General features: G+C 31.4%; 5 protein-coding genes across 10 annotated transcripts; 3 read left to right on the top strand and 2 right to left on the bottom strand.

The window, feature by feature from the left end:
- The first annotated feature begins 8706 nt into the window (after window positions 1–8706).
- Window positions 8707–29857, top strand: LOC110649516 (probable serine/threonine-protein kinase SIS8). 2 transcript variants are annotated; one of them, XM_021804102.2, is made up of 13 exons: window positions 8707–10033; window positions 11697–12134; window positions 15037–15140; window positions 23187–24472; window positions 24567–24607; window positions 25311–25379; window positions 26287–26387; window positions 26906–26984; window positions 27087–27185; window positions 27334–27402; window positions 27805–27854; window positions 27961–28137; window positions 29362–29857. In XM_021804102.2, the coding sequence occupies exons 1-13, from the start codon at window positions 9575–9577 to the stop codon at window positions 29507–29509; spliced, it is 3120 nt and encodes a 1039-aa protein (XP_021659794.2). In that variant the 5' UTR covers window positions 8707–9574; the 3' UTR covers window positions 29510–29857. The 2 variants fall into 2 exon arrangements, with proteins under 2 accessions (XP_021659794.2, XP_057996019.1); XM_058140036.1 differs by having other exon boundaries at window positions 9896–10033; window positions 11678–12134.
- A 138-nt stretch (window positions 29858–29995) lies between these two features.
- LOC110649517 (peptidyl-prolyl cis-trans isomerase FKBP17-2, chloroplastic) lies at window positions 29996–31924 on the top strand. The gene is made up of 3 exons (XM_021804103.2): window positions 29996–30830; window positions 31022–31066; window positions 31451–31924. The coding sequence occupies exons 1-3, from the start codon at window positions 30433–30435 to the stop codon at window positions 31803–31805; spliced, it is 798 nt and encodes a 265-aa protein (XP_021659795.2). The 5' UTR covers window positions 29996–30432; the 3' UTR covers window positions 31806–31924.
- Window positions 31925–34329: 2405 nt separating this feature from the next.
- LOC110649519 (uncharacterized) lies at window positions 34330–38700 on the top strand. Of its 5 annotated transcripts, none has more exons than XM_021804108.2 (10): window positions 34330–34513; window positions 34596–34665; window positions 34910–34977; window positions 35661–35722; window positions 36606–36687; window positions 36795–37028; window positions 37633–37761; window positions 37859–37920; window positions 38008–38124; window positions 38462–38700. In XM_021804108.2, coding segments are annotated over exons 1-10 (876 nt in total). In that variant the 5' UTR covers window positions 34330–34462; the 3' UTR covers window positions 38463–38700. The 5 variants fall into 5 exon arrangements, with proteins under 5 accessions (XP_021659800.2, XP_021659797.2, XP_021659799.2 ...); XM_021804105.2 differs by having other exon boundaries at window positions 38480–38700; XM_021804107.2 differs by having other exon boundaries at window positions 34331–34513; window positions 38486–38700.
- Window positions 38701–38983: 283 nt separating this feature from the next.
- LOC110649518 (golgin candidate 2) lies at window positions 38984–46412 on the bottom strand. The gene is made up of 10 exons (XM_021804104.2): window positions 46207–46412; window positions 44890–46059; window positions 44128–44238; window positions 43930–43989; window positions 43131–43188; window positions 41234–41289; window positions 40973–41065; window positions 40053–40178; window positions 39619–39666; window positions 38984–39520 (listed from the first exon to the last, which is right to left on the bottom strand). Exons 1-10 carry the CDS (start codon window positions 46258–46260, stop codon window positions 39179–39181), a joined length of 2118 nt encoding a protein of 705 aa, XP_021659796.2. The 5' UTR covers window positions 46261–46412; the 3' UTR covers window positions 38984–39178.
- Window positions 46413–60722: 14310 nt separating this feature from the next.
- LOC131175534 (ras-related protein RABA6b-like) lies at window positions 60723–62971 on the bottom strand. The gene is made up of 2 exons (XM_058140072.1): window positions 62424–62971; window positions 60723–61210 (listed from the first exon to the last, which is right to left on the bottom strand). Exons 1-2 carry the CDS (start codon window positions 62645–62647, stop codon window positions 60760–60762), a joined length of 675 nt encoding a protein of 224 aa, XP_057996055.1. The 5' UTR covers window positions 62648–62971; the 3' UTR covers window positions 60723–60759.
- Window positions 62972–69385: the final 6414 nt, after the last annotated feature.

The following is a 69385-nucleotide window of genomic DNA, read 5'->3' on the forward strand; positions in this document are numbered from 1 at the left end:
AAAAAGATGAATGAAAGGATTAAAGTGTTCATAATAGTTAAAATTTAAGGACATTTTAATAAGTTTTTGAAAATGTAAGAACTATTTTACTAATAGTGGCAATACTTAGGATCTTATTGTAATTCTTCCTTTGTTTTATGCACATAGTACTTAATAAGTAAATTTTTGAATATATAAATTCAACATGGAGATATACTCTTAAATTTGTTTAAAAAACTTATTTAATTTTAATCGAATTAATTTGAAAATATTTTTAATTAGTAAAAAAATGATTAATTTTAAAATTTTAACACATTTCATTTTACTTTAGAGATTAATATCTTTTAAATAAAGTCTTAATAAGAAAATTAATAGAAACTTAGAACAAATATTAATTTGAGTTGCATTTAGTGCTATAAAAAGAAAGTTACTTTCTTATTATGCAATCCACATATATAAAAGAGGGAATTGCATCATTTTGTACAATAGTTGTTGCCTTAAGAGGTAGAATAAGTAAAATTTTCAAATAGAAATGTAAAGGGAGAAAATTACTAAAAATAAATTATATTTGGCTAATGGATAAATTTATATTTTAATTAATAATAATAATAATTAACGACTAATGGGTAAATGTCAAAACTTAAAAATCCGAATTTTACTCTCAATGGGTGAGATAAGATGGCAATGGATCCTTCTCCCTTGACTATTAATCTCGGGTTTGAGCCCTGTGTATGGAGCATCTTTAAAACTTGGGAGGGAGCGCTTTGCCCCCTTTGTGGGCTTGTCCGATGCGAATTTGAATTAGTCGGACTAGTGAGTTTTGAATATCGAGTGATTTCTATAAAAAAAAAATCTAAATTTAAAAATTTTTAAAAAAATATCTTTTAATAAGAATTGCGAAATAAATAAATAAATAATGTGTAATTTTAATTGGTTGAGAAGCTCTCTATATTCCCAGCTGGTTAGGGCAATTATAAGAGGACAAAAAATAAAAAAGAAAAAGGAAAGTATATGCAAAGTTGCTATCTTGATCAACTACTTTTCCTTCTCATCCAAATATGGATAAGAAGAGGACATCAAACTAGACCTAATAAAAGCTTCTTTGAAGCTAAAATTGGACTTAGAATTAGCAAATCCTCCTCCTATCTCACTTTTCTCATAATTTTCTCCTCTTCTCCTTTTGATTTTTCTTTTCTATCCATAATATTTTTACCCGTGACAGCTCCTTCGTTTTTTTTCTACTAATTTTAATTTTTTTAATAAATTTTAAAAATGTATTCATTTAAAACGTATTACGGCTATATTTCTTTAGATCTATCATTATTCATAGATAATGAATAAATAAATTATTAGATCTGTTATTATTAATAGACCTCAAATATATGTGCTACCTCTTTAGAAGTGTTTTGCTATATTTCTCCCATTTTTTGGAACTATTTTTACTTATTAAGAAGATTTTAAGTGTGTTTTTTGGTTTTTTTTTTTCATTAATTGCCAAAAAAAATTAAAATTTGTTAATTTTTGTAATTAAAAACTAGAATTTATATAGTTGCTAATTTGTCTTAAATTAATTCGATTGTCAATAAATCGTTAGTGTACTTAACAGGAGTTCCAAGTCAGCCACCACATCATCGTTGAATAAGTTACATCAAAAATTCTGATATTAGGGTTAATTGTCAAAAAAAATAATGAAATTTATAAATTTTTATAATTAAACCCTAAAATTTGCACAGTTACTAATTAAATATTCACGATTGATCTTTTAAAAAAAATAAAAAAATAAAAATCTAAAATTCAAAAATAAAAATTAAAAAATGTAATTTGTTATTTTCATTTTTCCACTTTAATTCTAATTTAATTTTTAGTTTCATTTCATGCTTCGTCTTGATTTTTTAACTGGAATTTAATTTTTATTTTAGTTTCATTTTCATTTCAACTTTAATTTTAATTTAATTTAAAAAAAAGGCTTTAATCATAGCCATCAAAAGTTTTTAGAATTTAATATTCACGGTAGGATTTGGAGTTAGATAAAGTAATAAAAACAAAATTAGGTACATTTTAATCTTGACAATTTATTTTTATAAGGACAAATTTAGAATTTAGGATTACAAAGTAATAAAATAAACTTGTCCTAATTAATCATAGCCAAACGTGAAGGTTTAATTGATAATTATGTAAATTTAGAGGTTTAATTGCAAAAATTTATAAACTTAATGGTTTTTTTGGGCAATTAACCATATTTTGGGGCTTTTGATGTGATTTTTTTAGTAATGATATGATAGCTGATATAAAATTTCCGTTAAGTATACTAATGATTTATTGATAGTCGGGTTAATTCGATACATAAATCAAATGAGAGGGTTTAATTGATAATTATATAAATTTTAAGGTTTAATAGTAAAAATTGACAAATTTAAAGTTTTTTTGACAATTAACTTTCTTTTTTAGAGGAAAATGTTTTATAAGCTACACATCCTTCATTCACTAATAGGAAATCCAAATTTGAAAATTATTTAATAAAAAATTATAAAGTCGAATAGTAGAGTGCATAACCTGCTTATTAGCAATTTACATGTTTTGTTAACATTATCGAATATTTTAAATCTTTTGCATGATTTTTTGTATAAATAATTAATTTTATTTATATAAAAAATATAATATATTAATTTATAATTTTTATTCTACTCTAATTAATGAAATATTTTTCTTTTTTCATAAAAAACTAATAAAATTAAATTGATTTAATTTAAAATTAAAATTAATTAATATGAAAAAAATTTGGAATCAACTGGTTTGACTTTGAGCTAAACTAATATGTTCTCTTTTTTTAAAAAAATAAACTAATCGTTAAATTTATCAAAATCAAAATTAAATTATAATTAGATTAAAAAAAATCCAATTAAAAAAACCAAAACCAAAGAAAAGGTTAAGTGGGAGAAAAGGAGGGAAGTCTTTTTTTTTTTTAATGATTATGTGGCATTTGAGTCACGTATTATAATGTTAAAATATTTTCTAAATTTAATTAAAAATTGAATAAAATTATTATATATTTAAAAAATTGAACTATTTTAATAAAATTGATACTTTGAATTAAAATTAAAATTAACAAAAATAAAATTGATACTTTGAATTAAAATTAAAATTAACAAAAAATATTTGAATTTGTTTTGTTTTAATTAAACCAAATTAAGAAGGTGTGTGGTTTCACTATTTCAAAATGTAACTTATAAGTTAATTTAAAAATAAATAGTTAATTATTTAATAAATTATTTAAAATTAATTTTAAAAAATTTAAATGATAAGTTAAAAAGTATATAAAACTAACTTTAATTTATTAAAATGATATATATATATATATATATATATTAATTTAATATAATACATAAAACTTGATGAGTAATATATTAAATTAATAATTTAATTCAATAATCTAATATTTATTTTAATGAAAAAAAATATTCAAATCATTATTTAAAAAAAAAAAAATCTATGTATAAAAGGTTAGAAAAAACTTTGAAGCTTCCACACACAAACGCTGCATCCAATAGAATCAATAGTCAACTACAAGATATCAGTAATTTACTAGTAATGGAAGCTTGCAAGTTCTACCTTCAACTTGACTTTTCACTTACCAAAATTTTATTTTTCTCCTTTTTATAATAAATTAATTGTAGAATAAATGTTTACCAATTTAGAAATTCCTCCAAAAAGCCAACTCTGGAATTGGCTTTGAATTTCAAAAAAAAAAAAAATGATAAAGCTCATACAGGGTGAGCATTCGGTTCAAACTGAACTGAACCGAATCGAATTGAACCGAATTAAATTATGAAAATCAAATTACGTATTTTAGAAATCGAATCAAACCAAAATAGATGAAAAATCGAATCGAACTGAACCAATCTATTTCGGTTATGTTCCGTTCAAACAGATCAGTTTTGATTTTTGATTGATTTTTTAATTTAAACTTAATTTTCAAGTTATTTGATCTAATTTTGATTTTGGTTTGAATCTAATAACCATTAATCAATGAAATTAAATAATTTATATATATGAAATTAAATAATTTATATATATATAATTAAATATAATTCATAAATTTTCTATAAAAATAAATCGATTCAGTTCGATTTGATTCGATTTGAATATATAAAATTACTATTTGGTTCGGTTCGATTTAACTAATTTTTTTCTCTTCAAAATCGAATTGAACCAAAATAACTGAAATTTTTATAATATAAAACTGAACCGAACCAATTGAATTTTAAAATCAAACCGATTGAATCGAATTAATTTGATTTAGTTTAATTTTTCGGTTTGAACCGAAATCTGCTCACCTCTAAGCTCATCCACAAGAAATCAAAATTTTTTCTCAGCTATGCTATGGCTAAGAACTAAATTAACACATATGGAAGTATTGAACTCACTCTTATTAAACCTTGATTGATCTAGTAAATTGGTATCTTAAATATAAAATCGAGTTTATTCTCTCATTGTATTAAAAAATAAATTGATTTAAAAAAACTGAATGACCGGAGATTGAACAGATAACCCATTGGCCTAACCTATATAAAATTTTATAATTTGAACATTTTTAAAAATATAAATTATATTGATATTTTAATATTTAAAATTTAAATTTAATCAACGAATAAGATTTTTTTTTAGTAATTGTTCTTTTATTTATGGTAATACAATAATTTTATTAAAATGAGATGTTTATTTTTTATTTTAATATATCATTAATATTTCATGAATATTAAGAAAATTATTCAATTATAATATTATTTTTATTTTATATATTAACTATAAATGCTAAGAATAAAGAATTTAAAATTTAAATATTTTCATATAAATTTTAATAATATTATTAAATATAATCTAATAAATGTTGAAATGTTGATTTTAAAAATAAAATTTGATTGATTAAAATTATTTAATTATATTAGTAAATATAATATATAATTAATTTTTTAATGACTAACTGATTGAACCATTGATTCACCGGTTGAATTGTTAACCCACCAATTAAATTGTTGATCTAGTCCCTTAATTGGGTCAATTTCCAAGTTAGGTTTAATACCTATATTGAACCCAACAATTAGCCTATGGAAGCTAATTAGGGGCTTTAATGATCTATGGATAGGGATGGCCATTGGGTCGATTTAAATTCAAGGTTCGGGGGACTAGAAATGAATCGCATGGCTCCTTTCGATTTTGACTTCAACTCAATTTTGATTTAATTAAATTTAACAGTTGAAGCAATTTTAGTATGTCTTGGTTATGTGTTAAAATCAGTCCGATTTGGTTTATGATTCTATAATGAACCGTAATTAGGTAAGATTTGATATTCAAAATTGAGAGAAAGAAAAAGAAAAAATAAAAATAATTGAGACAATAGAAATATAATTAAAAGGGAATAGGAAAAAAATAGAGAGAATGTAAAAAAGAATAAGAGATTTGAGAGAAAATAAATATCTTGCTTTGCTCATAATGGTGAACAAAGTTTTATATAATAATATTTTTAATACAATTGACTTGAATTGATTTCAACTCGAGATTTTATAATTTTAAAAATAATTTTAATATCATTGAATTAAAATTCATTAATCTTTAATAATAATAACTCCAATAATAATTTTTATTATGATTTTATATAATTTTTTTATATTTATTTTTAGCCCCTTAAAAATTAAAATGATAGTTTCTCTCTGATGACATGTGTCAACTTCTCATAGGTTAATTGATTTTAGCCCTTATCACTTTTTTAGCTAAATTAAACCAAATCTTATAGAACTAATATGAAATTAATCTTTATTCTGAAAAAAAAAGAAATTAATCTTCATAGTGTAATATATATATATATATATATTAATTTTTCTTCTATCATAAATTTACATGCAATCTTTTAAACTAAGCCTTCCATGAAGAAAAAAGGTAAACTAAATTTATGAAAATTCTCTGAAATTAAATATTATTTATATTTATTTTTTAAGTCAATTTTTTTTATAAGAAGAAAATACATTTTTAGTATTTATTATTGTTTTTTTAAATATCTAAACTAATGTTTCCATTACATATTAATCATTCACAATATAACTAATTTAACTTTTTAATATTTCATCTAGCTATTACATTATCTAATTACCTTCTAATATTTTATGTATAGTACTCAACAGAATAGTTAATTCAATTTATAAGGATAGAAGTTTTCATTTCTTATTAATTTGGATATGATTTTGTTAAGGAGTATTATGAAATTATTTATTTTGAATGTACTAAATTGAATTAGAAGAGTGCACTTATAAAGTCATTTAAGCAAAATATATATCATTGAATTTCATTTGTTTCACGGAAAATAATTTATATACCGAAAACATTTTCCATAAAATATGTTTTCTATAAAATATATTATATGAAAATATTTATATTGTTTGATTATAATATTAAATTAATAGTATATATTTATATTATAAGTGTTTCCACATTTTTAATAATATCGTCAAATATAGAAATGACTTTCTCTTTTGAAAAGTGGAAGTCATTTAAAAAAAAATGATTTAATTTTCTCTTTAATCAGAAAAATATTTTTTATTGACTTAATTCAACTGTAAACCCTTACTTTTTTACATTAGTTTTAGATGAATTGATGAAATATATAAAAGAGAGTATCCCTTTATGCATAATATTTGCAGATGATATAGTTCTGATATATGAGACGCAAGAAAGAGTCAATAGAAAGCTAGAGCTTTGGAGAAGTACTCTAGAGTCAAATGGTTTAAAGTTAAGTAGAACAAAGACAGAATACATGCATTGCAAGTTCGGTGAAGGCCGAACTGATGATAGGGAAGAAGTTAATTTGGATGGAGTGGTACTGCCTCAAAGTAATCACTTTAAATATCTCGGCTCAATCCTTCAAGTAGATGAAGGATGTGAGGAGAATGTTAATAATAGGATTAAAGCCGGATGGTTGAAGTGGATAAGTGCCACGGCAGTTTTATGTGATTGCAAAATTCCTAATAAATTGAAAGGAAAATTTTACTGTACAGCCATACGACCGGCCATGTTACATGGTAGTGAGTGCTGGGCATTGAATGAGTCATATGTGTCTAAGATAAGAGTTATAGAGATGATAATATTAAGGTGGATGAGTGGTCATACTATATTAGATAAAGTCCGTAATGAGAGTATTAGAGAAAATGTAGGAGTAGTGCTAATTGAGGATAAATTGAGATAAGGGAGATTTAGGTGGTTTGGTCATATGAAGCATAGACATACGGAGGCTCCAGTTAGACAAGTAGAGCACATTAGGTTAGAGGATAGAAAGAAAAAAAGGGGTAGACCTAAACTGACTTTGAGGAAAGTAGTACAACATGACATAGAAGCATTACACATTTCCGAGAATTTAATCCAAAATCGTTTAGAATGGAGAAAGAGAATCCATATAACCAACCCTAAATTATTAGAAAAAATGCTTAGTTGTGTTGAGTTGAGTTGAGTATTGTTTTGAGTACCCAATTGTTGGAAAATATAAAAAATATTTTTAAAAAATAATTTATGTTTGTTTTACATAAAATAACTTATATAAAAGATATATTTTCTAAAAAAATATTTTTTATGAAAATAAATTTCATTATTTGATTGCAATGTTAAATTAATGATATGCGTCTATTTCATGTATGTATAATTATTTCTACATTTTAATAAGATTATCAATTCTAATTTTCTCTTTTGAAACAATAAATTTATTTTTTTTAGAAATGACTTGGTTTCTACTTTGATTAGGAAAATATTTTTCACTGACCAATTTTTCTAAATGTTATAAACACTAAAAAAAAGTTAGAAAATATTTTATGTAAAACAAATAAAGTTTTAATATACAAAAAATGTACCTTACATTAAATAAAAAAATATCCATGTGATTGTAATTGCCCTTTTATTTCCCACGTGAATTTTATTTTACAAATTGGTTAGGTAAGAATTTTCATTTTTTTCACAAAATTTTCTATGTAGCCAAAGAAAGGAAAATTTTCCCTTTTTTTTTTGTGGGAAAAATCATTCCAAATTAATGTGGAAAGTCAAGATTCTTTCCCTTTTGCCAAAAAAAATCATAGATGCTCTCTTAAATAGCAAAATGCCAATCACAACCGTAATTTGATTTTCTTTATATTCATAAAGGTTGTGCTTTTAACGCTTGTGGATATTCTAGCTAATGTTAACAAAAATATTATTTTATATTATAAGATATTTATTAATTAATATATATTTTTTTTAAAGATTCAACTTTTAAATATTACTAATTTTAATTTTTTATATTAAAAATTTATTTTGGTTGAGAAATTAGTATGAATTATATTTTTTAATTATTTTCACTTAATAAGAGAATGACTTTAATATAACTAAATTAAAATTGATTGACGTAGAACGAATTATATAACTATTATAATAAAAGGCTAAAATTATATAATTGAGATAATTTTTATAGAAATTGGAAAAATTTCAATTCTGTAATAAAATTGAAAAAAAAAGTTAAAATATGTTTTTTAAAATTAGATATTTAAAAAAAAAATATGTTTTTCAGCTCGAAAAAATAGTCCATGAGCTGCAAAAAGAAGCAATTTAATGCAAAACGACAAAATTAAATGGAAAAGGAAAAAAAAATATAGCAGAAAAAGTTGAGTCTCATAAAAACACCATCTTTCTCTCCAACTTGCACATTCAATATTCCATTCCTCACGCAAATTTCCAACTCATGCCTCCACCACGCTTGGGAGTTTGGGACTCCATTCCAATCTGAGCAAGAGAGACGAAGGAAAGGACAATGGTATTTGTTTTGGAACCTTTTAGAAAGGGAAGGATATAAGGCGAGAGAGAGAGAGAGAGAAAGCCAACCGGTTGAGTAGAGTTTTGTAGGTGTTTGTCACTGTTTGCCACCCCATTGACCTTTTTATGGGACCGTGAAAATCCTTGTGCATCAAATACTAAAAGTGGGTCATTCTTTGTTTTTGAGGTCCTACTCTCCCACTTGTTGGTCTTTGCTGCTGCATCTCTTAAACTTTTTCAAAACTAACCCCTCTGCTACCCCTTCTCTCTTTTCTATGTGTTCTCTTCCTCCCTAAGTCCAAAAAAGATCTATGTTTTTCACTATCTGGCTATTGGTTTATTCTTGTTCAAGGTTGCAAGGATCATATGTTTTGATGGTGCTATTGCCTGTGCTGTGCATGCATGCCAGTGTGCTATGTGTTTGAGTTTCAATTCTGTTTCTTTTTGTTATCTTCAAGGTTAAGGTTGTTGTTGTTTTGTGAAAGGGAGGGTGTTATTTTTCAATTCAAGCATCTGGGTATTCTTGATACTGGGAAAGCTGTTCTGGGTATTGCTTGAAGTGATTGTTGTGGCTATTGGATTTGATGTATTGATTTTGGGTTCACTTGTGGGTGTGAAGCAAAAGGGGCTTTTTGGATTTGGTTCAACCTTTTATTTTCTGAGGTGATTTTTTTCACTGATTAAGTTTTCATGCTTGGTCCAAGACAATGGAGAGGTTTATGGCCAGATTTTTATTTCTTTAGCATTGAACACTTCAACAGCTCTGGGAAATAACATGAAGAACTTTCTTAAGAAGCTCCACATCATGTCTAATCAATCACAAGATGCAGAAGGGTCAAATTCATCAAAGGGCAATAAGTCCATTGATGCATCTTCCCCTGATAGGGTTTTACCCTCTAGGTCCAATGAGCATAAACCCTTCCCAGGTATTCCCAATTGGTTGAATAAAAAAAGTCCTAGTCCACCATCATCTTCAAATGTGACTAGAGGAGAGAGGACCGAGCCATCTGATTCGATTAGTAGTAGTGGTTTGGATGTTTCTGATGCAGCCAGGCGTGACTCAGGGTCTTCGAGGGATCCTGAAATTGAGGAGGAATATCAAATTCAGCTGGCTTTGGAATTGAGTGCTAGAGAGGATCCTGAGGCAGTTCAGATCGAGGCTGTCAAGCAAATAAGTCTGGGCTCTTGTGCTCCTGAGAATACTCCAGCTGAAGTTGTTGCTTACCGATACTGGGTAAGCTTGTCTATTTATTTTCACCTTTCAAATCTAATTCAATTTCAAAGTATGGGTTCTCACAATCTGAATACTTAAAATACCTACATAGAAAACATTTGCTTAAGAGTAAGTAACTCCTGTATGATCTAATAATGAAGTCAACTCCTATATATGATAAAGCGTGTATGAAATGTCTTGTGGAAAACGTACATGGAACATATTCATTTTAACATTCTGCTATTGCCCCCGATATTGCCAATAAATTTCTTAAAATAGTTTCAGTGCAGTGGATGCTTATCAACATAATGGTATTTAGTGCAAGAATGGGATTGCTTTTAACATAATTGATGTTCTTATGCGGAGAAGCTAGAAGATTCAAGTAGTTGGAGAAAAGAAGAGCAGAAGTAGGGCTGATGGATTGAAGAGATAAATAAGAATTTTGATGTTTAGACTGATAATAAACCATATGATCCTGGATAAAGATAAATGGAGGAGAAAAATCCTTGTGAGCAATCTCAATTAGATTGGGACTGAAGCTGAACCTTTGTTGAGTTTGGCGTTTAGGCTTAAAAATGGAGTTATGCTCAAGGCCAATGTCATCCTTAAAAGTCTGGTGATGCTTGTTCTTCTACATTTATGTACCTGTAACAAATGGAAAAAAAATGAAGCTCAATTTATAGTATTAGTCTGTTATTATAAAGCTGCCACTAGTGCTGCTTCATAACAAGTAGTGGCATAAATCATGACTGTAACTATTTACAAAATCTGGATTTAGTACCTTTCGAAGAGGAAAAGCAAAAAGGAAGCTATTGAGACTTATCTTTTGAGGAGTTGAAAACAATTCATAAATGATAGGATCTTGCAGAAGCGGAAGAGAAGAAGTTGAGGAATGGCAACTGGCACCTCTTCATCATAGATGTTATCATGTTATATGTGAAGCTATGGTTGTTAAGATGGGCCAGTTTTTTGATGTCTGATCATGTCCTATTTCCTCATCTGTCACTGAACATTTGGTAGTATTTGAAATTGGTTATTTCAAAAAAACTTTTAAAAGTCGTTCTCACTTTGGTCAATCTTGGCCAAATAATTTGTGATTTTAGTCATTGCATAAAAAATGTTCCAAGAGTTGTGTATTATTAGAGTACACATTATCAAGAAGGTCCCAAAAATTGGAGAACATGGCTGCGAATATTGGAAAAAAGGATTTGTACATTGACAAGCTTGCATTATCAACTTTCAAGGGTTGACCTATTGTTACCACAAATCAACTAGCAAGAAGTTTGTGCTTCTATGTATTTCCTTCGCTCAACCTGGAAAACCCAGCAAAGTAATGAAAGCATTTTTTGGACTTGTGTCTTTTCTGTTGATACGGGTTTTATTATCTTCTCTCAAAGCTAAAACTACAAGAAGCATACTGTCTCATGGCTTTAGAGGTTGTTTTCAGCATAAAGTTGCAGTGAAGTGAAGCAATTAATTGGCTACTTGTTCTTCAGTTTATTCATTTAGATAATTTCTCATCTTCACTAATTGCATATAATGTTTATTTTCGGATGAACAGGAAATTTTTATGATTTAAACTAGAATAATTCAATTGTTTGACACTCTTTTCTGAATTTTTCTTTATCTTGTGTTCATTCTTTTCTAACCAATCTCATATCGTAGATTTATCTATGCTTCACAGAATTACAATTCTCTTGGCTATGATGACAAGATCTTGGATGGTTTTTATGACCTGTATGGAATTTTGACCGAGTCCACATCAGAACGAATGCCTTCTCTAGTTGACTTGCAAGGAACATCAATTAAAGATGGTGTCAGCTGGGAAGCAGTGCTAGTGAATAGGGCTGCTGATGCTAACTTGTTGAAACTTGAACAGAAGGCACTAGAGATGGCGGTCAAGTCAAGGTCTGAATCTCTAGTTTTCACAGATAGAGATTTTGTGCAAAAGCTTGCTATTTTAGTTTCTGATTACATGGGTGGGTCAGTTGCGGATCCTGACAACATGACAAGAGCATGGCGGAGTCTTAGCTACAGTTTGAAAGCAACACTTGGCAGCATGGTTTTACCACTTGGTTCTCTTACAATTGGATTGGCTCGCCATCGTGCATTAATGTTTAAGGTTCTTGCTTTGACGATTTACATCTTTTATTGTCAGATGCACCTAGTCTAGGATACTAATATGGCATTTATGTGACTGAACCTTTTAAATCCATATTTGAACTTTTTTTTTTTTTTTTTCAGATGATATTGTTAGAATTGATGAGATTTTTACTTAATTCATGGGATTTTTCTTATATTGGAAAATCCCATGATTCAAGAGGAATGTTGAAATTCTCCCTTAATTTATGATATCACCAAAAGTCAATAATCTAGGAATAATTTATGGTATATGTATTGTATCCTCCGTTATAAATATGGACTCGTGTATTGTGTAATTAGAATGTGAATTGAATGAAAATGTAGTCTTTTTGTTCTTCTTTTCTCCTTCCTCTCCTCCTCCTTATTCTCTTTCTTAAAAACTTAACATGGTATCAAAACCTTGAAAATTTTGGGTCTCTTCTTATTCTTCCTTTAAAATTTCTGGGATTCTTATTCTTATTCTTCTCTTGTTCTATAAGACCAGGGTTTGAAGCCCTGACCTTTCTTCCTTCCAAAGTTGTGGGTTTGAGTCCCAAAGCTATGGGTTTTAGTTACAAGTTATTTTTCTTCTATATTCTGCTTCTTCAATTTAGCTTTGGGTTTGAGTCCCCAAAGCAATTTTCTTCCAAAGTCCCCTTCTTCATGAGTCAAAGCCTGGGTATTGAGCCCTTCCTTGAAAATTCTCTTTCCTATTTACTTTTATTCCTCAAAGGAAAACCATACCAAGGTATGAAAACACAGAACTGAGAAGATCTCTCTCTGCCTCTCTCGGTCCCTTTGCTTCTAAGGAAAATAGTCACTCGAAGCTAGCCCAAACTTTTTGGTGAAGCTTCAAGTCTCACCACCTAGGAAGTAGCACTGGGTGTAGACGATCACAAATCCAAGAGACCAGCATCGGAAAAGGAGTGTGTGAAGCACATGCACTGATCTTCTTCTCTGGCCCTTGCATCACGTGCTAGAGCGTAAGGCCACCTCCGACCACTGTTTATCACTGGCGTTCTCTCCAATGAAGTTGCTTGAGTTAGGTGACTCCATCCAGTCTCACCTAAATCTTACCAAAGAATTATCCAATCTTCAAGTAGTAGATGTTTATTTAATAAAAAAGGGGGAGCTTGATGATGGATCTATAACTTTAGCAAAAAAAATCTAATCTAGAGGGAGTGTTAAAATTGATGAGATTTTACTTAATTCAATGGATTTGTCTCATATTGGAAAGTCCTATGATTTAAGAGGAGTGTTGAAATTCTCCTTTAATTTATGGATTCTTAATTTATGGTATTAGCAAAAGTCAATAGTCTAGGAATAATTTATGGTTTATATATTGTATCCTCAATTATAAATATGAACTAATGTATTGTGTAATTAGAATGTGAATTGAATGAAAATGTAGTCTTTGTGGTTCTTCCCTTCTTCCTTTCCTCCTTATTCTCTTTCTAAAAACCTTAACAAAATTAAATTAACTACTTGTTGTACAAATGCTTGTGATAATGATGCCTTAACTATGAATATCTTTATTTATGCATCTACCATTGACTGCATGTGCTAGGAGGAATATTATGGAGTGTAAATCAATCCTAAGATTTCCTTAAAGATCTATGGCTAGGATATCTGTAAAGAATCATCTAAAGATGAAATGAAAAGGCCCAGCAACCATAGATTCGAGACCCGTAAGCGGTGGGCTGAGTCCCAACGAGCCAAACTCGTGACATGAGCTTATCAAGACAGACTCAAGTGGATCCATGGGCTAGGCTAGCAAGCTAGACCTTGAGGGTAGAGCCAAGAGAAGCCAAACCTAAGTTAGATGGGCCATCCCATGCAATGACAAGTAATAACTGGTCCTGTGAGCCTAACTTGAACCCAGTTGCACTTAAGGGGAGTGTCGGAATATGGTTTATGGGAGCAAGTCCCACATTGACAGTGTACAAGAAAATTAAAGGGCACATAAGTTAAAGGCAAACCAAACTAAAAGGGCTTTGGCCATTTTGGTGATGGGGAGCCCAATTTCAAGCCCAGTTCAGTATGGAGGCTTGCCTGTTTGATGATTCAGACTCCTAGGCCTATATTTCTCAAAAACTCTATTAAGTGGTTGTGGCAATTTTGAAACACTGAATATCATTCTCTGAACTTTTGGTGAGCAATCCTAGTTTGAGCTCGCTGAAACTCAGCAAATAAAAATGTAGTGCTTTACTTTGCTGAAGCAAAAATCAGGTTATGTGAAAGCTGGTAATGGTGCTGAAAACCTTTTCCTAATTGGTCCTTGTTTCTACCTTTTGAACTTTTGTGGATGGCTTGTCTTGCTGAAGCCATACTTGCATCTTTTTTCCTAGGAAGTTTATATAGTCCTTTGTTTTTGTTAATCTTCAATTTTTCAAGATCTACTCATACAAAATTTACCCAAAATAATCACTGGTCATTTCATTTCTTCTTGTATGGGTGGAAAGCATTTGTTGTGTAAATTTTTGGTTCTTGCTATCTTAAGCTTGTATGTCTCAAGTCAGTCATTGTCAAGTCAGAGGTGTGGCATGATAACTTGGTGGTTACTGTTGTTAACATCAATTGTTCGATGCAGCTGCTGTTAAGTCATTGAGGGACGTTGTGCAAATTCTTTTGCAGTTTATCTGCTCACTTTTGAAACTTATTCATAAAGTCAGCAGCTTTCTACTACAAGTTTTTATTATAATATTTTAAATATTTTGATGTGCCCTTTTTTCACTGAATTAAAACTGTTTAGTCAATTGCTTGCCTGATTATTAGAGCCTCATATTTGCCTTACTCCTTTAGAACTATCTGTTGCTTTGTGAGTTTGGCCTCACTTTTCAGAAGTCTTTTTCTCTCACTAATTGCTTTTCTTTTTCATACCTACTGCTTTTTGGGGTATGCAGGTTTTGGCTGACAGCATAGGCATACCATGCCGGCTGGTAAAAGGTCATCAATACACTGGTTCTGATGATGTGGCCATGAATTTTGTAAAGATTGGTGATGGAAGGTAATTGCAGTTATAAGTTTCTACTTCATTTTATTTTCCTTTTCTGGTGATGACTATTTTCCTCTGTTAAAGTCAGCTGGATTATTTAGGATTTAGTTCACTGTTTGGTCTGCAGCAGAACATGATCTATCTTGCAAATGTGAGCTGCTATACTCTAATGCAACTTTTCGATGTTTATTCTCATAAGTAGATTAAGCTATTGCATCATAGTCTAAGGAACTACTATTTTCCTATTCTTACATTGCATGGGATTCTTAGCGTTGGTTATGAGGTTGTTGCACGCTGATGGTTGTCGATTCCACCAAAAATTGAATTAACTGAATTTACTAGTAATGAAATATTTTCTGCAGTAAGTGGTAATCCAGGTCGAATCCTAGAGACTGTGTTACTAAATTTCGTGCACTTGTGTAATAGGAAAAGAAAAGGTGGGGAGAGGGGGGTTATAACACTAAATAAGAAGAAATCACGTTCAGAAATTAAAGAACTAAATTTAAATATGAAACTCTCAAATTAAACAAATTTTAGTCCAAGGTAATTCGCATTTCAATGCATGACTCGATCATAGACAAAAAAAAATATAATTATCTCTTATTGAATACTTAACGTAGATTTACCAAACAGCGAGGTAAAACCCCTAACTTCCCTATACTCATCAATTCGAGCCTAGCACTCTTGTTGACTCTAATTATTAACTGAATTGGTATTAAGCAATCCTCATTAAATTAATAACTGCTTTAAGAACAGTAAGTAGTTAAGCTGAACAACGATTTATAAAGCATAAACCATTTAATTCATCCTATTGTTTCCTCAGGTTATTATCGAAAACTTGGATCATAATCAATAAAACCTAATTGCTACTCATATTCAATCTTACACAACAATTACGGATTATGAAGATGAAATAGCAATTGATCAAATCAAACAATTAACTAATAGGCCTTTTTTGCAAATCATTCAATAGATAAAAAACAATTAAATCAGGAAACAATAAATATTCAAAAAGACATAAATTAAATTAAGAACCTGATCTCACAATTCATGCATAAGAACTTGAATCTCTTGAACTGAATTTAAAACTTAGCCACTCATGTTCATGGCTTACAGAAAATTGAAGAAAAATAAAGAAGAAATCTAAAAAGAGAATGCAGAATGAAGGTCTTCTATGGTGTTCGAAGGTCTGGTTGGTTCTTTCGGCTGCTGCCCAAAGATGGTCTTTATACTCGAAAACCTAATTCAAAAAAAGAGCCAAACTTGGAAAAGTTTTGAAATTCAAAAGACAGATTTTCTGCTCTGCAATCATGGCAGTTTTTCAGCCACTTCCCTTTCGAATCTGCCTCTGCCTTCTTCTGGAAAGTTGTAGCCCTACTTTTTAGCTTTTCAACGGGTACTCATTTGCCTAAATCCGAGGTCTACAGCCCAAGTTATGGGCTAAAAACCGAAACTGGTTTCGACAGACGGTCCAGCCCATAATTTTGACTTCATTGCCGTTTTTGACAATTAAAATGGCCTTATCTCGTTTCCAGCTCTTCACAACAATTGTAGAGATGTCTCTTAAGGTTCAATTGGGCCTGGGTTTGTTTCATTTGGACCTCCGGAGCTCCAGATATAAAATAAATCCCAAGACTGATCGTGACAAATCAAGTATGGGCTTTTGCAATAGATCCATAGCTCATTTTGTCAACCTTGGAGACTGATTTGGGCTTTGGTCCCTCTTTGTCATTTTTAGTGCTCTAACTTAGCTTTTCAATGAATTAAACAGCACTCAATTTGGAAACTCACAACTTTAGAAATGCCTAAAAAATACAGCAAAGGTCAAATTAATGTAAATGCTGAAAATTTCTCCATTTAACACAATTGTTCCAACAACTATTTAAAAATATGCCTAAATGATAATTATATTTTAATCAACTGAATTAGGCATAAAAACACATTAGAAACACTAAATGTGATGGGAGTAAAATTAATAAATAATGCACTTATCAAATTCTCCCACATTTATTCCATGCTTGTCCTCAAGCATGACTTAAACTCTCAATCAACTCTACTTAGAAGTTCACTTAACTTCACCCTATCACAACATTTTCTAACAAAAGATTAAAAGTTTGAAAGAAGAGGCAAGTAAGGTAATAACCGTCACAACAAATTCCATCAACACCATACCAATATATCAACAATTCTCCAACACAAAATAAAAGGCTTGAAATCAATTAAACTCACACAATTAAAGTTCCATAAAATTTTAAATCAATACATACCAAAACACAAGGCTAATTTATTAAGGTATAACAATTATAGCTTTTTGCAAATCTTAGGGGAGATAGAAATGACCCTTTTTTTATTTTATTTTTTTAAATTTGAAATTGGTACTTCTCTCTCGTCACAGTTACTTTCTTTTTATTTTATTTTATTTTATTTTAACCGTCACTTTCAGAAAAGCACATTTCTCATATCTTAGCTAGCTTTTGGCCTGAGAATCGACATGGGATTCATGAAGACCCCTGGTTACTTTGCTTAACTAAAATAGAGGAGCAATTTTCAAGTTCAGCCTTTTATTTTCCCTAATTTATGCGTCTACATATTATAAAGTGCCCTGATAGATTAAACAAAGTTCTGAAATATGCATGACACTAGTTTAAAGTACACATAACTAATCATTTCACAATTAAATCAAGCCTAAATAATTTATGTAGGAAAAAAAATTGCTCTATGGTATGGAGAAGAGGGAAAATCCATCGTTAAAGTTACTATTACCTTGCATAAAATCTCAAAAATTCAATCTAAAATAGAGAACTTATTTCAAGGACAAAGCACTTCTCTCCGAGAGTTAATATAGAATCATGAATCAAGCTTATGAGAACATTTTATTTATTTATTTATTTTTTAATTAAAAAGATTACAGCAACAAATTTCTCCTCCTCCCACACTTAAAACTTACATTGTTTTCAATGTAAAGCCCAAATGCAAAAGAAAAGAAAAAAAATGCTAGAAAATAAAATAAAATAAGGGAAAGAAAATAAATCTGATTGTGGCTAACAAGCCACCCATGGGTTGCCTCCCAAGAAGCGCCTTTGTTTATCGTCGTTAGCTCGACATGGCAAAGCTCCTTAATCCACATAGATTGGGTTACTCAATTTGAGCTCCTCCATTGAATGCTCCTGAAACTCCTTATAAAATGGCTTGAGTCTATGATCATTGACCTTGAACACTTTGTTAGTTCCTAAACTTTGAATTTCAACTGCACCATAAGGAAACACATTAGTAACAACAAATGGTCTAATCCAACAAGAACGCAACTTATCAGGCATCAGCTTCAATCTAGAATTATACAATAAAACTTTTTGCCCAATCACAAACTGCTTTCTTAGTTTGTCATGGAATGCCTTGGTCTTTTTTTTATAGATCTTAGAATTCTCATAAGCCTCAAGTCGAATTTCCTCTAATTCATGCCATTGTAATTTTCTTTCTAACTCATCCTGCACAAATGTATCAACAATATCAATAGAAAAGACAGAATGATCATCAGCAGGATACTTCATGGCATCAAAGATATTAAATTTGACAGTCTCTCCATCAAATTCCATAGTTAAGGTACCATCATCCACATCAATTTTTGTCTTGGCAGTTTTTAGGAAAGGTCTTTCAAACAAAATCAAAGCTTACTTTGATTTGAGAGCATTATCCTCCATATCCAGAATGTAAAAATCTGCGGGAAAAATTAATTCTCTAACCTGCACCAACACATCCTCAACTACTCCCAATAGGTAAGCATTAGAACGATCAGCTAACTGAATAATGACACTGGTTTCTTTCAAAGGACTCAAATTTAAAGTTTGAAAAACTGAATTGACATAACATTAATAGATGTTTCTAAATCTGCCATTGCACCTTCAAATCTAGAATCACCTATTTTGCAGGGAATAGAAAACGAACCTGGATCCTTACACTTAGGGGGTAATTTTCGCTGAATTAATGCTGACACATTTTCCCCCACACTTATCTTCTCATTATTCCTCAACTTGCGCTTTGTAGTGCATAATTCCTTAAGGAATTTAGCATACCTCGGAACTTGTTTGATCGCATCAAGTAAAGGTATATTAACCTCCACCTTCCTGAAAGTCTCCAAAATTTCTTTCTCTTGTTCTTCTTTCTTAGTCTTGGCCAACCTACAAGAGAATGGAGGAAGAACAAAATTATTAATCTTATTCAGTTTAGGTTCAGTATTTACCTCAACTTCAGGAATTTCAGACTCTTTTGCTCTTTACTTCTTCTTTTTCATTGGCTCATGTGGAGTCTGATTATCAATTTCTTTCCCACTCCCCAACATTATAGTACTCGCATTTTCTCTGGGATTCATGACTGTTTGTGATGGAAGCTTTCCAGAACACCTTGAGCTTTCAGCTTACTCACAGATGAAGCTAATTGACCAATTTGCCTCTCTATGTTTTGAATGCTATTTCTGGTCTCCTGTTGAAACTGTTGTGTATTGTTAGCCAAAGCCTTATTAATTTCATCAAGTGACATACCTTGATTTGAGGGAGGCAGAGGTGGTTGATTCACTTGTGGTCTCTACTGATGGTATTGGTTTTGCACTGGTTGATTCCCATAACTCAAATTGGGATGATCTCGCCATTATGGATTATAAGTTCTTCTAGAAAAGGGATCATACTTGCGTTATGGCTGTCCATAATTTTCTACTGCATTAACATGTTGCATTGATTCATCATCTTGTAACGCAGGACACTATGTCAGTTGCATGACCCCAACCCGAACAAATTCCACATATCTTAATAGTTTGCATATTCCCTACAGCCAACTACCTCACCAAAGAAGTTAAATCAAAAATCTGTTTCTCAAGGTTAGATGTACTTACCTCATTAACCTTCATAGGTGTGTGATCCATTCTCATTCCAAATTGCTGAGAATTTGCTGCCATGTTAGCAATCAGCCTCCTTGCATCTTCTGGTGTTTTGTCAACCAAAGCTCCTCCACTAGCAGCATCTATCATATTGCGGTCCATTGGTAGAAGTCCCTCATAGAAATACTGAATCAACAGCTGCTCACTTATTTGATGATGGGGACAACTTGTATGCACACAGCTTTTTAAATCACTCCCAATACTCATACAAACTCTCTATTGTACTGCCGGATTCCACAAATTTCTTTTCTTATGTTGGCAGCACGGGAAGCAGGAAAATACTTCTCCAAGAACATCCGCTTCATCTTATTCCATGAGTTGATAGATCCAGAAGGAAGGTAATACAACCAATCCTTAGCTGTGCCTTCCAGTGAGAAAGGGAAAGCTCGAAGCTGATTTGATCCTCTGAAACTCCTTGATCTCATTCCACAAATTTCTTTTCTTATGTTGGCAGCACGGGAAGCAGGAAAATACTTCTCCAAGAACATCCGCTTCATCTCATTCCATGAGTTAATAGATCCAGAAGGAAGGTAATACAACTAATCCTTAGTTGCACTTTCCAGTGAGAAAGGGAAAGCTCGAAGCTTGATTTGATCCTCTGAAACTCCTTGAGGTTTCATGCTGGAGCACACAACATGAAATTCCTTTAAATGCTTATGTGGATCCTCACCTGCAAGACCATGGAACTTAGGCAACAAATAGATTAGTCCAGATTTTAACTCAAAAGCAACATTTAAAGCAGGGTATTGAATACACAAAGGCTGTTCGTTTAAATCAGGAGCAGCCAACTCTTTCAAAGTCCTAGCAGCCATAGTTTCGTTTTCGAAATTTGAATCCGAATCCGAACTTAATTCCCTTGGAGATTGGACTCCTTTAGATATACTCGGAATCTGCCTAGCTTGCTTAGCCAATTTTCTCAACTGTTTACCTATTTTTTTCTACTTCTGGATCAAAGATTAACTCACCAGATTGAGAAGTTTTTGTCATAAACAAAAAAAAAAAAAATCAAAGTAAAAAAAGAAAAATGCCTCAAAATCCTAGAAAACGATGGAATTTGGCCTCAAGAGGGTGGGGCCAATGAATCTTACAGATTGATTGGTCTTGATCAAAATGTCGTTTTCTTCAAAAAAAGTATGGAGCACCCTCCTAATTCAACCAAAAATCTGTCGATGAATAGTAACACCGTAATTTTTACCGAAAACCTGAAAACAGCAACACTTCACAAACAAAGTTAATAATAAAATATCCTAACACTAAAAACATGAAATCCAATAAACTTCAGTCCCCGGCAACGGCGCCAAAATTTCTTGATGGTTGTTGATTTCACAAAAAATTAAATTAACTGAATTTACCAGTAATGAAATATTTTCTGCAGTAAGTGGTAATCCAGGTCGAACCCAGAGACTGTGTTACTAAATTTCGTGCACTTGTATAACAGGAAAAGAAAATGGGGTGGGGGGGAATTATAACGCTAAATCAGAAGAAATTACGTTCAGAAATTAAAGAATTAAATTTAAATATGAAACTCTCAAATTAAACAAATTTTAGTCCAAGGTAATTCGCATTCCAATGCATGACTCGATCATAGACAAAAGAAATACAATTATCTCTTATTGAATACTTAACGTAGATTCACCAAACAGTGAGGTAAAACCCCTAACTTCCTTATACTCATTAATTCGAGCTCAGCACTCTTGTTGACTCTAATTATTAACTGAATTGGTATTAAGCAATTCTCATCAAATTAATTACTACTTTAAGAACAGGAAGTAGTTAAGCTAAATAACGATTTATAAAGCATAAACCATTTAATTCATCCTATTGTTTCCTTAGGTTATTATCGAAAACTTGGATTATAATCAATAAAACCTAATTGCTGCTCATATTCAATCTTACACAACAATTACGGATTATGAAGATGAACTAGCAATTGATCAAATCAAACAATTAACTAATAGGCATTTTTAGCAAATCATTCAATAGATCAAAAACAATTAAATCAGGAAACAATAGATATTCAAAAAGATATAAATTAAATTAAGAACCTGGTCTCACAATTCATGCATAAGAACTTGAATCCCTTGAACTGAATTTAGAACTTAGCCACTCATGTTTATGGCTTACAGAAAATTGAAGAAAAATAAAGAAGAAATCTAAAAAGAGAAGGGAGAATGAAGGTCTTCTATGGTGTTCAAAGGTCTGGTTGGTTCTTTCGGCTGCTGCCCAAAGATGGTCTTTATACTCGAAAACCTAATCCAAAAATAAGAGCCAAACTTGAAAAAGTTTTGAAATTCAAAAGACAGATTTTCTGCTCTGCAATCACGGCAGTTTTTCAGCAACTTTCCTTTCGAATCTGCCTCTACCTTCTTTTAGAAAGTTGTAGCCCTACTTCTTAGCTTTCCAACGGGTACTCATTTGCCTAAATCCGAGGTCTACAGCCCAAGTTATGGGCTAAAAATAGAAATTGGTTCTGACAGACGGTCCTGCCCATAATTTTGACTTCATTGCCATTTTTGACAATTAAAATAGCCTTATCTCACTTCCAGCCCTTCACAACAATTGTAGAGGTGGCTCTTAAGGTTCAATTGGGCCTAGGTTTGCTTCATTTGGACCTCCGGAGCTCCAGATATAAAATAAATCCCAAGTCTGGTCGTGACAAATCAAGTATGGGCTTTTGCAATAGATCCATAGCTCATTTTGTCAACCTTGGAGACTGATTTGGGCTTTGGTCCCTCTTTGTCATTTGTAGTGCTCTAATTTAGCTTTTCAATGAATTAAACAGCACTCAATTCGGAGACCCACAACTTTAGAAACACTTGAAAAATATGGTGAAGGTCAAATTAATGCAAATGCTGAAAATTTTTCTATTTAACACAATTATTCCAACAACTATCTAAAAATATGCCTAAATGATTATTATATTTTAATCAACTGAATTAGGCATAAAAACACACTAGAAACACTAAATGTGATGGGAGTAAAATTAATAAATTATGCACTTATCACACGCATTTAATTGTCAAATATTAGCCATGAGGATCTCAGAGAAGGGAAATTTCCTTTAAAAATTTTAATTTATTCATTTAGGAACATTGAATTACTTATTAAGTTAATGGATGGCATGGTTTCAGGGAATACATCGTTGATCTAATGGCTGATCCTGGCACACTAATTCCTGCTGATGTAGCTGGATCACATATAGAATATGATGAGTCTTTCTTTGCTGCTAGTCCTTTGTCTCAAGCCATCGACTCATCTTATAGAGCTTCTTCTAGTAGTGGACTAGCTAGTTCATTTGAAGAACATTCAGATGCTGGGACCTTGGAGAAGAGATCCAGATTCAGGAATGTTTCTGCTGCAGGAAACCAATCTGAGGACAGGTGTGAATTTAATGAATTTGCAAATTTGACCAGGATAATTAAAGGTGAAGAAGAAGCCAAGACGTCCTTAGATGATTTTAAGAAACCTTCCAATGCAGAGAAGGTGCTGGTGCGGGAGGGTCCTAGCAGGCCTAATTATCCTTTTGCACATGCAAGATGTCCTTCATGGACTGAAGGTGTTAGCTCTCCTGCCGTACGTAGAATGAAAGTGAAAGATGTTTCGCAATACATGATTGATGCTGCCAAAGAGAATCCACAGTTAGCCCAGAAACTTCATGATGTATTACTAGAAAGTGGTGTTGTTGCTCCCCCTAGCCTGTTTACTGAAATTTATCATGAGCAGTTGGATGGATCAACTACTGAGGCCAAGTCCCCTGTAGAAGATAAGGATGACCACAAACTGAAGAGTGAATCCTGGCATATGAAAGATCAAGATGATCTTGGTCCTGCTCGATTTTTGCCCCCTCTGCCTCATCACAGATTGCATTCTAAAGCAAGTCTTGCTTTTAACCAACCTGAGCAACTTAAACCTGCGGAAGGTTTAGGGGTCAACCATCCTTTTGCTACGAGAGAGTTCACTGGGCAACCCGTGTCATTGCAGTCTGAAGTAACTCCTGTGAGTTGCACAAAAAATGTTCCTGTTGCTGCAGCAGCAGCTGCTGCTGCAGCTGTTGTTGCATCTTCTATGGTTGCTGCTGTGGCAAAGTCAAGCACTGACTCAAACCTTCCTGTAGCAGCTGCTGCCACTGCTACTGCTGCAGCTGTTGTTGCAACAACTGCAGCTGTCAGTAAGCAGCATGAGCAGTGTGCGCGAAGTGAAGGAGATGCAAATGGTTCTGGTTATGAGCCACAGGGTAGTGGGGACGGTGGTAATGGTGGCCAAGAACGTGATGCTGTTGGGGAACATTCGGAAGGTGAGAGAATATTTGATAGATCAGCTGGCAGTGGTAGCTTGAAGTCTGACGCAGCACTAGATGACGTTGCAGAGTGTGAGATTCCTTGGGAGGAAATCACCTTGGGGGAACGTATTGGACTTGGTACTGGCCTTTGCATATTCTATCAATTGCAACCCTGACTATTGTTTTGTACTTTATATATCATTTCATCCTTGTTGCATTCTTTGTTTTTCAGGATCATATGGGGAGGTCTATCATGGAGACTGGCATGGAACTGTGGGTATTCTCATGTCAATTAAAATTTTTCATCATTTTTGTTCTGCGTATGTGCCAAAATGTTCATTAATGTTCATAATATGCTCATTTTGGAGAGGAATCAACGTCAAGAATGCCAGAAATTTGTGATTAACTTTGAAGAATTCTCTTCTTTCTTGAGGGGCTGGCATCAGTAACTATACAGCCCCAGTATTTGGAGGCCTGTATCTATAGAGCCTAGTTGTTTTAAACATGAGTGAAGAAACTAACTGTGGGCAGTTTTGTCTATTTGTTTCAAATATGAAACTAAACAATTTTAGCAAAAGTTGTTATCATCCGTCAGAAGAACCAAATCTATGAGGTTTTACCTGATTGACATAAAAACATAGGAAGACCTTTCTTTCCCAAACTATTGGGGAACATGTTATTTGGGCAATCATTATATTTAGTGGTTGTTTTTCATCTTAGGAAATATATTTTGGAAATTAGTTTCTTTTAAATTCTTAGAAGATTCTTATCTGTTATGGGAATCCAGGAAGCAGGTTTACTTAAGGAAAAGTTTATGGGATGGCTCAAAATTCAACAGTGCAACACTTATTTCTATCAATGGATCATGGATAAAATAGATCAACTGAATTTGTCATCTTCTACTAATTCTAACTATTCCTTCACAATGTTTAGAGGTAAATATTTTGACCTTGTTACCATTTTGGTTTTTTAACAGGAGGTGGCTGTGAAGAGATTCCTGGACCAAGGTATCTCTGTTGAATCACTTGAAGAATTCAGAACTGAGGTACAAGCGCTTCTTTGTCCTTTCTCCTATCATAGAATTGCTGATATTATGACCGTCTAAGGGAAGACATGGTAGGATATTCCTATAGTGCTTGTTAGAGATGCCTTAACCTTGTAGTAATTTCTATCTTGTAAATGATGCCATGTCTGAGCTACATGCATCGTGTGCCCCTTTTATTTCTAGACTATATGATACTGTGAAGCATCTCGGATATCTGTTAGCGTAGTTGATCAGTTGCTGTAAGTATCAAGATGAAGGGGCTTAGGAAATAAGTATACTAGTTTAAGCAGATCGTGAAACGGCAACAGTTTACAGGGGCTGTATATATATATATATAATGTAAAATTCACTTTGATTTCACTTTGACATGTGTATTCTTTTGGCTCTGATATCTTTGTGACGGAATGGTTTGCTTCCAATTGTTAGTCCGTTAATCTTTAGTGAAGGTGGATCTCTAGGTCTGCAGTAACCTTTACCCACTGAGTTGGGCTACTTTCTATAACCTTAGGATTCAAATTCAAAGGTGTTGTTGGAGGTTCCTTCATTTCATATTTATATGTCTTACTGGTGCACGTTTGGAAAGTTAACATACATTGTTTGTCTGGAAAAATCATCTATGCTATCAGATTTGCTTCCAATTGTTATTTGGCTTGAATTCGTATCTTTGATTAAAATCTTTAGGGCGACATGATTCCATTCTGCAGTTCTGATTGGACAAGTCGGTTTAGAATTATTAACAATTTATTTTACCTCATATATTATGTTGCAGCTCTGCTAAATTTAAAATTGTGTTTTTATGTGTCTACTTCAGATATTGTGGATAAATTAGTACATTTTATCACGATGTACTTGAATTATGAGAGTTTTATTGAATTTTAGCCAATTTACTTGTGATTTGAATTGCAAGGTTCGAATCATGAAAAGACTCAGACATCCCAATGTGGTTCTCTTCATGGGAGCGGTAACTCGTGCCCCAAATCTTTCCATTGTTACAGAATTTCTTCCTAGGTATGTTGCCACACTGTTTAGTCCATTTTTTTTTACTCAAATTATATTCTTGAAGCCAAAATGTTGGAAATTTTATTTAACTATTATCAGAGGTCATTGCCTAATTACAAATTATTTCAGGTTCTTAACTAGTATATGTTTGTAGCATGAATGGCAGGAGTGAAATACTGAAACTTTTATGGCAATTAGGATGGACTTCACAATGATCATGTTGGGTTACTAAAATGTTGCTGATTGAGGCATATTAGTTTTTGGATTGCTGTGTCAAATTTGCTCATCCGTCGCTACAACATTGCATGTTTTTCATTTTTCTTAGTGTCCATTTAGAATACTTAGTGGTTGTTGTTTCTTTGTGCTTTGTAATTTAGCCTACTGAACAGATTATCATTTTAAGTTTCCATATCTGCAAATATTTAAAAATAGTATACAGTGCCCTTGAAATCCCATTGGAGTTGTAATTTTATTTAGCCTAATATTCATGTTAATGGGAGTATTGAAGGTTGATTTATGTTTTGCAGAGGTAGTTTGTATAGACTAATTCACAGGCTTAACAATCAATTAGATGAGCGGAGACGTTTGAGGATGGCCCTTGATGCTGTATGATTTTCTATTCATGCCTTATTCAAATATTAGTTAGCATAAATCTTCGTTCTTCTGAATTGATTGGACATTTTCACCTCTGCATGATTGAACTTTCAGGCTCGAGGAATGAATTATTTGCACAACTGCACTCCAATGATAGTACACCGTGATTTAAAGTCCCCAAATCTTCTGGTTGATAAAAACTGGGTAGTGAAGGTACCCTTTATCTTTTCAGAGAGACCCTGAACACTTTCGAAATGCCCTTCCATGCTATAATTATTTCTCAAGTCTAATCTAGCATTATATATGTTTTTTTGATAGAAAACTAATCCAGCATTATATGAAACTTTTTGCCTGTTGTTAGGTATGTGATTTTGGGCTATCACGAATAAAGCACAGCACGTTTCTCTCTTCAAGGTCAACTGCAGGGACGGTAAGAGACTTATTTTAGGAAGTAGTTTATTTTTATTTAGTAGTTTTATTTAATTTGTAATTCCTAATTAGAGTTGGAATTAGGTTCGTATTTCTTAATCATAATGTAATTAGGACTACAAAACTCTATATATAGGGCTTATTTTCTCTACTTATTTACAGGATTTATTATGATTATTGACTATTGATTTTGTTTGGGATTAAGGCTTAGTTGTTGTTGTTGTATTGACTGTTGATTTTGATCAAATAATTTGAGAATTAGTTTCTCTCAAATTTGAGAATTGTTCTCTAATACCTATTGGTTCTACATTAGTAAGCTATGCTAGTATTTGGTACTTCCCTCATAACTTTTTATTTCTATCAATTTCTTGGTATAATTTACTGTTGTTGTATCTCCCTTCAGGCTGAGTGGATGGCCCCAGAAGTGCTTAGAAATGAACCTTCAGATGAAAAGTATGCAAATTCTCTTTCCCTCTTTATGTTCTTGCTTCTTAGTATTTCTTTTTGGACCATTGTTAAATTTTCATAATGATAATATAAAGTGAGGATCAATATGCAGGTGTGACGTTTATAGTTTTGGGGTTATACTATGGGAGCTCTGTACAATGCAGCAACCGTGGGGTGGAATGAACCCAATGCAAGTTGTTGGTGCTGTTGGATTTCAACAACGACGTCTTGACATTCCAAATGATATGGATCCAGTCATTGCGGATATTATTCGGAAGTGCTGGCAGACGTGAGTATTTGGTCTTTTTTATTTTTATTGATTTATTTTTGAAATTTAAATATTTTGGTTTTGCCGAATATTCTTGGTTGCCTCACCTTAGATGACAGTACTGTCAACAATTTCTACTGCACTAGATGCTAAACTCATAATGATGGAATTGGCAGCTTGAAAGGACACACAGACGCAAATGCTTGTGGTTTCCATTTTTGAGTTTATAGGGTCTTGTTTCATTTTCCTTTCCTTTTCTCTTTGTTTGCAGATTTATTTATATTCCCCTTTTCTCGTCTTCTTTTTTCCCCAAAATGCAGATATAGGCAAAATAGTTGAGACATGCATCCTCTGGAAATTTCAATAACCTAAATAACAGGTTACTTTTTTAGTAGTGAGTCTATGTTGTTCATGGACAAAATTTGGAAACTGTTTTTGCCATTTAGGCTTTGAAAACTAAATGTAAATGCGTTCATCTTGTTTGAGCTTCTCAACTTAAGCTAGTCAAGGTTTTCATCTCTTTAAGCTGTGGAGATGACCAGAATCTTTACAGATTTGGTATTATGGAATGGATTAAGAAAATAGGATGATTTTGTGTGCCTCTTGTCAAGTCTTTCCTAGTGCAATAAGCATTTCTGTTTCTACCTTGTGATAGAAAAAGGGACTTACTTGGTTGAAAATTGAACTGAAATTAAGATAAACTTCTCAGAGAAATGTTTATCATGCTAAAACTAGTAGCTCACAGCGTCAGTATCATACAAGCAAAGAGAATAAACATTGAAAAATGTCTAAGTATAGCCCCCAGGAACTTGTGCCATGCAGAAAATCATTCTGCCCCAAAGATGAACTCTCATTTTAAATTGTTCTCTCCTCTTTGTCAATGAACTCTCTCCTGCTTTTTCAAATCCTAAACCTTAATTTCTTTTCTTCTTTTATTTTCTAAAAAGAAGCATTGAAATCTGACACATCAAAAGCAGAGTAGCATGGGATCTTCAAATTTCCTCTGCAGCTGCAAAAGAACAGATTCAAAATTTATTATTGGGCATGAAAGAATAGATATAATTTACCAAATTGCATGTTGCATAGAATTGTGGTTAATTACATGCTATAGCTGGTGAATGTATTGTGGCCAGAGCTTCCTTCTTTTGTGCTTTGCATGCTCTAGTCCATAGAATGAGTGTTAGATTTGTTGTATGTTGGGCAGGTTGATATAGAATTAACTTTTGGCCTCATTTTAAATTGTAGGGATCCGAAATTGAGGCCAACATTTGCAGAGATCATGGCTGCTTTGAAGCCATTACAGAAGCCTATAACCAGTGCACAAGTGCCAAGGCCAAGTTCATCTACACGAGGTAGGCATGAGAAAGGTAAGCTGTCACAAGAAGCAGAATAGCAGGCAGGCTAACGGAGCAAGTTAGTGATGAAGCCGAACTTCAGCTCATTTGATCGCCAAAATATGGAGGCAAATTATGGACTGTCTGGGACAAGAGTACACATCGAACTACGAAAATATAGAGGAAATATATGGACTGTTTGGTACAAGAATACGAGAGATATTGATCGAAGATCATAACCCAACATAACTTCCAATTTGAGATGATTGTGATTCTTTTCCAATGTTTCCCTTTTTTTCTTTTGTATTCTTGTGCAGCAATCCTCAATGTGTATTTGTTTGTAAAAAAAAAAAAAAAATCATTTGAAATTGTTGTAATCAATGTTTTGTGTTTTTCTTGTGCTTACAGTTTGATAGCAAGCAATTACAAACTGAAGAAGCAGTAGGAAAAATTTGGCTGCCATGAAGAGCAATGCAGTGGATTTACCTGCAAGCTTGGCAAGATCTAAAAATGATGCCAATTTGTTGCTCAGAAGGAATCTGATGAATGGAGGGGAATATTGCCCCAAGTATGAATATTTTTCACCATGTTTTGGAAAGTTTCCTAGAGCCCTTAGAGTCTTGATCATATTTGAGTGAACTGTCATAAGTCCTCAAAATGGATAAATCATGTCTCTGGCTCCCGAGTGTCCTAAAAGTTTAGGTTTAGGGCGGGCAGCCGCAATGCATGAAATCATGTTTAGGTTATGTAGTCTTAGATTAGATAAAGAAAAGAAAGTCCCTGATAGGGATAAGGGAACCTTTCTTTTGGGTGTCTCTGTAGCCAAACAGCCTCATAAAAAGCTTAAGAAAGTGAAAGCAAGAGACCCCATCATTTAAAACCCATCACATACATGGATAAGTAGGGACCAGCTACTGCTATCTTATTTTTTCTATTTCACATCCTAATATCAACACCAAGAAACTATCAATAAGCCTGAAAGATGGCTACCTTGTGTGGCTCTACACCATTTCTCTCTTACCCACTACCAAGAACTAACCATATCTCTTCATCGTCACAAACGCCACCTCCTCCTCCTCCTCCTTCTTCGTCCACTCCACCTTCACAACCACAACCTCGAACACCATCTCCGCAGCTAAGCACAACCTCATCTGAGCAGCTGACACCAGTCATCTCAGCTGAAGTGCAAGAACAAAAGGAGTCTACTAAGCCTGCTTCTTCTGCAACCAAAGTTGAAACCACTGACTGGATAGCTTCCACACTAACAAGGCGTTTTGGACTTGGTGCTGGCCTTGCTTGGGCTGCCTTTCTTGCAGTTGGTGTGGTCTCTGAACAGGTTAAGACCCGCCTTGAAGTCTCGCAACAAGAAGCAAATACAAGGTCTGAAATCTAACTTTTCTATATCTCCATCTCGTCCTCTTACTCTCTGAAACTTATGTCAACAGATGCATATATTGATTAACTTGTCCAAAATTCCATAAACTAGCCTGCTTGTGTAAAGAACAGTACACTAAGATGGCTTTAATTCTCTGGAAATTAGAAATATCCTAATTAGATTCACTGTTTTGCAGAGATGTTGAGAAGCAAGAAGAGGTACTATTGCCTAATGGCATAAGGTACACATTTTCATCTTGCATGATATGCCCTCTTGAACTATGTAGCCAAAGAGTGGTTTTTGGAAAAATCTCTCTCTCTCTCTCTCTCTCTCTCTCTCTCTCTCTCTCTATATATATATATATATATATATATTATACAACAACACAATAACAACTAAGCCTTGATACCAAACTAAACTAATTGTGGTTGGTTATATATATCATTTTTCGCCATTCAACTCTATTAGACTCCAACTCCACTCAATATTCAAAACACTTTTACCACATTATCTTAAGCTTCCTTTTTCCCCTTCTCATTCATTCTTTTACTAACTTATCACATTTCCGTACTATTAGGGCATTTGATTCTCTGAGTTGCCTTGTACATGTATTTTTTTTTAACAGGTACTTTGAGTTGAGAGTTGGTGGTGGAGCTTCTCCAAGGCCAGGGGATTTAGTGGTGATAGATCTCAAGGGAAAAGTTGAAGAGAGTGGACAAGTGTTTGTTGATACATTTGGTGGAGACAAGAAGCCATTGGCTTTAGTAATGGGTTCAAGGCCTTATAGTAAAGGAATGTGTGAAGGGATAGAATATGTTCTGAGATCTATGAAAGCAGGAGGGAAAAGAAAAGTTATAGTTCCTGCTAGTTTAGGGTTTGGAGAGAATGGTGCAGATTTGGGTCCTGGTCTGCAAATTCCACCATTTGCCACTCTTGAGTATATTGTTGAGGTTGAGAAAGTTTCCATTGCACCAGCTTGATTTTTTTTTTCCCAAAAATCTTTGAGCTTATATTAATTATCATTTAAAGAATATAATTAGTGTCTGTTTAAACATTATATACTCTTTTTTTTTTTATAAAGAAAGTCATTGACCTGAAATCTATTTTATTTTTAATTTTCTCAATTTATTTTAATATATACAAAATTTCAAATTACTTTGAGAGTTAATCAACAATTTGATTTGGATAATTTAATTGGCCTGAAAATATTTTAATATGAAAATTTGATAAATTAATAATGAAAAGAAGTGAAAATAAAAAGAGAAACCTAAAAATATATGAAAGGAAGTAATATAAAAATATTTATGATATTTAAATATTTATGATATTTGAATATTGAAACAAAATTAGATTTGAAAGATATCTATATAGCTAACTTTAATTATTTGAGACTTAATTATTATTATTATTGTATATATTTTAATTAATTATATATAACTTTTATAATAAATATTTAAGACAATTTATTTTTTAGTTTTTAAATTACACTAGGGATGACAACATATAAACCCATCAAAATTATCTTATCCAAATTCAATTAGTATTTTAAATGCCTAAATTTGTTACCTAAATAATACTAGAACCTATTTAAATGTAAATATTTTAATTAATAATTTACATAAAATATATTTATAATTAATCATTTACATTAAAAACATTAATAATTTTAAAAGAAATTATCAAAGTATCTTATATATTTTTTTTAATTATACTAATTAAATTATCAATTAAATTTTATATTTTTTAATTTTTATCAATTACATCCTGCTGTTAGCGACTGACATAGTATCTTCGTTTGATAATAATTAAAAAAGTAGATATAATTGCAAAAATTTTAAAAGGGTAGGTATTTTTTGGTAATTTCCCCTTATTAATAATAAATAAAGATAACTTTGACGTGACATTATTGATATTAAATTACTGAAGCACGTTTCATAAATAAAAATTTCAACTACTCTTCAAAAATTTTCAAATTAAATTAATTATGAATCTTGACTCAAGTCATTAAGTCAAAAACCCAAATTGAGTTAGCATCAAACGAGTAAAAAAAAAAAAAAAAAAAAAATATATATATATATATATATATAATAAAAGAAATAATTTGCTTCTACTCAAAATATGAATTTTTGTCATTAATTTGTTGAGAAAATAAAAAATACTAAATATAAAAATCATATATTTATTTTTTATAAAAATAAAATTACGTGATTTAAATAGGAATGTGTTGATTTAGGATGTTATTTTAGAGGTCGTGGTAACATTAATTGGAGTCGTTGGATTGAGATTGTTAGAGTTTTAAAAATAAAAGAATAAATTATTATTAAATCCTTGTAATTTATTAAAATTAATTATTTATCCTTTCTTTTAAAACTCAATTAAAAATATTATATATTTTATAAAATCAAATTATTTAATCTTAAAGTTAAAGTTTATTAAACTTATTTTAGTTTTGAATATTTGTACTGTTTAGTTATTATAATTTTAAATATTCATAATATTTTTTTTTATAATTTTAATTATTTATATCATTTAATTTATTTAAATAAAATTAAAATAAGTTAACTAACATTTTCTTTGATAAAAATCTAATTTAACTAACATTAAATAAATTAAAATAAGACCATAAAATGGATATAGAGAATAAAAAGGACTAAATAATTATTTTTAATAAAATATAAGGATCTAATAATAATTTACCCAAAATAAAATTAGAGAGAGAAAGGATAAGGTGGTGAAAGCAAAGCATGCAAAAAAGATTGGATAAGTTTGAAGAGAAAAAGGAGAATCCCATATATTTGTGTGATTTAATAAAATTTTTTATTATTTATAAAAAAATTATTTTTAATAATTTTTTCTTATAATTATTATTAAAAAATATTTTTTTCCCAAATATCAAATTGTGAAACTACAATGTACTTTTTTTAAAAAATTTATCCATATTTTTTATTAAAGGAATTTTTAACAAAATATAGGTAAATAAAATAGCAAATTTATTTATTTTTTGCGTGATTTTATATAATTTTTTTAAAGTTATTCATATATTTAAATAATATTTTATAAAAATTATATTTCTTTTATTAATTGGACTATAAAAATAATTTTAATATTATTAAGTTAATATTTATTAATATAAAAAATATTTTAATAATTTTATTATTAATATATATTTTAAAATATCTTTAAATTTAGTATATGAATTAATTCTTAAACTCTATTTGTTGTACTCATAATCTTTTATTTTTACCTATAACTTCTATGATCTCTTTTTTTTTTTTTTAAAGCTATTACACTCTTAACTTTTTTAAAATTTTTATGATTATTAATAATAAATAATTAAATAAATTATTAAATTTAATCTATTTAATATTTTTCATCTATGAATTTGGAAAATAATAAAAAGATGCAATGAGTCAAAAATTAAAAGTCAGTAATATATATCAACGGTCAAAATATGTGAAATGTTTGTGGTTTTTATAGTCAACAGCGTTGCTGCTGTGGCAGCCACACAGACGCGAGGCTTGAAGGGTTGAAGCCAATCCACACGCTACATAGGAATAGAAAATTGTTTTTCCTTCCTCTAAAACCATAACCCAAGAACTATAATTACAGTACACAATATCAAACGACGTAATCCAAAATGGGAACAGTAATCGACTCCCACTTTCTAGCTCTCACTGCCATCGTCACTGTAACTCTCTGCCCCTTTCTCTCTCAGATTCTTTGAAGTTTTTTGGCTTATTTTTCTTTTCTTTTTTTTTTTTTTTTTGTAGGTGGGATATCAGTTGCTATTTTTTATAGTCACTGCTATTCTCAAGTTTGATAAGGTCACTGACTTTGCTGGTATCTTTTCTCTATATCCCGTGTTTCAAGGCTCTATTTTTTTGTTTTCGCAATTCAAGTTTGCTTTTTTTTTTTTTTTTTAGATTTCAATTCTCAAGTTTTGCTGGGAATTCGTTGATGGGTTACTGAGAAGTGGCTGGATTTTGATGAATAAAGTGATATTGTCATTTATATTAATGCAATCTGATTCCTCGCAGTAGTTAATAATGGCTTGACTAATTCTGTTTGGTTTTTGTTATCTCAGGAAGCACGAATTTTATAATACTTGCTGTGTTGACTCTGGTTTTGAAAGGGGCATGGCATTTCAGGCAGGTATGCGTGTTTTCTACCCAGCTCTCTGTTCCATTGATGTCTTTATATTGTCCTTCTGGGTTTTACTCATAGGCCATATATTTTGGAGTATAGGTGAGTTGGATTTGTTGTCTTCTTACCTTCTTAAATTAAATATTTTTTGAACAAGGGTTAGTTTTGGGTTTCTATCTCTATTCAGTTGGATTATTTTGATATTTCCCTGGATATTTAAATTCTTAAAGGAAGAAATACCATGCACATTAAAGCAATTTTCTACATTTTAGTAATTTAATACTCTGGAACTTCTGGATGTTATTTTAGTAAACCTTAAGCTTTTGTTTTTCTTCTTTTAATTTCTTTAGGCCTAAATTGCTACTCCTTCTTCTTCTTCTTCTTCTTCTTCTTCTTCTTCTTTCTTTTTTTTCTTCTTTTTTTTAAGGAAAAGAAGATAATGGAAATTGTTTTCAAAAGACATGAATTAATGGGTGTGTGGCTGAAGTACACTAGATGATTATATGAAGTGCAAAAAAAAACTATTACACTAACAGCAAAATCTACTAGATTATTAACAACGGAAGAATCAAACGTTAATTTATTAGAAGGTCTGTTTTTGAAAATTGAGTTTGTTTTGTTATATTTGGATACTGATGTGGGCTCGTTGTTTTTTTATTCCCTATTTATGATTTTGCTATTCTATTTTTCAGGTAGTTTTGAGTATACTAGTAGTACTGTGGGGTCTTCGCCTGGGATTGTTCCTATTAATGAGGTATTAATAACCTGGCATTTCATGACCATTTTCATACTTAGTATGCACTTCCACTTGGTCATGAATTATTAAAGTTTTTTATTGTTGCATGAGTTGCTGAAGTGTGTTTGATTTGTAAGATTAGTTTATGTGCTTTGTTTGTTGGTTTATTAATCGTGCAAGTTTTTGAAATCTGTAGATTCTAGCTTCCCATCAAAATTCACATCAATTACAAGTTTCTATGACATCCCTGCTGGGCTGTGCCTTTTAGTGGAATGGTTTGTCTTGCATAGGATGTCAAAGGTACTTTGGCAGGTTGCCTATCATGAATGTGATTCAAAAAGCATAAATTGCCTAAAATATTATAAAAAAAATGTCTTACAATTTTCTCATGGAAGAAACATAGAAAAAAGAAAAGATGGAAAGAAGGACGTGCATGGGAAACTCTTGGAAGTTGGAAGTTGGAATCTTTAACTGATGACCCACGGAGCTTTTATACACAATTACACAATTGAAACTTAAAACCATTTTCTTTACTAAAAGGATAGTTAAGAGTTGTTACTTCCTATGAAAAAATAGTTGTTTATAAAACTAAATGATGAAGCAGTTGTGGAAATTATTCTCATTGAGTGATCCCCATCCCTATACTCCATGGTATAGCAGCATATAAGCTTATAAACACTTCCCTATGATGTATTGAGTTGGTTATATATATATTAGGCATTTTATCATTATTCAACCTTGTGGAGTTAGAAGAATAACATTAAACTCCATTGCATGTTTAAATATGCATATATGAATGTATGCATGGATTATCTTTTATGTATGCGGTCAAATAAAAATCTCAAATGCTGTACATTAATGAATTTTCTTTATGATTTAAGATATGGAATGTTGTAAACAGGATTCTGCAGTGGGGAGAGGATAGACGCTTTGATGAAATGCGTGGTAATTTGGGGAGATTAGCAATTTTCTGGATATTTCAGGTTTTTGAGCATTCTTCATTTTACCTTTAAATCATCTGTCTTCATGTTGATGGTCAGTGTGGGTATATCTTGCAATTGGAAATATTTGATCCTCCCCTTCTCTGCAGGCTGTCTGGGTTTGGACAGTGAGTTTACCTGTAACAGTAGTTAATGCAAGTGACAGAAATCCATCTATTCAGGCTGAGGATATAATTGGATGGCTTATGTGGTCTGTGGGGGTTTCAATTGAAGCTGCAGCTGATCAACAAAAACTGGTATTCAAGAACTCTCCAGAAAATAGAGGAAAATGGTGCAATGTTGGACTATGGAAATACTCTCGTCACCCAAATTATTTTGGCGAGGTTTGCCCTGAATTCTTATTTCAATACCGCTATCTTGGAAGCGGTGCCACTTATTTTTCCTGCTGCTTTTTGTGAATTATGATAATGTAATGCTGCTCTTACAATAATTTTAAGGTGTTAATCTTTTTTTTATAAATATTATTAATAATTAATAATGCCTATTTCAATGCTTTACTGGTCACATTGCAAAGGATAGACTTGGTGGTAATTGATACATGCGCCATCTTTTACTTCACTATGTTATCGCTATGCACCTGAATTTGATGATAAAATTAACAACAATCATGTGGTTCTAGGCTTCTAGCTGCCTACTTCTTTTAGCTTAATAAATGCAAGGATAATGAATTTATGTTAGCTGTGGATTTGGATAGATGAGTAGACCTATGATATGAACCTTAACTGAGTTATCTTATGGCACCGGAGGATTGATATACTTTGCTAATATTAAAATGTATCTTTTCTGATTTTTTTATTCAGCCCTTTTAATGAGGAAGTGACCTTAGTTTTTCTTTTGGTTATTGAGGAATACCTGGCATTAAACATACTCTAAAGCCACATTTGATCTTTCTTCATTTCACTCCGTCAAAGATAAACTTGTGCACAGATTTTCCTCTGGTGGGGAATTTTTGTGGCTTCTACTCCTGTGCTAGAAGGTGCTGAGTGGCTTGTAATCCTTGGGCCGATCTTTCTCACACTGTTGCTTTTTTTCGTCAGTGGCATACCATTGCTTGAGGTTTGCTTTCCTTACACAGTTATACTAATCTTACTGTTAAAAATCACCACCATCTCTCAAAACGGCTGATATGTACAAACAACATGAATGATATCAGGAATCTGCTGACAAGAAATTTGGCAACGTGGCTTCATATAGAGTGTATAAGAGGACAACTAGGTTAAGTATTTCATTTCTTCTGTTCTTTGTTTTGTTTTGAATGAAATTTGGAGGAAAAACCAGCTGAACTTACATATTCTGTTTCAGCCCCTTCATTCCTCTGCCCCCTGCTGTGTATGGGAACTTGCCTTCGTGGTTCAAAACAATTTTCCTCTTCGAATTTCCTTTCTATAGTCGCAGTCTTCCAAATGAGGGTACAACATGGTGAGACTACTGTGTAACTCAAAAACCTATCTCACCCTAGCATGTGATTTGATCAATTTGCATTTGAAATATTATGCTTATTCTTCATGTAAACTTGCTGCATTCCCAGCAATGGGCCATAACAGCATCTGCTTCAACACCACCATTCTTTATTGCATATGATCTTTAGATGCCATCTGTCATCTTCTGCTCTGTCTCCTTTCCCAATCTTCTTAACTGGATGAAGCCAACCAATTGCTGCATTTATAATTGAATTGCTGTTACAATGGTGTTCTATTAGCAATTTTGACTTTTCAATTATTTTCTCATTTGGTTTCCAATCTGCAATGTTTTTAAGACTCACCACTTGTGCAAGGTGTAGAACAAGCTGAGTAGGAGTCAGCAGTGGATTGAAGATGAGTTAGAATTTGATTCTTTGCAACTGCTCTGGTTTATAATAGGTTCTGTTCAAGTTATTAGTGCTAAGCTCTCAAGTACTTCTGCCTTTCAAAGTTATATGTATTAGACTGTACATTCTCCCCTCACTTGGATACCTATTGACTTTTGATTTATAAAGCTGCCCAAATACTTATTGAAGGTGCTTTTACATCCCTCCATGAGACAATAGGGATATCAAATTGAATTGAAAATCATATTCATTTTAGTTTGCATGTGTCAAGAATATGAGTGTTAACCTAACATGGCTAATTCACAGCTAGTAAGCATGGAAACTTCTTTCTAAGAGTTTTTATAGTATTGAGGAACACTTAAGATTTTATTTAAAAATAATCATGAATCCACCAAATTGATATGGGAGAATACGCTTTTACATGACACGTGGCAGTGACTCTAAGCAATTAAAAAGAATAGTTCATAATGATTAAAAAGAAAAATTGAATAGATTATATTACTTTCTCTGGTTGATATGCAAATAGTTACAAGTTACAATCCTAGTGATGCATCGTCTTATTGGACGTTAAGAGAAAACTACACAAATTACACCCCAGGGCAAATGCACACCTCCTAAAAGCTGAGGCAAAAAGAAATTGGGGTAAAAGAACACCATAAACACAAATTACAAAGCTGCAGTGTTATTGATGTTTTCCAAGGATATAACAGCACCAGATCTGCTCTCATTTGAGGCTTGTGAATGTGTAAAAAGAATGTAAATGACCCAAAAGTGTAGGCATACAAGGTAAAGCAGGGACCATAATTTTGCTGTTGGATTTCTCCTTACAAACACTGCACCGGCCACGAAAATCGCATCCAACTGCTGAAGCAGTGATCCCAAATGTTCACTTCCTGATCGAATTTTGTCCTCCAATAGAGGTCTTAACTTTGAATTAGGGGTCTCCCATGTCCCTGATTCCACATCCCTTGGAATTGACCTATTTTCGTCAAGCAACCTTGAAACTGCCTGTGATGCATTACAGCATAAAGAACAAATAACAATAATCAATTAATTATCCTTTTTTCAGTCATTGAGACTAATGATTCTAGGCACAAATAATGTACCTCTATTCTGAATAAAAGGGTTGCCTTCTCTGAGGAGAGTGCCTCAACCTGGCTCATTAGACAGAAACATAAGTTCTAGTATTTTCACAAGCACTGAAATTTATTTCTTGTAATTTATTTGATGACTTGAAATGAAAAATACACTGCTATCGAGTCCATTACTACTGAATTCCAGCCACTAAGCTCAAAGGTGAAAGTTGTCTTTTTTTTCTTTTAATTTGTTTTTTATGTTTCCACTTTCCGTGTCCCCCCCCATTCATTTGCATGCAATCTGGCATTTTTGGCACAGTTTATTCCTTGCTGTAAATCACAGATGCAAAATATGCATACCCTAGTGTATGACAGTTGCATACACTTGAGCGTACAGACAAAATTGAGTATCCATATTGCTAAAGTTCACCTGCATCATTGCGAAAGATGTTGGAAACACAAACCTGGGCTTGTTTCTGAATTAAATGATCAGTCAACTGAGCAAGCCTTCTCTTAAGCTCAATTTCTACTTCTGTTGGATCCTCTATATCCTTCCTTGTCATTTCAACATTTGCTTCCAGCTTCTTTGCCTGAGATAGATAATGTATACAAATAAATAACACCAATCGAAAACATAAACATTGGATCTGCCTAAATGTAGGAAGAAAATCAGCCAAACACATGCTCAAGACAATTACTTATGTTAACCCATCAACGAAATAATACTTCTGCAGCATAGATACTGGTGTACTGGGAGGGAATAACTCCTATCGCCAATAATCACAGTTGTCAATGAGATCAGGACACAAAACCAAAAACTTCTCTCTCTCTCTCTCTCTCTCATGGAACCCAAAAAACTAAATAATCAGATATAGACTAGTGCAAGTTAGTAAATGAGCCTACATAACACCACTTGCTTATATGTAAATTGCAAATGGTTTGTGGTCAACTAGCCAATGATTTTTCAACCCAAAAATCATTAGTTATCACATTTTTCACAATCATGTTGGAAACATCTACCAAAACAACATCAATATATGGTCATTCATCATTCATGACAAAAATTGCGATAACTGCATCAACCTCATGACCAGTTCTCCACAATTTATTCTATTCTTGTCCTTTCCCAGAGAGGCTTTTCACTAACAAGAAAAATCTTATGTTTATCTCCTCTACTAGACTCATGCTACACACATAAACTTACACAAATGTCTGAGTTCAAAGCATTTATCCTCAAACGAAAATGCAAATCAACCAAAATGCTTCTAGATTATTACTCAAACGTATAAATATTCATGCATCTAAAGAAATTGGCCTCACAAATCTTTTACAGCAAGTTGACAGGAAAGAAACAACATGCCGTATTCAAAGCAGAAAAGCTAACCTTATCTTCCAGTTTCCCAATTTTATCGGTTAAAAAGGAGTACTCTGCTTCAAGTATATCCCTTTCAAATTCAATTCCTTTGGAAGCTGCTGCCTACAAATTTTCCAATTAAATATAAAGATCACAAAGTGGCCAAGAAAAAACTGTTCCCTTAGACAAGCTTTAAAAGAGCAAAGTGAAGCAGCCAGCCCCCTGTGAGGCTATGACACCCTTTGTCCTCTGTTTATGTACCAATATGATCACAGTAAAAGCATAACTCACTTGGTTTAGATATGTCCCAGTTTGGTGAGTCTTGGAGACCTTCCTACTGAGGAGTTCTACAAGAAGAAAAAAAGTTTCAATGATTTATAAGACAAGCTGTATAAGACAAGATAGATTTCATCATAACGTCAAATCAACCTTAAAATCTGATCTATATTCATTTACGGTAAGACTATCTATTAGTGGATGCCTGGCTGGGGCCAATTTTCAAGTAAAATCAGTACTACCACAATATCATTTACATCATAAATGCACAAACTTTTATTTTATTTTTAGTTCTATGTCCTCAATCCAAAGAGAGAGAGAGAAAAAGAAATCAATAGAGGCAAAGCAAGAAGGAAAAAAGAAAAATTCAACTAGTTTTTCTGTTTGAAAGAAATTATTATTTGCTTGCTAGAAATTTCTCCATTAGGAATCGCATCTATATGTCTTGCAGCAAGCTGATCAACAAGAAAAAGGAGTGGAAATGCTAGAACTACCATATTTAGGCCTTAAATGACAAAATCTGCTCCTAGAACTTCATCAATGAGAAGTTGAAAAGAAGGAACCAAGAGAAGCATTCACACATTTTAAAGATAAAGCAACCAATAAGCATAAGGAATTTCTAGCCATGACTGTTAAAGGGAAAGCAGTCAATAAATCGCCCCCAATTGACTTTGTCATTCCACACCAATTCAATGGTCCAATTGAAGAGATGAGTATTGTAGTGTCATCATTGTTATTTCTTAGAATGGGAAGAAAGAGGTATCAAGTTGTTTTTAGTTCCATGCACCAGAAGAATGTACAAAACCAAGAGTTTTTGCCATTTAGGAATTTCAAAACTTGAGGTTGAGTTTTCTCCAATGAGGGTAGAATGATGCATCCAAGGAATTCAAGAAAATTCACAGCCAAATACTCAAGAAACTTGGGGTAATGGTTCAGTTTTAATTTAGAGTTTATAGGGAAAATTATAGGGTACTTTCTTGTTCTTTTAGAGTTTTATTATATTAGCACTGTCTATTAAACTCTTGGGGGAAATCTAGATTTCTATAACAGCCTTTATTTAGAGTCCTTGTTGGTTAAGGATCACCTTTTGGGATTACTTAAAAATTTAGGTTTTCTTTTGAAGTCCAAATCCTTAAGGTTAAGGATTACTTTCTGAGTCTATAAAACCCATGTTTGTAATTTTTTTAAGAAGTTTTGATAAATACAAACTCCACCAGTTATGTTTTGAGTTGCATGAAGCAATTCAAACCCTATGTGTGATGCCTAAGAAAGTTTGCATGTGAAGCCTAAACCTTTTATTTTACTGTTCACAGCCTACAAATCTTCCTTTCTTATTTAAATTTGCTTCTCAATACCATCCTTTCACAAACCCTAGTTGTTTCACCTAAATCCCGCTCATTTTATCCCTCAAGTAAACCCCAAATTCAACCTTAATTCTAAGACCTGCAAGCTGTCTTGCATCAAGTGAAGAATGACGGAAAAGATTAAGGATTAACTACAGCAGAAAAAAAAAAAAAAAAAAAAACACTATGAATGTTGGTGATGTAGAAAATACTAATTGCTATTGGTTGGAGCAGCAAATTATATTTTAACATACATGTTTATAAAACAGATAATGGAAATGACTAGAAGAGGTTGAACAGTGCCATATATATATTGAAGGAGGAGGAAAGGAAGGAAATGGGAAAAGAATGGGGTGATATACTCAAACTACTCTTGAACGGCTTCAAACTCAAAACCAAAATAAGCAATGATTCATCCTAAAAAATTTAAGAAATAACAAGAGTGTATAGGTACTAAATAAAACATAAACAAACCATAATCAATTCCTGCAATATCTGCTATAACTAGGTAGAAGAAAAAGTCATTTCAACATTCATTCAAATAACCATCAAAATCCAGGAGAGCACACCTTCATGAGCCACTTCTTTCAACTCAACCTGTTGTCGAAGTTCTGCAACCCGATTAATCTGGTCCACAAGGAATGTACAAATAAATAAACTCATGTGCATATATATATACACGCTCACACAAGCACACACATGGAATCTTGTGCATGTGCATGTCTATGTAAAAAGGCCATAGCAAAAAACCCAGCATTGCATATGTCATCATTGGAAAAATAGCATCTTGTAGATTGGCAAAGCCCCATAATATATTTTCATCAGCACATTAATTGACTTTTCCACTACAACCCTCACCCATCAACTCGGAAATCATTCAACATAAGATTTCTAAAGGATAATGTAAATTCATGCATGAAATGTGATTCAAAATCACCAATGTAACATGCCCGCCCGCGCCCCCAGAATAAAGAAAAGAGAATTTTATTCAGGAAATAAAATTTGATTCATTGATCCACAGAAAAAGAAATTGAAAGTTCCATCATCAGGTGATAAATGGGAAATTTATTATAGGTTACAATCTCCACTGTGAAATAGTGAATCAACATGTCCATTGAAGTTTTTTTCAGCTGGAAGACCAAGAGCCAATTATAGGGACTTTGGGCTATCCAGATACATATTTCATGAGGAGCAAAAAAAAGTAAAAGATCTGGGTAAAAATTTCACATGAGATCTGTATTCTATACTAGGGCTGGATGCTTTCTTCAATTACCACTCCACAAGTGGACAACATTCTTCTGAAAAGAATTCAGAAAGAACAAGATGATAGGTATATCAAATTAGCCATTTGAATCAGATTTACCATACCTCCATCTCAAGATTCTTCTGTGCAGTAGCAAGGGATCTTGCAAGATCAGCATTTGCAGTCTGCAATGACATTTACCTTTAGAAGCAACTACATTAACACTAAATATTTGCATTTAATTCTATAAAGATATGTAAAGGATAAAGAAAGAATTACAGCCCAAATAAACTTAAATGACCATATGAAACAGGTCAACATACCTCCAGTTTAGCCAAGCGAGCTAGGGCTTCCATTCTCGTATTATTATGTTTCCGCTTTTCCAAATCAACAGCCTCCATTGTTTCCATCATGGTTGTCTGAAGCTCTGAAGCCTAACACAGTAAAAAAAAGGTAAGATTATCTGATTAATTAGCACTTAAAAAATAAAGGATAGTCTGATAAAAGTCCAAATTCTATCAAAATAAAAAATCATGTTGCAAAATTTAAACCAAAAAAACAAGAGAATTGGCTTCAGCTGTAAGTAATAATAATTTGTGCTCAATGCTCCCGTGATGTAGGGCATAGGTGAAAATTTTAGTTTCTCAGTCTCAATGAGTTATTGTTATGAAAGACAAGAATGAACTAGTGCTACTGCTTATGCTGCACCTTGCATATAAGGCTGATTCAGGGAGTTGGGTTGCAAGGACAAGGTCTATGCATACTCACTCAAAAAGTCATCAGCAAATCCATAACCTAAATCAACCTGTCCTCTAATCCTAACTTAATTTCAATACGATATAAAATTATTAATCTAACATGCTAGATCAAATAGGTCGCCACAGATACAAGTATTCAAGAAAAACAAAATTAAGCAGAACAAGTTTTCATGGCTCTTGGTCAAGCGCATAACAGAAGACAACAGATTCACAATTTTAACTTTTCCCAGTCAGAATGAAAAATGATTTCTGTTAAGGAAAAATAAATGGAAAATCAAAATGACAAGACTGACTTAATAGAAAATCTCCAAAAAAAAAAAGTCTTACCTCCTGTGCTTGCTGTTTTGCTCGTTCTTCCAATATTTTCTCCAAGCTTTGTTTCTCTCCTTCTAATCTGGCAACCATATTCTCCTGCTCTTTGATGATCTCCACAGCTTTAGCTGCTGCTTTCTCAGCCAAAATCTTCTCTCTCATCTCCCTCTCTTGTTCATTGTCAGAATCAGATGTTGCCACTGAATCACTGTCTGAATCGGACCCTGCATCACTTGTTGAAGAACCTTTCTTCAAATCATCTGAGACAGAACTTCTAGATGCACTACCAGATCTATTCTTCCCCTTTACAGTACTTCTCAGTCTATCATAAACATTGCTCACTCCCTTCTTCACATCAGATGCCGTACCAAGACTCTCCGATACCGATGACATTTCCAAAGAATGACCCTTTCCCCCTCGTAAAATATTCTCTTCAGATATATCCTTAGATTCAGAAAGCCCCCCATTTCTCTCATATCCCTTATTGCTCTGTTTTTCCTTGAGATTAACAGCAATGTCCTTATGATCCACTTCTTCCCTATCCAAATTCTTCGCGTCACTCTGCAATTCAACACTGGAAGACCTTGCAGAAGATGTAGACTCTTCCTCATCACTCGGTTTCCCGTTTAACCTATTTCCCAATGCAACATCCAATCTCTTCTTAGACTTAACTCCTCCACTACTCTTCAGATTCATCTTCCCCTCTAGCACTGACAAATTTGAACCAGAACTCCCCTGCCTCCGACCTCCATCCTTCCTCAACCCTCGAATCGCAGATACCCCATTACTGCGATTCGAAGGAAATGAAGGAGAAGCCTGAGTTGGAGTACTAAGAAGCTCAGTCCAGTCACTATCAGTAAGGGTAGGCCTAGTTTTTGCAGAAGGTTTTGGGGCATTTGCAATCTCCTTATCTTCTCCATTGCTATTACTACTAACATTACTAACATCACTGACATTGTTAACGTTAGGATCAGTACTCAATTTTCCAAAATATTCATGGCCATTACTATTGATCGTTTCATGAGTTGTTTTCTTTTTCAACTGGTCCTTCAACGACACCGTTCCACCAGCACCAGCACCAGCACCTACTCCTCCTCCCGTTTTTGTAGGTACATGAAATTTTTTATCCTCAGATCGCGATGGATTCTCGTTCTTCTTCAACGACTCCGCCGCTTGCTGATCGATCTGAGCCATCACGGCCACCAACAATTTAATCCCAATTAACCCCAAATTAAACAAAAATAAAATAAAATAATTCTTCCAAAACAACACAGGAAATAAAAATTCCAAATCCAAAAAACAGAAAATGGAAAAAAATCAAAGGAAAATTGCCTGTTCAAAGAAGGTCTCAGCGACTTTGAGTTTCGAGGAGATCCAATTGGCCATTTTTTCCCTCTCACCTGTTTTGAAAGATCCGAAATCGTCACTGCTCGATACGCATATAGCGCATTTTAGCAAAAACTCTGTGAGAATGAGTTGCAGAGAAGGAATAGACGAAAGCAAGGACAGAGATGAAAGGTAGCGGGGTGAATGCTAACGTGACAGATACGCGCGATTTTTAACTGTGGATTATTAAGAGAAACACACAGCTGATAGGATAGGAAGTGTTTTTGTCTGGTTGGGAGATTCCGGTTTGTCTGTGACGAAGAAAACGTCACAGACGAGTGATTGTTGGATTTTGCTGCACGTGCCCTCGGAATGACGCTTCGCACGTGCATGAAAACTACTAGGCAACGATTTTTTGTTTGGGCTTCGGCCTAGAATTGGACCTAACACTTGGTTGGATAAGACCCGGCGGCCCAGCCCGACTAAAAATGAACATAGCAGCTGCTATGAATGATCACACCAAGAAGAGGAAGAAGAAGAAGATGATGATGATGATGAGAACCAGCAGCGAATAAAAATGCAAGTTCAAGATTCCTCTGCACTTTCGAATATACAGAAAGAAGGACTAGGAGGACATGGCTGAGTGGGTTCTTGTTATGCTTTTTGATGTCACATTCCCCCAAAAAGGACCATGTACTTGACTCGGATAAGCAAGCATTTGGGCACCCAATACCCGAACCTAAATTGTAGTATGGTTTGACAAATGACTCGATCAGATGCATGGTTTGGGCGTTAACCCCTAGCATTTACTCAAGGTTGTTGGTTTGCCCAGCACGATGGAAGCCTACCTTATCAGCCAATTTCTCTATAGAAAGAGTTGTCTGCGATTTCAGGACCCAATATTCCACCACTACTCCAAATTTGCTTGGAATCGTAGCTTATAGCTTCCAACGTTTAAAGGGGGGAGAATATGGGGTATTTAAATTGTATACGGTTGTAACTTTGTAAGGGCGAAAGGGACATTTTATAATTTATTTTATTTATGTAATTTTAGAGGGTGTGACAATTGAAATATAGTGATGTCTCCTCCAGCCAATAGTGACTTTATCCCTAATGCTCTTTAGGGGGGTAGGAGAAAACATCACTATGTCTGTGTAACACCCCTATATATGTGTAGTGCAATGTTCTGATGATCGATGTCGGTCCGGATAATTAAGAAAATTAGAATCATGTTTAAGACACCTAGAAAATCCCTAAATGGAAATAAATAGTGTTTGTTTATTTAGCCATAACTTGATGTAGGAAGGTCCAAATGACCTGAATTTTATACCGATGGAAAGCTAAGACATAGCACTACAACTTTTATGAAGAACACAAATCCAAATTCTAAGCATAACCCATCCAAAAAGTGAGCTGCATTCAGTACACCAAAACTACCAGAACCAAGAAAGTGCCCAGAATTCTGGGTTTGAACTAATCCGACCAGCCTTAGAAAAATGACCATATCTTAGGTTACAAAACTCCAAATGGAGTGATTCAAAAAGGAAATTAAAGCTAAGACAATAAGGAACAACTTTGATGAAGGACACTTAACCAAATTCCCACAGTAACCAGACCAATGGAATAGAGGGGACTAAAACTGAAAAATTAAAAATTCTCTTAGGAGACCTAGAAATTGAGATAGCAATCAAGGCCAATAAATTAGGTACTCAAAATGTAGTATGTGGGTGTAATTGGAATTCACATACCTATTAAGCATGAGAAAGTCAACATTTTGATTTGAATAGTACCATAAATAGTAACCCCGAAATGCAAAGTCTAGAAAATACTATTTTAAGCCTATGTAGGGATACAATTAAATAAGTATACACTAAATTATTGGAATTATTATAAGTTGTGATACTGAAACACTGCAAATTGTATATTTCAGTTGAAAAAGACACGAGAAAGGATAAGGAACATTGAGTTAATGCCTAGAGGCGACTCAAATCAGGTTTATGCACAATAAATCTTATTTAAGCATTGTCTCATTGAAAATTTGATTTAGTATGCATTATGAAATTTATGTGTTAATTATGAGTTTAAGAACTTTTGTGTTTTCACTTTGTGAATGAAAATGTGACTTTGAAAATTGATTAGATTTTGTATGCAATACTTAAACAAATTATTTTAAATTGATTTCAGATTCACACTTAGCATGACAGTGTCATATTATTCCTCCTCGATTTATGGGATTGAGATTGATTATTTTCCTTCCTCTCTGGCTTGCCAGTTGAGGTTGAGATCGGATGAGTACTCATATTGCTAGCTAGCCACCTCCCTCATTGATTTCGATTAGTGACGTTGTAGATTGCTTTATCGTGGTGTACAATACGATATTGATCGGAAATTTTATGTCATAACCTAAGTTGTGTATGGATTGGTAACACTGTGTGTATTAAATTATTTGATAAAATTGTATTATAAATGTGAATTGAAAATTATGAAATGTGATTGTAAAATGTTTGAATTATGATTTATCAATAAATGTTTTATGTTCAGCATTTTAAATTTTTAATGTGCACCACTGAATAAATCATACTCAGCGATAGCTTATTTTACTATCGCAGATAAGAGAAAGGAAAAAGCAGCAGAGTGAGCTGCTGAGTAGATGAGGACTACACTGAAATTTTTGTATGGATATTTATTTATACCCTTGTAGTTTATTTTGATGTAAATATAGTAGTGTTCATATGTATTAATATAATTTGAGCAGTTGTACAATAAATTTGTAATAATATTATTTTTGGATTTTATGCTTGTAAATTTAACTTGTGAATGTAGATTAAATATTTTGAATGCAATGTGGATGAATTTATGAAAATTTGGAGATGAGAAATTTTGAATTGAATTTGTGTTGATTATGTGGATTTGAGTTGCATTGGAGGTTGGGATTTGTGAAGTAATTTTATTGGAAGTGTTTTTTACAGGTTTAAATTTTTTATTTTTCTCATTTATAGACGGCACTCTATCGAAATTTTTACAAAATTTTCAGAAAAATAAAATTTATCAAAATGTGTACTTAGTATTTAAACTATAATTAAAAGTTTTTAATACCTGTCAAAAGTGCTCACCACCTTCAAAAGAAGAAAAATTGTTTTAAAATCCCTTGTAGTGTATTTAATGGGTTACCGGTAGGTGAAGTTCGATAATTCATTAAGTATACTACGGGAACATGTCATGCCTTACGGAGGGATAAGGTGTGACATGTTTTAGTGGTTTCAGAGCCTAGTTTTGAAATGAATTTTAATTATGCATGTGAATATTTCTTTTGATAAGTACAACTGCTCAAGTGTCCTAAATTGATACATATGACATATTTGCACCATGAATATGCACTAACGGAGGTCAACCTCCTTGTGTTTGTTATCAGGGAGTAGATAAATCAATTGAAATCGGAATGGAAGAAGGAGATCATTTCGTTGAACAATCTGTTGAGGCTGAGGTACCGGGGGAAGCCCCAACTCTCCAGAATGTGAGTGGGTTAGCCACTCCAGCTCCTCAAGTACCACAATTTCCTGCTCAATTTGCACAGTAGATGGCTGCATTGTTTTAGCAAATGGCTGGGAACTTGCCAACATCAGCACAGACACAAACCCCTGCAACACAACCACAGCCCCCAGTAAGACAGTATGAGAAGCTAATGAAATTTGGGGCTACCGAATTCAAAGGAACCGTGGATCCACTGGAAGCAAAACAGTGGTTAGAAAGGATGGAACGGGTGTTCAGAAAGCTACAGTGTGCAGAAGAGCTAAAGTTTGAGTACTCTATTTCACTTCTGCAAGGGGATGCCTATGAATGGTGGAAGACCATCCCCCACAGCCTGATGGAACCTCCAGTCCTTACCTGGTCAGACTTCTTGAGGGAGTTTCGATAGAAATGGGTCCCTGATGCTAATGTGGATATGAAATTGCAAGAATTTCTGAGTTTAAAGCAAGGGGACAGAACCATAGCAGAGTATGAGAGAGACTTCTTTAGGTTGAGCCACTATGCTGGAAGCTTAGTTTCCACCCCCAGAGATTGGTGTAAGCAGTTTGAGGCCGTGTTAAGGCCTAATCTGAGAATGCAAGTCGTGAGGTTTCGACATCAGAATTTCTCTGAGCTGATCACATAGGCTTTGGACTTAGAAAGAATTGAAAAGGAAGAATCAGTTAAGAAGGGTACACAAGAGAAAGATAAGACTGAAAAGGCCACTGATCAAGCACCTGAATGTGGTTCTGGGAAGAGAAAGAATTTTGGGGGATCCAACTCCGTAAATCTGGCAGAGGCAGATTTTACGGCGAGAACCACCCGATGCAGTCGTGAGACCAGACACCCAGAGGGGCATTATCAGTTCGTCAATGTGAGACCTGTGGCAGAACACATGGTGGGCTATGCTTCAAAGCCACAGGTACATGTTTTAACTGTGGAGGGACCTGACATTTTGCAAAAAATTATACCAGTCCACGCTATTCTGGACCATCTGCCACATCAAAGGGATCAGCCCAAGCCTCTACACCGAGGGGTTCACAGCCAGCTAGCAGAGGTAGAGGCAGAGGTAGGGGTAGTACCCCAGGAAGTCAGAGCATAGTAAATCAGCCCGAGCAAGCTCCAGCTAGAGTTTACACCATGAGACAGTGAGAAGAAGCTAAGACTTCAGACATAGTTGTTGGTACCTTCTTAATCTTTAATTAAGATGTGTATATTTTGTTTGACCTCGGGTCTAAACACTCATATGTTAGTGCCAGCATTGCTTGCCTTACTGCTATTACTAGTGTGAAAATGGATTTTGAGGTGCTAGTAATAAGCCCATTGGGACAAGAGGTCAGGGTAAATAGAATGTTTAGAGATTGTCCTTTGGTGATCTAAGGATATACTTTTCTATCCGATCTGATTAAAATGCCCTTCAGAGATTATGATATTATCTTGAGCATGGATTGGTTAGCCAGGCATCACGCCATGATTGACTATAGAATGAAGACAGTCACTTTTGGTCTCCCTCAGTACGGTGATGTGATAATACATGGGGAGAGGTAATTATTAACGTCAAACATCATTTCGGTTGCACTGGCCAGAAAAATGATCAAAAAGGGGTGTGAAGTATACTTGGCACATGTGGTAGACACCCAAGTGGGGAGTCCAGCAATAAGGGACATTCCTACTGTATGTAACTTTTCGGATGTGTTTTCAGATGAGTTGCTAGGATTACCTCTAGAAAGAGAAGTGCAGTTTGAGATTGATGTTATGCCTGGTGTGGACCCAATCTCCATAACACCATACAGAATGGCACCAGCAGAACTAAAAGAATTGAAAATACAATTGCAAGAGTTGCTTGATAAGGGCTTCATTCGCTCTAGTATGTCACCTTAGGGAGCTCCAGTGTTGTTTGTTAAGAAGAAAGATGGCACTCTCCGCTTGTGTATTGATTACCGGCAGTTGAATAAGGTGACAATAAAGAATAGATACCCATTGCCCCGCATTGATGACCTGTTTGATCAACTAAAGGGTGCAGCTGTGTTCTCCAAAATTGATTTAAGATCGGGTTTTTATCAACTGAAGGTGTAAGAGCAAAGTATCCCAAAAACTACTTTCAGAATTCGATATGGCCATTATGAGTTCCTGGTTATGCCATTTGGGTTAACCAATGCTCCAGCTGCATTTATGGACCTGATGAACACTATCTTCAGGCTATACCTAGATCAGTTTATGGTGGTATTCATTGATGACATATTGGTCTATTCTAAGAGTGCAGAGGAGCATGATAGACATCTGCGGATTGTGCTATAGAATTTTAGGGAGAAATAACTATATGTCAAATTATCAAAAAGTGAATATTGCCTAACAGAAATTTCTTTCTTGGGGCACATAGTATCTACAGAAGGTATTAAGGTAGATCCCGGCAAGATTGAAGCTATCCTTAATTGGAAGCCACCCAGGAATATCACAAAAAATTCGCAGTTTTCTGAGTTTAGCTGGATACTACCATCGGTTTGTGAAGGGATTTTCCATGTTGGCTTTTCCACTGACTAAGCTGCTTCGGAAGGATGTGAAATTTCAGTGGACGGATAAATGCCAGCAGAGTTTTGATGAATTGAAGAGATGTTTGACTGAAGCTCGATTCGACTTTCCGACCTTTGGGTAAGAGTGTCTGATTTATAGTGATGCTTCTCACAATGGGTTAGGCTGTGTACTGATGCAAGATCAGAATGTCATTGCATATGCATCACGCCAGCTAAAACCGCATGAGAGAAATTACCCAACACATAACTTGGAGCTTGCTGCCATTGTATTTGCTCTTAAGATCTGGAGACACTATTTGTATGGGGAGAAGTGTTATATCTACACAGATCACAAGAGCTAGAAGTATTTGGGTACCCATAAAGAGTTGAATTTGAGACAGAGGAGATGGTTAGAACTTATTAAAGACTATGATTGTCTGATAGACTATCAGCTAGGGAAAGCTAATGTGGTGGCTGATGCATTAAGTCGTAAGACAATGGCAAGTCTAAAAGTTTCTCCTTTGTTCATGGTACATGAGTTGAAAGTACTACAGGCTAGTCTGGAAGTTGATGATGAGGGACAGACAGTAGTTGCATGGCATGTACATCCAGTGTTGATTGATCAGATTATAATTGCTACACAGAAGGATGAGAAATATCAGAAACTACTGGGAGAAGTCCGGTAGGGCAAGAAACCTGAATTCTCAGTGAGAGATGATGGCCTACTGTTACACCAGGGCAGAATGTGCGTTCCCAATGATGTTGACTTGAGACAGATCATTATGAGGGAAGCACATGAGTCTCCTTTTGCTATGCACCCTGGTGGCACTAAAATGTACAGAGGGCTAAAGGAGCATTATTGATGGACGGGTATGAAAAGGGATATAGCTGATTTTATCTCCAAATGCCTAACTTGTCAGCAAGTGAAGGTAGAACATCAAGTCCCAGCTGGTTTACTACATCCATTGCGAGTACCTGAGTGGAAATGGGAATGGATAACCATAGATTTTGTGACAGGACTTTCGAGGACACAAAAGAGCCATGATGCAGTATGAGTCATTATTGATAGATTAACCAAGTCTGTCCATTTTCTGCCAGTTCGAATGGACTATAGCTTAGAGAGATTGGCCAAACTGTACCTTGATGAAATAGTGAGACTACATGGAGTGCCAGTGTTGATTGTGTCAGATAGAGATCCTAGGTTCACTTCTAGATTCTGGGGTAGTCTTCAGAGAGCCCTAGGAACTAGATTGAACTTCAACACGGCATTCTACCCATAGACAGATGGCCAGTCTGAGAGGGTAATATAGATATTAGAGGATATGCTACGGGCTTGTGTGATTAAGTTTGAAGGTAGTTGAGACACACACTTGCCACTGATTGAGTTTGCTTACAACAACAGCTATCAATCAAGCATTGGGATGCCTCCATATGAAGCTTTGTATGGCAAAAAGTGCAGAACTCCCCTATGTTGGAATGAAGTGGTTGAAAGAAAGATGATTGGCCCAGAAATTGTTCAGCAGACAGAGGAGAAAATCAGACTGATCAAGGATCGACTCAAGGCTGCATCAGACCGTCAGAAGTCCTATATTGATCTGAAGAGGAGGGATATTGAATATGCAGTGAGTGATAAGGTATTCTTCAAGGTTTTCCCTTGGAAGAAAATTATGCGATTTGGCAGAAAGGGGAAACTAAGTCCTCATTTCATTAGACCATATGAGATTCTAGAAAGAATGGGTCCTTTGGCATACCGATTTGCACTACCTCCAGAGCTAGAGAAGATACATAATGTCTTCCATGTGTCTATGTTGAGGAGGTATAGATCTGACCCATCTCGTGCACTACCAGTAAAAGAGATTGAGGTGAATCCAGATCTCATATGTGAGGAAAAACCCATTGAGATTCTGGCATATGAGGTGAAGTAGCTAAGGAACAAGCATATACCACTGGTAAAAGTGTTGTGGAACTATCATTCAGGCCAAGAAGCTACTTGGGAATGAGAGGAGGACATGAGGAGACAGCACCCATAGCTGTTCAGAGACTGATACCAGATAAAATTTCGAGACGAAATTTATTTTAAGGGGGGGAGAATGGTAACACCCCTATATGCATAGCTATGTGTAATGCACTGTTCCGATGACCAGTGTCGGTCCAGACAATTAAGAAGATTAGAACCATGTTTAAGACACCTAGAAAAGCCCTGAATGGAAATAAATAGTGAGTATCAGATAGTGAAGTATAAATAAGAAAAACAAAGCATAAATAGTTAAATAAGTCGAGGGTCACAGCGATGGGTAACCTTACCAGGAAGTGACTGTGAGGTCAACTGTAATCTTAATTTTGAATGGAAAATTGTGACACCGCAGTCCTAAGGACTATGGCGAAGCTAATGGAAAAGAGAAAATCACAGAAAAGAGTTGATAAGTAGGTCAAATAATTAGGTCAGTGTTTCGAAAAAAAACACTGGATTATGTGCAAACCGGATCAGACCAGCGAGGGGCAAATTGATCAATTCACCCCTAGAGGTGACTCACGACATAACTGTCTAATAAAATTAGAGAAATTAAAATTTTGAAATATAGAATTAAATTAAAGAAATAATGAGAAATAAAGGAAAAAGAAAAGAAGAGAAAATTAGAATTTTGACATCATCAAAGTTGCATAAGCATGATGTAATAAAATCAAATATTAAATAATTTAATTTGTGGGTTGATTATTAACTTAAAAGAGTTAAAAAATTAAAAGAAAAAAAAATTGTCATCTTCATTCCTAGCTTGGTCGTCCCTCACTCCCTCCCTCATCTCTCTCTAAACTCCATTAAAACTCATATAGAGCTTGAATAAACACTAACCCTAGCCCTAAATTTCCCAAATTACTCCATCAAATCTTGTTTTTGTAATTTGAAAAGAAGATTGAAGAAGAAATTTTGAAAGAAAGTGGAGAGAATTGGAGAATTGAAATACAAAGAAAGAGGTTAGTGTTTATTTTTTAAATTTATCTTTATCTTTGTGATTTACATACTTGAATTGGCTTAGAATTGATGAAAAAATGGAATAAATCATGCACCTCTATCCTTAGGAAAAATTTGGCAGCCTATAGGGGAGTTGGAATTGCTTGAGTTTGATGAAATTAAATTGGTATGGAAGTCTAATTAAGTGTGTAGAAGATAGTGAGATACTTTAATTGCACCAAATTACACATTTGTAAAGTTAGGGTTCTTGAGCCTATTGAAATTGAGGGAAAAATTAGAGGAAATGGTCAAGTGATGCAATTGACCCCAATTGAGGTTAGAAATGGTTAATTGGGACCAATTGAGATGTGTTGGAGTGACTAGAATTGCCATGCAATTCGGATTGGATAAGGTTCACCTTTGAGCAGTATGACCTAGGTCCCTTTCAGGGACCAAAACTATAATTCTGCCACCCCAATTGGTGTGAGGCTAATTAGATATGAAAATAAACACATAATGCCACAATTTTTGTGTAGAAACTATGCCCATAAAATGACATTAAGATAGTGAATAATTAGGTCAAATCCGAGTAATGTGCACTGCCACTGTACCAGACTGACTAAATGAATAGTATTTGTTTATTTAGCCATAACTTGGTGTAGGAAGGTCCAAATGACCTGAATTTTATACCGATGGAAAGATAAGACATAACACTATAACTTTTATGGAGAATACAAATCTAAATTCTAACCATAACCCATCCAAAAAGTGTGCTGCATTCAGCACACTAAAACTGCCAGAACCAAAAAAGTGCCCAGAATTCTGGGTTTGAATGAATTCGGTCAGCCTTAAAAAAATGACCATATCTTAGACTACAAAACTCCAAATGGAGTGATTTAAAAAGAGAATTAAAGCTAAGACAATAAGAACAACTTTGATGAAGGACACTTAGCCAAATTCTCACAGTAACCAGACCAATAGAATAGTATAAAACAGGAGAACAAAACTGAAAAATTAAAAATTCTCTTAGGAGACCTAGAAATTGAGATAGCAATCAAGGCCAACAAATTAGGCACTCAAAATGTGGTATGTGAGTGTAATTATAATTCACATACCTATTAAACATGATAAAGTCAATATTTTGACTTGAATAGTATCATGAATAGTAACCCCGAAATGTAAAGTCTAGAGAATGCTATTTTAAGTCTATGTAGGGATACAATTAAATAAGTATGCACTAAATTGTTGGAATTATTATAAGTTATGATACTGAAACACTGCAAATTATGTGTTTCAGTTGAAAAAGACACGGGAAAGGATAAGGAACATTGAGTTAATGCCTAGAGGTCATTCAAATCAGGTTTGTGCACAATAAACCTTATTTAAGCATTTTCTCATTGAAAATTTGATTTAGTATACATTATGAAATTTCTGTGTTAATTATGAGTTTAAAAACTTTTATGTTGCCACTTTGTGAATGAAAATGTGACTTTGGAAATTGATTGGATTTTGTATGCAATACTTAAACAAATTGTTTTAAATTGATTTCGGATTCACACTTAGCATGACAGTGCTATATTATTCCTACTCCATTTATGGGGTTGAGATCAATTATTTTCCTCCCTTTCTGGCTTGCCAGTTGAGGTTGAGATCGGATGAGTACTCATATTACTAGCTAGCCACCTCCCTCATTGATTTCGATTAGTGAGGTTATAGATTACTTTGTCGTGGTGTACAACACGGCACTGATCGGAAATTTTGTGTCATGACCTAAGTTGTGTGTGGATTGGCAGCACTGTGTGTATTAAATTATTTGACAAAATTATATTATAAATGTGAATTGAAAATTTTGAAATGTGATTGTAAAATATTTGAATTATGATTTATCAATAGATGTTTTATGTTCAGCATTTTAAATTTTTATTATGCACCACTGAGTAAATCATACTCAGCGATAGCTTATTTTGCTGTCGCAGATAATAGAAAGGAAAAAGTAGCAGAGTAAGCTGCTGAGTAGACGAGGACTACACTGAAATTTTTGTATGGATATTTATTTATACCCCTTTAGTTTATTTTGATGTAAATATAGTAGTGTTCATATGTATTAATGTAATTTGAGCAGTTGTACAGTAAATTTGTAATAATATTATTTTTGAATTTTATGCTTGTAAATTTAACTTGTGAATGTAAATTAAATATTTTGAATGCAATATGGATGAATTTATGAAAAATTTGGAGATGAGAAATTTTGAATTGAATTTGTGTTGATTATGTGGATTTGAGTTGCATTGGAGGTTAAGATTTGTGAAGTGATTTTATTAGAAGTGTTTTTTACAGGTTTTAATTTTTTATTTTTCTCATTTATAGACGGTACTCTGCGGAAATTTTTACAAAATTTTGCGAAAAAATAAAATTTATCAAAATGTGTACTTAGTATTTAAACTATAATTAAAAGTTTTTAATACCTGTCAAAAGTGCTCACCACCTTCAAAAGAAGAAAAATTGTTTTAAAATCCCTTATAGTGTATTTAATGAGTTACTAGTAGGTAAAGTTTGGTAATTTATTAAGTATACTACGGGAACATGTCATGCCTTACGGATGGATAAGGTGTGACAGTCTCAGTTGTCACACCCCCTAAAATTACATAAATAAAGTAAATTACAAAATGTCACTTTCGCCCCTATAAAGTTACAATCATGTACAATTTAAATACCCCATATTCTACCCCCTTTACACAACGGCTCTTTACATGTTGAGGTTTCCATTTGGATTCTCCAGGTACGTTATTAACTCTATTGCTATTACTCTCTTAATTTTTGAACTTTTTTTAGACTCATACTGACTTGAACGTTGAAAGCATTACTCTTTAAAGAATATAAACTGGCTATTTATGGTGATTTAGCTTGCAATAAGAAAAATTGGGCGATCCAGTGCTTCCTTTGGCTTACTTCTCTTTAAGATTTTTCTATTCTCTGCAGGGGAGAGAAGATTGTTCATACATTAGGGTTTGCTTAGTGTTGTTTCTTCAACTTCATTGCAAGTTTTTTTTTTTACTTCATTTGGTTCCAATAGGAGTGGAAACTCTATAATTCAAAAAAAAAAAATCAATATCATTAAAATAAAATTGATTATTTTTTTTTATGAAAGAAATTTTAAGAATTAACTTTTACTTATGAATCATAAAATCATTTCCTCTATTTCTTTACTCCTTCAGATCTCTTCATTGAGCGGTCATTAGTGAGTTTCTCACCCATGGCTCTCCCATATCGATTTTCTTTATTTTTTCTGTTTATTTAAACTTTCAAATTTGTATCCATTTGGAATGATGTTCTCTCCCTAATTAGTGGGGTTTTGTTTAATTTTTTATAGTATTTAAATGAGCTCTTTTAACAATTCAAAATATGACATTAATCATTGATTTCTTTTAATTTAAGACTTGAAATCTTTAGGTATAAGTAATTATTTTCTATCACTGGAGCTTGTGCGCTTGTTCCTTCATTGATATTAAGGATTTGAAGAATATTATGATTTACCCAAACCATATCTGAACAGAAGTTTTTTTTGTCTATATTTATATATTTTTTCCTTTCTTGAGAAAATTATATTGTACTTATCTTATGATATTTGTTAATGAATTACCAAATTTTAAAAAAAATTATAAATTTGTGAAAATAAAATTTTACATGAAAAAGTACTTTAAACCTAAAATTTTATTACATATACTAAAACTTAAAATTTAATATCAAGACTAAAACAAAAATAATATTGATAAGAAAATATAAAATGTCATCACACTCATAAATAATTTTTAATTTTATTCCCTGAAAAATTAAACCAAATTATCACTTATTAATTCTTGTTTTCTTTCACTATATATATATATATATATATCTTTTGAAGATGTTGTGATATATATCTTTTGAAGATGTTTCACAACCTAATTATATTCAATTGTTATGGTATACATATATATAACAAAATAGATTTTTTTTTTCATAAATAACAATAAGAATAAAAATTTGATATGCCACTGTTTGAATTGTATGGTATATTATTATAATAGGCATGTAAATTTAAGAAACACATAGTATTAAATAATTATACAGTATAAAAAATAGAAAAAGAATAACATAAAATTTAATTGTAAGGTCTACATCCACGGACAAGACAAGAAAAAAAATTCTATTATGATGAAAAAAGTAAGATACAATCACTCAGAACTCTCAAACTCTAACCCCATTGTGTTTCTTAAATATCTCACAACTCTTCACAAAGGGCAAAATATTATAATATTTTGCCTGATTAGGTTACAGTGCAAAATTTTTGAGTTGGATCACAATTCGAGACAACGAAGACATATCTAAAATTCGAATCACATAAAAAATAACATATATATTTAGGTTCGATTAAAAAATTTTGTTCAATGATATGGTTAAATCAAAAAGCTTAGGCAATATATATTTGAGCCGTTTTGAACTTATATAAAATTGAAAGTTCTAAAGTTCATAGCATTTTAGAATAAAAATAAATTTAAAAAAATCATGTGTTAAAATAAAAATTAAGTGATCATAAGTTTTATGGCCATTAATTAATCTTAATCGCTTATATATATATATATGATTAGGGGTTCTCATATTAAATTATACATATAAAAATTAAATATTCTCTTTTTAGTGATTTTAAAGATACATTTATAATGCTTTGTTATTTGGGTAAGAGTGTATTAATAATAAGTATAAATCTTCTCTTTAAGAAGAAATTAAAATTTTATAATTTCCAAGTCGAGTTTGTAAAAAGACTTTAAAAGGTGTTTGTCTTAGATTATAAGCTGGTTATAAGCTCTAAACATAAGTTGACCCGTTTATTTATAACAATTTTTATATTTACAAGTTGAGTCTATAAGCTAAAAAAATAAGCAGACTCAATTTTTTTATTTTAGTGATTATAAGCTAATTTGACCAAGTTTTTTACTATATTATCCTCATTTAATTTTTCAAATTTTATCATAAATATTATTTATTTTTTTTAGTTATTTTAATAATAAATGTGCTAATAAGCTATTTTTTATCAAACACATTAATTTTTATCAATCATTTGTAAACACTTTAATCAAACACATATCTGCTTAAAATTTTAAATACTTATAAACTCAAATTAGTTAATTTTCATAAGTTAAGCTTAATGCTTATAAACTAATTTTTATAAGTTAAGCCAAATACCCTCTTACAATTAAACAGTGGTAAAATGCCACCAATTAAAAATATGCTTCTTGTCAAATAGCCTACTCAAATACTCTATGAACACGAATAGGTTATTTAAATCAAAATAATTGCTGTTATAATTTTATATAAACAGTTTATCCTAAATTTTCTTATGCAAAATTATAATACCATGAAATTTTATACTTTATATTTTACATTCATCTCAATTTAAAAAAAAAAAAGTAATACCATATTTGCCTTCATAGCAATTAGAAAAATAAAGTGTAAATATCTTTCACACTTTTAAATTGGAAAATTACTATTAAAAAAAGAAAAAATAAGAAATTAAAACATTTAACAAAAATTCTAAAATTTATTTCTCAAAATTGCCTAAGTACAACATCTTGATTGTTTAGTAGCAGTAACTTCATCAATATTGATTATTTGTTTTCCAATAGGAAGGGCCATAGGAGCACTACTAGTAATATGATTATTTTCATTCCTTTTAGCTTGTAAACTTTTCTGAGTTGTAATTTCATGGATTTTGGTTATCATTTCTAAAAATGATTCTTCAACGTTCCTGTTCTCCAAAGCTGATGTTTCCATGAAACATAAACCTTCCTTTTCTGCAAGATTTTTGGCTTCTTCTTCACCAACTTCTCTTGAATTACTCAAATCTGATTTATTCCCAACAAGAACAACCACCATGTCTGAGCTTCCAAATTCTCTGATCTCATGCAACCATTTTGCAACATTGTCAAATGTTGCTCTTCTTGTTACGTCGTATACTAATAATGCACCTAATGCTCCTCGATAATATGAACTTGTTATTGCTCTAAACCTGCAATTAAACCACAAAAGAAGAAGTGAAACCCAAGATGGATCCCCCTATATTAGGGATGGCAACGGATCGGGTTACCCGATCCGATCAAACCCTAATAAGATGGGTTTGAATATTATATAATCAAGTTCAGAACGAGTTTGGGTTTGAAAAATAATATCTGTTACGGGTTCGGGCCGGGTTCGATTTTACATGTTGGGTATCTATTACTCGAACTCGTTTACATAAATACTTAATTAAATATAAAATATATATTTTTATAATAATATTTATAAATTTTTATATATTTTATTTTATATAAAATAGAATTTAAATATTTTATGAAATTATTAAAATTTTAAAATATAAATTATTAATTAAAATAATTTTTTATACAAAAGATTAATTAAAATATATAAAATTAAACAGGTTTGGGTTTTTTTTTTCAGGTAATAATAATAAAGTTTGGGACCTGTTCAGGTAGTTGAAAAATAAATTTTAAATGGATTTGGGATAGGTTCGGATTCGGGTGATATTAGTAAGTACCCTACTCGTTGCCATCCCTACCATATATGATATAAAAAATTTTAAGGGAGTGTCAATAAATGAATTGAGCCAATTTCCCATATTGAAAATATTGCAAAATAAAATTATAAAATATAAATGATTAAAAGAATAAATATTTAATTTTAATTTTATATTAATTTTAATTTTATAATACTTTTAATTTTCTATTGATTGAAATATTATATACATAATATAAATGGGAGAAATTAAAAAATTATTTTACTAAGGAAAAAAGTGTATATTATTTATGAAATTTAAATATTACTTAATTTTGTTTAATAAATGATTGTTTTGTTAAATATTATTAGTGGACAAAAATGATAATTTGTTAAATATTAGTGAAAGGTTTGTAATTTACCCAATATTAGATAACTCAAGAGGGAAAAGCCACAGAAAAATACAACACAAAAAAGGAAAGCAATAGTGCAAAATAAGGTTGAAGCTATTGATCAGAATTTTTTTTTATAATTATTTTAATTTTAATCCAATTTTTAAATGTGGAATTTTTTTTTTTTAAATAAGTAGTCCACAATTAGTAATGAAAATCTCTCCATGTATAATTTTCTTTTTCCTCCTTGTTCTTGTAAAAGTTTTTCATGATCCCAAAATCAAATTTATAAAGGTAGATATGATGAGAAGATCAGTTGAAAACGAGAAGAAAGCATACCTTTCTTGGCCAGCAGTGTCCCAAATTTGAGCTTTGATAAGCTTGTCACCAACTCTAATATTCTTGTAAGCAAATTCCACCCCAATAGTTGGTTTTGAATCTAATCTAAATTCATCTCTTGAAAATCTTGACAGAAGATTTGATTTCCCAACACCTGAATCCCCAATTAGAACTGCTTTAAACAGGTAATCACACCCTTCATCATATGAATCCCCCATCACCATAACTTTCCCTTTCTTTTTTTTTTTTTTTTCCTTTTTCTTTTCTCTCAAAACAAACAAGATCAAGAAAATAGCTCAAGAACAGGGAAAGAGAGATGGGCTCTGAAAGGAAAGTTGGAAATTTCAAGAAACCCAAGAACAAGAAGATGAGGAAGAGGCTAGGAAGGATTAGTGTGTGTATATATGTCAAAGTGTGCTAATAATTATAATTATTTTGGGATTGGCTTTGTGGGTTTTGAGTGTTAGCATGTGAATCCATGGAAAAAGACATGATTTCTACTCTCTAATGATGCTGTCAAGAAAAATTTCTTGAATTTTCTTCTCCTATGGTTAGCTCTGTTCAAGCCTAGGACAAAGACCACTTGTGAAACTCCATTTGTTCCTTGTTGTCATTTTATGCATATGTGGGGATTTTTAATTGGGCTGTTCTCAAATGATTCTAACAGTCTTGTATCTCTATCATGTATTGTTTTAATTGGTTGCTTAAGACTATTATGGTTTGTTACAAGGGATAATCATTTCAGATTTTTTTACTTTTTTGTAAGTTTTGGTTTTTGAATTTAAACTTAAGTTGGTGATTAGTTTATTCCCTAACCAATAACTAAGATTTGGATTTTTTTACTAATAATCCTTTCTTTAAAAAAAAAATAAATAAAACTCTCCCTAGCTATCTTTCCTTTTTTTTTTTTTTTTTAATTATCTAAGTTTAACTACTCTATCTAACTTTATACATTTGGGTATGTTTGATAATAACTTTTAATATAACGTTTAGTATTTTGATCGTAGTTAAAACACTATCTCTTTTATTTATACTGTTTGATAACATAATATTGATATTAATGTTTAGAGGCTTAATTATTTAAAATTTGTATAACTAAAATATATTAAATATAATTTTAAATTAATTTTTTATACCATCTCATTAATATATTTAAAAAGATTTTTTTTAATAGCAGCTTTAATAATAATAATAATGTTAAATAAGGATTTTAAATTCATTATTTTAGATTTCCATGTAATAGGAGTAATCATTAAGTTGGTGAATTGAATGGTGAAACGGCAAAGAGTAATTGGTGATAAATTTATTCCTTATTATAGAGATAGTAATGAGTTAGGTAAGTTTAGATATTTGTTTATTTCCAATTCAATCATATAAGATTTTAAGATTTATGAATATATTTTTCTTTTAAAAAAAATATTTATGAACATATTTGGGAATGAAGGATATATGTTTAACAATAATTACTTATCTTTTAATACCCAAAAAAATTACTCATCTTAATTTTTTTTTTCATAAATGTCTTCGTTTGTAATTTGAATTTAAAATTTCAGTTTAAAGATCTGTTTAGTATTATTATTAAAATTATTGTTGATTAAATTACTTTTTTTAAATATATTAGTTAAAAAAAATATAAAAAATAATTTAAAATTAAATTTCATATATTTTAATCATAGTAATATTAAAATAATAAAATAACTTTTTTCTAAATTATTTTTTCAATCGTATCTAAAATGATATTTTTATTTAGAAAAATAATTTCAATCCTTCAAATATCATGTTAAACAGGGCATAAAAAAATATTTTATTAATTTAGTATTTTAATATTTAAAATTTATAAAATTTAGTCTTAAATTATTTTTATATTTTTAATTAATATATTTAAAAAAAATATTTTTCTCAACAATAACTCTATCACCAATATAAAAAATATATGCTTATTTGATAATGTAAAAAATAAATAAATCTTTTTTTTAAGAGCATATATTATTTTAATGATTATTACATATAACTCGTAAAAAAATCATAAACTAAAATTTACCACTAAATGAAGCCATACGTAAACACACACACACATAGAAAATCAGGTTGACACTTTCAAAGGATTTTAAAAAAAGCCAAAAATAAAAAAATAAAATATTTCAATTTACCTCTTCTTGGATTTATGATAGTGACAACAAAATCATTTAATATTTTTTTAGGGCAAAATATTTGATAAGTGAGATTCAATCACTAATTTTATTTTTTTATTCTAGTGATTTATCAAAATTAATATTATAAAGTTAGCAATGACATCATGTATCAAGTTATTTAAGAAATGATGTGGCATATGACATTTCTTTTTAATTTATTTATTTTTATTTTTAAAAACTAATAAAATGTCAAAGAGTGTAATTCTAAATTAATAAATGTTGAATAAAGTTATAAGGTGTATTATATTCTCAAGAAAAAAACTAATATTCAATGTTTAGAGAAAGTATTATTAAGAGGGACAATTATAAATTTGGAAGGGATTAATTTTTGATAAAATACTCAATTTAATCCCTGTACTTATAGGAAAAGTTTAATTTAGCCCATTTTTAATTTTTTAATTTTGAAACTAAATTTCTTAATTTCTTAATTTAATCTCAAAAATTAAGAAGTTAAATTTATTTATTAGTTAAATTAAGTTAAAATTGAAATTTCTGGACTAAATTAGATAATAAGTTAAAAATGAATTAAATTGAACTCTCTCAATAAGTATAAGAGTAGACTTGAGCTTTAATCCATTAATTTTTCATGAAATATAAAACGAATATAAGGGAATTGAAAAAAAAAAAAAGAAAAAAAAAGAAAAGGTGTAATTCCAAAGAAACAAACAAATTATAGGTAAAGGCTGATATGAATTTGAAGTCACGGATGGATACATTTGTCAAAGTCACGGGGCATAATTGAACCAAACAAAGTCAGGTTTGCCGGGGCTTTTTGGAGCTTTGCTCCTCACGAAATAGCAAATTATAATATAAACCTAAGCTATTTGATCACTACGACTATATATACATAATTAAATTTAGATTGTTTAATTTAAAATTAAAATTAATTTTGAATTGAATTGAAATTGATTAATTTAATTTTGAGTTAAAAGTTATTTAAAAAAAATGATCATAAAATTTGATTAAAATTTAAAATCAAATCAAAATCAAATTAAAACTAAACTAGAATTAAAATCGAAAGGAACCGTATAATTCAGTTCTGATCTTTTTAAAATTGAAAATTTTATTTTTCAGGTTTCATATTTTAATAAAATTAATTATTTAATTTTTGATTTTAAAAATTATATTATTTAGTATCATATTTTTAGTTTTTAAACTATTCAATCCCCCCTCTCGTTAACTTTTTTATTCGTTAAGTTAGTTAAAGGAGGGAGAATAGTTATAGAAAAAAATTGAATAATTGATGGAATTAAAATTATAAAGACTGAATGACTGAATTAAGAAAAATTTTTATTTTAAAATAATAGGAGAGACTAATTAATTGATAAACTAAAAATAAATAAAATTAAATAATGCACTTTTCAAAATAGAGAAATAAATAATTAATTTTATTAAAATATAAACATTAAATAATAAATTTTTCTTATTTTTTAATTAAAATTATTTAACAGATAATCTTTTGTAGTTTATTTTTGGTAGTTTACCTATTGTAGTACTTGTGTTTAATTGTTTACCAAAAACAAATGCAAATTATTTTTTCTGCTTTTAGGTTTGTTAATTAATGCTAGATTTCCTTGTAATTAATGTTTTATGAAATTTATTGCTAGGCCCAAACAAAAAGCTTTAACAATAATGCTATTGCCACCCTTATTTTAATTAAATAAACAATAATAAACAAAATTAAATATTTTTTTTTCTATCCCTTTATTCTTTCTTCTCCTTGTCAAATTTAAAGAAAAAGAGTGAACAAAAATTGTTAAACTCCTTCCAAAAAAACAAATAAAAATTATTGCCATTGTAACATTAATATTTTAAGCAAAATTGATATAACAGTTTTATTTATTTTTTTCTTAATTTTGACCTATTACACCCCCTATTTTTTATTTATTTTTAGCTATTGCATTCTTAAATTTTCATTTTTATAATTAATAAAAACAACTTATTGAGATAAATCATAAATATTTGAATAATAAAGTGAAAGAAAATATATATATTAAGTGATAAATTTAAAAAAAATTTCTAGTGATTATAAAAATAAAAATTGAAGAGTATGATAGGGTAAAAATAAAAATTCAATAATATAATAAATTAAAATAAAAGATCAGAAATGCAATATTTTTTTTTCAATTAATTTAGACTAATATGTATACTAAAACTTGTTTATTTCATAGAAAATAATTTGTATATAAAAACTATTTTTTTATGAAAATTATTTGTTGAAAAAATTATTTTATATGAAAATTTTTTTTTTATAACAATGTTAAATTAATGGTATATATTTATATCATATATATATAAGTATTTTCCTATTTAAATAATAATGAAATTTTCTTTTGAAGATAAGAAGTTATTTTCTCTAAAAATGACTTAATCTTTTTTTTATTAAAAAAATATTTTTCATTAACATATTTTCTAAATGTCCTAATATTTATATGAATATAAGCATCACATCATTTAATAGAATTTTATTTTTTTAGATTTAACAACTTCATTTATTAAAAGGTGATGTTTATTTTTAGAAAAATAATTATAAAAAATTTAATTTAAAAATATGTTATAAGTCGTTTAATAAAGTATTTTACTGCAAACTGAATAATTATTTATATATTTTTATTATAATTATTCAAATTAAAAATAATAATATATTAATATCAGTATTTTTTATTCTATTAATATAATTTTTTTTTATTTTTTATATAAAAAGAAAATTTTAGTTATTAATTTATTAGTATTAATATATTTATCAATCTTATTTTAAAGTTTTTCTCCATATCATAAGAAAAATATAAAATTATTTAAAATATTATATATCAAATAAAAATTAATAATATTAATATTTATTGTTACGAGTGTTCACAATCAATTTTAGCAAATAAAATTAAAATTTGAATAGAAAATAATTATAAATAAAAAGGATCAACATTATATGAAATTATACCAATTTGAATTTATTTAACTATTATATATATAAATTCTTAAATAAGGTTAAAAAATTTAAATTTTTTACACTAATTATATATGTTTTATACAAATTATAAAATATTAAAAGCTAATTAGTTTGGATAAACTTAACACTTTAGTACGAAAATATATGAACCAACAAAATAACAAATAGTTATATTTATATATGTACAAAATATTAATTATAAAATTATATTATAATAATAAATTTTTCATAATAAATTTTACTTATATAATTTTTTATTTTTATTGACATACTTTATTTTTATTATTAATTTAATCTAAAAATTATAAGTACATATACAACATACATATCATAATAAAGGAAAAAATTATTATATTATCATAATAATAATTATTATATTATATAAAAAAATTAATAAAAAAAATATTAAATTACAGGTACATACAATAAGTGTAAAAAACGTGCAAGTTTAAAAAAAATTGTAAGTAAAAGTGTATATAATTTAATATTATTTTTTAATTTTTTAATTTTTAAAATAAGTTTAATATTAAATACATTAAATTATTTTATAATTCTTAATTATATAACTAAATCACATGTTAGTCATATATAATATATTTTTTAATCATTTTTTATATTTATCTTTTAGTTAAAAACCACATAATTAATAAATACGTAAAATATTATATAGTACTCTTAATATATGTTTTATATTAATATTATTATTTTTATTTTTGTTTTCATATTAGAAGTTTAAGATTATATTTTTCATTTTTAAATGAACACAAAAATGTTATAATTTTAGATGTAAAAATCAAGATTTGAAATGAAATTAAAACAAAAATTGAACCGAAACTAGAATGGAAACAGTATCGAAGTTGTTTAGAACCTAATTTGAACCGAAACAAAATTTTCATTTCAAATCAAATAACTAAAGATTTAGTTTAGCTTTAATTCTTAATTAAAACTGTATCAAAACTAGAACCGAAAACCCCTAGCCTCAAGTACTAAAACCAGCAAATAGAGATCATTGTCAACGAAATATTAGGGCTTTAAGTACTTGCATGTATTATTAGTCTTTTTCTAATTGCAATAATTGAAGAACAACCACCAAAGCAGAGAGATTTTTGGAGGAGACAAGAAGATGACAAGCTTATGCATGGGGTTTCTGCTTTTACAAGCTTCTTGGCATCAATAGACCAAGAAATTTTCTTGAGGTGGAAGCAAGAGAAGATTCTTGAGGGTGAAGGCTGATTCATCAATGTAGGTGGAGGAACAGAGAATTCAAAAAAAAAAAATTGTATACTCTTGATAAATGATTGAGTTATGACTCATATTTATGAGAGAGAAATTTATTGTTCTGTCATGAGTATAACAAACTATTGAATAAACTTTGTAGGATCCATACAATAATAGTCATATTTGTTTTTATTTTGTTTATTGTTATTTCATGTAAATTATTTTATATCAAATCATGAAAGAATATAATTTTAATATAGTTTGAAATTAAAAACATACCAAAATTAATCAATAAAATTCAAAATTAAAATCGGTTAAAACCACTAAAAAAAATAATAAAAGGAGTTAATTATTAACAAAATTAAATTATAGTCATTTAATTCATTTCTTTAGAAAATTGATCATAGCATGTATTATGATAAAATTCAAAAGATAAAGTAATTCATACAAAATAAAATTATAACTAAGTATCTGAGATTTAAATTTAAGGTAATTTGTAATTAAATCTCTAAAGTGTGATAAAACTCACATTTATCACGTTGATAATAATTTAGTTCTTCAAATTTATTTCTGTTAATAAATTGATCCTCATATTTTATTTATAT

This window comes from Hevea brasiliensis, chromosome 17, assembly GCF_030052815.1.
Source record: "Hevea brasiliensis isolate MT/VB/25A 57/8 chromosome 17, ASM3005281v1, whole genome shotgun sequence".
Taxonomy (NCBI): domain Eukaryota; kingdom Viridiplantae; phylum Streptophyta; class Magnoliopsida; order Malpighiales; family Euphorbiaceae; genus Hevea; species Hevea brasiliensis.

What these genes read in the sequence shown, in the direction of transcription:
- LOC110649519 (XM_021804105.2), top strand. Translation starts at nt 34,463, where the DNA reads ATGGGAACAGTAATCGACTCCCACTTTCTAGCTCTCACTGCCATCGTC. An exon ending in CTCTCACTGCCATCGTCACT is followed by an intron (nt 34,514 to 34,595) that starts GTAACTCTCTGC and finishes TTTTTTTTGTAG; the next exon opens with GTGGGATATCAGTTGCTATT. An exon ending in ACCCAAATTATTTTGGCGAG is followed by an intron (nt 37,029 to 37,632) that starts GTTTGCCCTGAA and finishes ACTTGTGCACAG; the next exon opens with ATTTTCCTCTGGTGGGGAAT.
- LOC110649517 (XM_021804103.2), top strand. Translation starts at nt 30,433, where the DNA reads ATGGCTACCTTGTGTGGCTCTACACCATTTCTCTCTTACCCACTACCA. An exon ending in CAACAAGAAGCAAATACAAG is followed by an intron (nt 30,831 to 31,021) that starts GTCTGAAATCTA and finishes ACTGTTTTGCAG; the next exon opens with AGATGTTGAGAAGCAAGAAG. An exon ending in CTATTGCCTAATGGCATAAG is followed by an intron (nt 31,067 to 31,450) that starts GTACACATTTTC and finishes TTTTTTTAACAG; the next exon opens with GTACTTTGAGTTGAGAGTTG.
- LOC110649516 (XM_021804102.2), top strand. Translation starts at nt 9,575, where the DNA reads ATGAAGAACTTTCTTAAGAAGCTCCACATCATGTCTAATCAATCACAA. An exon ending in TTGAAGAATTCAGAACTGAG is followed by an intron (nt 25,380 to 26,286) that starts GTACAAGCGCTT and finishes TTGAATTGCAAG; the next exon opens with GTTCGAATCATGAAAAGACT. An exon ending in TGAGGATGGCCCTTGATGCT is followed by an intron (nt 26,985 to 27,086) that starts GTATGATTTTCT and finishes TTGAACTTTCAG; the next exon opens with GCTCGAGGAATGAATTATTT.
- LOC110649518 (XM_021804104.2), bottom strand. Translation starts at nt 46,260, where the DNA reads ATGGCCAATTGGATCTCCTCGAAACTCAAAGTCGCTGAGACCTTCTTT. An exon ending in GAAAGAAGTGGCTCATGAAG is followed by an intron (nt 41,290 to 43,130) that starts GTGTGCTCTCCT and finishes TTCTTCTTGTAG; the next exon opens with AACTCCTCAGTAGGAAGGTC. An exon ending in TAATTCAGAAACAAGCCCAG is followed by an intron (nt 39,667 to 40,052) that starts GTTTGTGTTTCC and finishes CTAATGAGCCAG; the next exon opens with GTTGAGGCACTCTCCTCAGA.
- LOC131175534 (XM_058140072.1), bottom strand. Translation starts at nt 62,647, where the DNA reads ATGGTGATGGGGGATTCATATGATGAAGGGTGTGATTACCTGTTTAAA. An exon ending in GACACTGCTGGCCAAGAAAG is followed by an intron (nt 61,211 to 62,423) that starts GTATGCTTTCTT and finishes GTTTAATTGCAG; the next exon opens with GTTTAGAGCAATAACAAGTT.